Genomic DNA, 72,089 nt, shown 5'->3' with positions numbered 1-72,089 from the left:
TACTTTGCTGCACGTGATGAAGAAATTATAAGTGAGATCAATGTATGCAGCAATTTACAAGGATTTCAAAAAAATCTAAAAACATTGTGTAGGTCCAATACCCAGCTTAACCATACTAACACATAGGTGCACTGGACTGGTTTCCAGCACTGAATTTGTCAGTACTCGGCTGAGGTCTAAAGCACTGGTCTGCCAGCATCACACTTACAATTGAACGTCCAGTTACTGGAATTGTTGTGGCACTAAATAAGTCTATACGCAACGTAGTCTATGCATTTCAAAGTCTGTATTGTCAATTGGAAACCCAAGGATGCACCAAGCAGTTTTCATTTAATCATTATAGAATTGGTGTTCTAATGCTTGTCCCAATATTTCTGAATATAAATATGGAACATACAGAAATACACCACTTCCTCCAATACATGTGACTTCCTATGCCATCCATGTGATGGTCTGTACCCCTGTATTTACCCCTTGCACAGTGCTATGGTAATCTTTATACAAGTATGCCTTGTGAGGTATCATTTGAAAACTCATAATTCACTGGTCAATACTGTTCTGATAAAATATAACTTTATGTACTATGTTGTCACACATGATTCCACTGTATGGTGTTACTAAGACATATTCCAAGTCTGTGGAGCAGCCAAACCAGTTCCTCAGAGACAAAAGACAAGCTGATGCCTCAGCCAGGTGTAAACAGGCCAAATGGTCCATCACCTGCTTAACTGGCTATTCATTAAAATGAAATGGACAGAGGCGAAAAAGCTACATCTTAACAAGAAACAGCTTGGGGTTCCCATCCACACAGACTTTTTGTATCCTGGACTTCAGCTGGCAGTGCATCTCAAAGAAGGGAAAGAACAATAAGAAAGTAAGGCAGATGCAAATCATTCCTCCTTTTCTCTCTGGCTACGGCATAAACAACACCTGAAGAACAAAGGAAGCAGCATTAGACTGGGAGAGGAATCCTGACTGAAAGAAGTTGAACTAATAAAGCTGCTGAAACATGTGGTGAGAAAGCCCTTGCTTTGAATTCACTCTAGTTTGTTAAGTTAAACATTAGTTGTTTTACTTTTATTTTTCTTGTAACCAGTTCTGACTTTTATGCCTTGTATTCACTTCAAATCTCTCTATTTATAGTTAATAAACTTATTTTATTGTTTTATCTCCACCAGTGTGTTTAAATTGAAATATCTGGGAAACTTCACTTGGGATAACAGGATTTGTGCATATTATTTTCTATTAATCAAATAATGTATTTATATGAGCTTGTCTTATCCAGGAGACCACTGGGCAGTACAAGCTGTATATTTCTGGGGAAGATTTGGGACTGGGAGTTTAGCGTTGCTCCATAGTGTAATTCAGGAATGGCTGGCTGCAGCACTCATACACTATACATTGGAGTAACTTACATGCTGGAGGCTGTGTGAGAGAAGACCAAAAGTAGTAGTTCTCACAGTGAAGCAGTATAAAAATGTACCCCAGGTTAGAAAGCTGAGGCGACACAGCTGATCATCAATCTAGATTATGCCCTTGGTATGTCACAATCTGTTTTTTACATTTCCTTGCAGCATGGTACCATTGATATAGTAATTTAAAATAATTCTCCCCTATTGCCTTAAATATTAAAAAAAATAGATGGACACATAGTTCAAATGACATATTCCGCTTGAGTAAAATAAAAGTCTTAAAATCAGGGGTTTAGTACAATTATTCATGATTCACAAAGCTGAAAACAGTTATGAGACAAATTGGTTAGGGGAAAGAAATTTAAACAGAAACATTTAAATGGTAATTGGTAGTTGTTTAATAATAATTTACTGGATGCCCTAAAAGCCACAATCTGAAAATTGAGACAGAGGGCGACATTGGTTTAAAAAAACAAACAAACAAAAAACAAAAACAAACTGGCTTAGATAGGAAGCAAAGGCAGGTATTTAAAATCAAAACCAATATACAACAAATAGGAAGAAGGGAAATTTGATAATAATGGATATAAATCAGAAGCTAGGAATTGTTGAAAATTTATAAGGGAAGTAAAAGGACATAAAGGAGACATCTATATCCAGCAGTTAACAAGAATAAGGAGGAGATTTTTAAGTATATTAGGAGCTAAAAGAATCCTAACAATGTTATTGGTCCATTACTAGATGGATATGGCAGAAATTTCAGCAACAATGCAGAATAGGCAGAAGTCCATTCATATTTCTGTTCTGTATCTGGGGGCAAAAAGGTGACATAGTAATATCATATCATGATAATGCTCTTTTCATTCTACTAGTACCTCAGGAAGATGTTAAAGAATAGACACTAAAGTTAGATATTTTTAAATCAGCAGTTCTGGATAATGTGTCTACAAGAGTTTTAAAAGAGATGGCTGAGGAGCTTGCTGGACTGTTTATATTGATTTTCAATAATTCTTGTAACACAGAGGAAGTTACAGAAGGCTGGAAGAAACCCTTTTAAAATATTGGCTAAGTGGGACAACCCAGAATATTATAGGCCTATCAGCCTGGCATTGATCCCAGGAAAAATAATGAAATGACTGCTACATGACTCAATTAGTAAATAATTCAAGGAGGCTTGTATGCTTAATGCCAGTAAATATGAACTTATGGAAAATATATCCTACCAAACTAACTTGATTTTTTTAAAAATGAGATTACAAGTTTTGTTGATAAAAGTAACAATGCTGATTTAATATACTTAGTCTTCTGAAAGGCATTTGACTTCATACAACACAAAATTTTGAAAAAACAATACAATATTAACATGGCATACATTAGATGGATTAAAAACTGGCTAACTGACAGGTCTGAAAAAGTAATTGCAAACTGGAAATCATCACTGAGTGGATGTCTTTCTACTGAGGTCCCACAGGAATTGGGTTTTAGCCCTATTCTATTCAACATTTTTATCAATGACCTGGAATAAAATATTGATAAAGTTTGCAGATTTCACAAATATTTGGGGAGTGGCAAATAATGAAGAGGACAAGTCGCTGATACAGAGCAGACTGGCTCACTTAATAAGGTTGGCACAAGCAAACAATATGTGTTTTTATATGGCTAAATGTAAATGTATACATCTGGGAACAAAGGATGTAGGCCATACTTACAGAATGGGGGACTCTATCCTGAGAAGAAGATACTTTGAAAAAGGTTTCATGGTCATGGTGTATAATCAGCTGAACATGAACTCTCAGTGTAATGCTGTGGCCAAAAGCAATAATGTGGATTCACAATTGGGGGAATCTTGAGTAGGAGTAAAGAGGTTATTTTACCCCTGTATTTGGTATTGGTGTACCAAGTCACTGTTGGAATACTGTGTCTATTCTTGTCCATAATTCAAGAAGACAGTTAAATTCAAGAGGGTTCAGAGAAGAAACTCAACAATGATTAAAGGATTAGAAATGTTATTTTATAATGATAGATTCAAGGATCTCAGTCTAGTACCTACCAGGGGAATAAAAATGTGACCAATTGGATCTTCAATCTAGTAGACAAAACTAGATTCCAATGGCTGTGATTTTAAAGCTAGATAAATTCAGACTAGAAATAAGATTCAAATCTTGAGCAGAGAGGGTAATTAATTATTGGAACAAATAACCAACCATTGTAGTGGATTCTCCATCAAGTTGAATTTTAAATCAAATTGGATGTATTTCTAGAAGTTACACTCTAGTTCAAATAGGAATTAATTCAGGGAAGTCCTACAGCTTGTGTTATGCAGGAGGTCAGACTAAATGTTCACAGTGGTCTTTGAAATATACATTACAAATTCAAAATGTAGACCCTGATCTTGCAAGAAAATCTGTCTGGGAGCTTCATTAACATCAGGGGGATGCATTTACAGAGAGGTTTGCAGGTCTGAGGCCTTACTTTTAATGAATCTTTATGCAATATTTGCTTTAAATTACAGCTGTCAAGCAATTAACAATTAATCATGCTTAATTGCACTGTTAAACAATAATCAAATACCATTTTTTGAAATATTTTTGGATGTTTTCCACATTTTCAAATATATTGATTTCAATTATAACACAGAATACAAAGTGTAAAATGCTCACTTTATATTTATTTTTGATTACAAATATTTGCACTGGAAAAAGCAAAGAAATAGTATTTTTCAGTTTACGTAATACAAGTATTGTAGAGCAATCTCTTTATCCTGAAAGTTGAATTTACAAATTTAGAATTATGTACAAAAAATAACTGCACTCAAAAATAAAACAAATGTAAAGCTTTGGAGCCTACAAGTCTACTGAGTCCTACTTCTTGTTCAGCCAATCACTCAGACAAGCAAGTTTGTTTACATTTACGGGAGATAATGTTGCTCACTTCTTATTTACAAAGTCACCTGAAAGTGAGAACAGACAGTTGCATGGCACTGTTGTTGCTGGCATCGCAAGATATTTACGTGACAGATGAACTAAAGATTTATATGTTCTTTCATTCTTCAACCACCATTCTTCAGCATGTGTCCATGCTGATGATGGGTTCTGCTTGATAATGATCCAAAGCAATGGGGACTGTTCATTTTCATCATCTGAGTCAGATGCCACCAGCAGAAGGTTGATTTTTCTTTTTTGGTAGTTCAGGTGCTGTAGCTACCTTTAGAACTCTCACTTTGTTACCTTCTCTGCATTTTGTTAAATCTGCCGTGAAAGTGTTCTTAAAACAAACATGTGTTGGGTCATCATCCGAGACGGCTATAACATGAAATACATGGCAGAATGCAAGTAAAACACAGAGCAGGAGACATACAATTCTCCCCCAAGTAGTTCAGTCACAAATTTAATTAACACATTTTTTTTAAATGACTGTCATAAGCATGGAAGCACGTCCTCTGGAACAGTGGCTGAAACATGAAGGGCCATACGAATGTTTAGCATATCTGGCACGTAAATACCTTGCAATGCTGGCTACAAAAGTGCCTTGCGAACGCCTGTTCTCACTTTCAGGTCAGGTGACCTTGTAAATAAGAAGCAGGCAGCATTATCTCCCATAAATGTAAACAAACTTGTTTGTCGTAGCAGTTGGCTGAACAAGAAGTAGGCCTGAGTGGACTTGTAAGCTCTAAATTTTACATTGTTTAGTTTTTGAGTGCAGTTATGTTGCAAAATAAATAAATAAATAAAATCTACATTTGTAAGTTGCACTTTCACAATAAAGAGATTTCCCTACAATATTTGAATGAGGTGAATTAAAAAATACTATTTCTTTTGTTTATCATCATTTTTTACTGTACAAATATTTGTAATAAAAATAATATAAAATGAGTACTGTACACTTTGTATTCTATGTTGTAATTGAGATCAATATATTTGAAAATGAAGAAAAAACATATCCAAACAAATTTAATCAATTTCAATTGGCATTCTGTTATTTAACAGTGCAATTAAACTCTGATTAATCACGATTATTTTTTAAATTGCGATTAACTGTGATTAATTGACAGCCCTACTTAAAATTCGTGATTTCAGTGTATTTTCTGACTGTAAGCCCATTTGCTAAAATATTCATGGCAAGTCAGCACAAAAAGGCTATAAATGCAGTCAAAGAAAATTTGTTTGAAAATGTAGAGCATGTTCACACATATTTCTTGTAGCATTCACCCAGGTCTATATGCCAGGGAACAGAGACCACTTAACAAAGTATATTTACCCACAGAAATCATTAAGAGCCAATTAGCTTTCAAAGTTGATAGACAAGATAAAATACCCAAGGATGAATTTTCCTATAATGGATGTTTTCATTTAGAGATTTAGCTGAACACAGTTTCTTACTGGATTTGTTTACTTAGTAAGTTAAAAATGGATTGGAGAGGGAATATTACAGAGGGCACAGGTAGTAAACCTAGAAAGAGTTCTCGAAAAGCCTGAGGATATTTCGATGTCTCAATTCCACTTTACTTTCCCAAAAGAGGGAGAGAGAGAGGGGAGGGGAAGGGCAAAGACCCTTACAGGACTGCACTACTGCCAAACTGCACTTCACCCAACATGTTGTGTTTTATAGCTACCAATCCAGTTTGTGGTTTCAAACACAGCAATGCAGCTAAAATGAATGACACAAACCCCTTAGTCTTCACATGAATGGATTGTCTGTAGGAAGGAAGTCTATTGATTTCCCTGAAAAGGTGAAGTTACACGAGCAAGAACTGCTTGAGGGTAAATGCTTGTGCCATGACCCTAATTTTAAAATCGGAAAGGCATTTCCTATAGTGCTGAACCACCCCAAACTTCCACAGTCAAACCACAGGGTTCTTTATTCAGCTTTCTCAATAACTCTTTCATCTGCATCAGCGTGGAGAACTGACAACATTCAATAGTCAGTTAGGTTAGTCATAGCTAGGGTGTTGGATCTAGTATTAGTGTTTGTTTTCCACACATCTAAAAAGGTCTCAGGGAGCTACTGATGTGGCCAGAATTATGCAAGATCTGGTGATCTCAAGATGTCTCAGTATTTGAATGGTGGTTATACTGGGAGAAAAACAGATCTCATTTTATTTGTGCCCAACAGATAGATGCTACAGGCAAAATAAAGCACATTAAAACCTTGAAAAATACCAAGATATCCAGATTTTCCTAAATATCTAGATATTCACGTTTCCACAGACTAAAGTGCACTTTCACAGTGATATATGTATATCTCTAGGGATATAGGCATGAAACATACCTGGGAAAACATTCATTGAGCATACTGTACATCTGAAATGAGTCAACTTCGAAAGGTTCTGTGGTTCTGTTCAGATCAACTCCTAAAAGAGCTTGAGCTAAGGGACAGGTAACAGAAGGATATAGAAGCAGGTTGAGTAGTTTTTCAGATAAGCCAATAATATAGTAGGGTTTTGATTATTTGGCACAATGGACATTACAGTGTGTCTAATAACTTGCATTATTGGGAGTTTCACAGTGCATTGATTGCAGAGTGTGGGGCTGATAGAACAAACATTTACCTGGGTTCTGTTTGCATATTGTGAACTTCTGTGTGGAGGAGAAAGAGGGAGGGCTACTGCAATACTCTAGTCTGAGTGGTTAGAGTTCTGTTAAGTGACAGTACTCCTACAGGTAATTCCCTCATCCTTTTGAAGCAGGTTAAAGGGTTCCCTCCACCTGCCCCCATAACGTGGAAGCTATTAAAAGCATTGTATGTGTGTATGTACTGCAGGGGTCAGCAACCTTTGGTATGCAGCTCACCAGAGTAAGCACCCTGGCAGGCCGGACCGGTTTGTTTACCTGCCGCGTCTGCAGGTTCTGCCGATTGTGGCTCCCGCTGGCCGCGGTTCGCAGTTCCAGGCCAATGGGGGCAGCGGGAAGGGAAGCCAGCACATCCCTCGGCCCGCACCACTTCCTGCAGCCCCCATTGGCCTGTGAGGGCGAACCACAGCCAGTGTGAGCCACCATTGGCTGAACCTGCGGATGCAGCAGGTAAACAACCCGGTCCGGTCCACCAGGGTGCTTATCCTGGAGAGCCGCGTGCCAAAGGTTGCCGACCCCTGATGTACTGTATTCATGGGAAATACATTTTTTGAGCTGAAAAGAGAAGATATGAATGAAGGGAACTTACTTGAAACTTTTAGCCCAGGAAGGATTTGACAGCTAATGAACTATTCAAGAATTATGTGAGTGCAATGTGAGAAGTGATCCTAGACCTCATGCAAATGACTCAAGAATCTTATGGATTTGGGGCTAAAGTCCTGTGGGGCGGCTGAAGGAGACCTCCATTTTAACAGACATCTTTTTGTAGAATGTAGATGAATGAGAGGCAAAATGTTTTTAGACATTGGGTAACATTTTTAAAGCACCTAAATCTCATTGACTCAATGGGACTTAAGTGCTATTGAAGATTTTACTCTAGGTATATAGGAACATGGTAGAAAAGACCCATCTTTGGACAGGCTGTCTTGAACTTCCTGTTGAGGAAGAGAGTGTTGTGATGAAATAAAACTCAGGAGGAATGAATGACAGTAGATGCTGTCTATTCCCAAGCTTGGAGGTAAAATACTTACTTATCTGAGCCATCAGTTTCCTGCACAGCTTGTGTGTGTAACACAAATCTAATTCTAAAGCTTTTTTCATCACTATAGTCTATAAGCAGGCCCACTTTTTCTGCCAGAAAGTATTTCTATACTGCAGTTAAAAAACAGTGGCTGGGTCATGCCAGCTGACGTGGGCTCATGTGGCTTGGACTTGAGGGTTGTTTAATTACGATGTAGACATTCAGGCTTGGGCCAGAGCCCAGTCTCTAGGAATCTGTGAGGTGGGAGGGTCCCAGAGCTCAGGCTGCAGCCCACGATTGTCTACATAGCTCCTTAGCCCAAGCCCTGCAAATCTGAGTCAGCTGGCACAGGCCAGCCAAGGGTATCTAGTTGCAGTGTAGACATACAGTCTGAGAGAGAAAGTGGACCTGCTTATAGGCTATAGTGATAAAAAAATCCTTAGAACTAGATTTGTGTAACACAGACAGACTATACAGGAACTTGATGGCTCAGATAATAAAGACTTTTATCTTAGGTCAACTGTTAAAATCAGGTTCATGTATGATGGAAGGGCACATATGATGCCTGTTCTCCAGAGATAAAAGGCTCACTATTTTATTTCTTGTTACCAGAATTATCCAGTTCCATCCAGCTGCACAGAACTGAGGGTGCAAATGAGGACAGTGTCAATAAAAAGACAAATGTAAGAAATGAATAAAGTACTATTTGTAGTTCTGTAACTGAGGGCTTCTAACTTTTGGAAGATGGATTCCTTCTAAGGAAAATTATCCTTTCTATTATGTTTTGTCTTACTCCTTTCCAATACTAGCTTCATTGCCTGGAAGATGTGAGCAGCTAAGTCTGAGGACCTGTCTACTACTCCCTATTAACTCTATCTACATATCTATATGTTTCTACTTTATATAAAATGTAAATGCAGTAAAACAAACAGTAATGAGCCAGGTTAATAGGTAGTGTACATGAAACAACAGATAAGGTGAAGCAAATTATATAAAGTAGGTAAATAGATACATTGTTCTTATCTTCATGCAAGATATTTTCCAGGAAAAAAATCCCTAGTGACTGTATTTCCTGTGGTTACCTATTTTGAACAATTTGTGAAGAAAATACTCAAAGTGTGTTTCTGTGTATAAAAGTGAGTTCTGAACCATCCCTGCAGGATTATTTGATAATTTGCACGGTCTACTTCCTTAAGAATTTTAATTATAAAAAAATCATAACAGTCTAATATAAAATGTGCCAAGAAGGTTTTAAGCCCAATTAGAATTGAATGACCTAACACATGCAGGGAACACTGGTATCACATAATATTTTTGTGGATTCATGAGAAAATGAAATACATTTTTTCCTTTGAATTAATTAAAAAAGACATTTATTTTAGGCAAAAAATGCCATTTTGCTATGATAGCTTAGAATTCATTTTCACTGATGAAAATGACTAAATTTTCCCACAGATCAAAAAGCTGTCAATATATTGGTTTATTTTTTTTTTAAAGGAAAAAAACCCCTCACTCTTCACATGGTAATAACTGTGAAGGGAAATGAGATAAATTTAGTATTTTGGGTCCTGATTTAGCAAGATACTTAAGCATATATACATTTTAAACAAATGAGATGTCCCATTGACTACTATGGGACTAATCATGTGCTTCAAGTTAGGCATGTGCTTATATCAGGGGTCGGCAACCTTTGGCACGCGGCTCGCCAGGGTAAGCACCCTGGCGGGCCGGGGCGGTTTGTTTACCTGCTGCGTCCGCAGGTTCGGCCAATCGCGGCTCCCACTGGCCGGGAAGCAGTGCGGGCCGAGGGATGTGCTGGCCACTGCTTCCCACCGCACCCATTGGCCTGGAGTGGCGAACCGCGGCCAGTGGGAGCCGCAATCAGCCGAACCTGCAGACCTGGCAGGTAAACAAACTGGCCCGGCCCGCCAGGGTGCTTACCCTGGCGAGCCGCATGCCAAAGGTTGCCAACCCCTGGCTTACATCTTGCTGAATCAGGGACTTAGAATCTGACTCCTTTCTCATTTTTTAAATGAATTGGCTATCGATACAGAAGTCAAGTTCCTCATAGAAAAGCTGTCTTCCCCTGTTTAAGTGTGCAGCTTAGAATGGAGGTGTGTCCATCTTCACAAGATACCCACATTCTCTCATGCTCTAATTATTTTGAATTGTTTCATTATGACTGGGACTTGGGATTTTTGTTTTTCATTTTCACCAGTTTTACCTTTCGATACTAGTTGTGAAACATGCTACGTCCATTAAAATACTTGATACACTTGGTAGGTATCTTATTTTTATACTCCTCCTGTATTATTTGTTAGCTCAGAGAAAGCACTCCTCCAAAGTGTAATTTGCAATATTACTACTAACAAAACAGAGCTAAAACAAAGTTAACACCTGAACTAACAAAAGACACCAATGAATTACTGAAGACAATGAAGCTATTAAGTAATAAGTGGGAAACATCTGCTTTGTACTACCCACCCCTCAAAGTATCAAATCATTAGAATTTTGAAATGGAATTCAAATTATACTAACTCCTTGTCACTAGAAACTTTTAATGGTTCCATTCCTGCCAGTACATTTACTGAGAAGAAACAAAAAAACTCAAAATAATAGAAGATTTAATCCCAGGCTACTATTATGAATACAACAAAAATCAGCATGCACAGGGGGCGGGGAGGAGACAGAAGGTTATTGTAAACAGACAGTTATGATTACACATATGGTAGACACAAACTGGCAATTTTGTGGACGGGAGAAGGAAAGGGTCTTTCAATAAAACCAAGATTAAAAATTTTACATATTGTACTTAAAAATATATATCTTGTACTAAGAAAGACTAGAAGTGTTATAGAAATCAGCATCAACTAAAAACTGGCGTGTTCCCCTTTTTGGTTGGTCTCAGATTATGGTGCTTGCATAGATTTCAACATGACAGTCAGATTGGGACCAGTATTTTAGCTACAATAAAAGACTGATCATGAAAACTCTTCTGTACATGCATAGTTTTAGTCTATGAGTAGTCGAATTAAAATTGGTGGGATTACTCATGTATATAATGTTATACATGTGTTTAAGTAGTTGCAGGATTGGTACTTTAGGGTATAATCCTTCTTTTGTTGAAGTCAATGGCAAAATTTCCAACTTTGTCAGCTGGGCCCTCTTTAAACAGGATTATTGGTAGGGATTTGAAGATTCCATGTACTGTTTAATGTGTTAAAAACAACAAGGAGTACTTGTGGTACTTTATAGATTAACAAATGTATTTGGGCATAAGCTTTCGTGGGCGAAAACCCACTTCATCAGATGTGTATAACTCTTCTCCACATAGCCAGAGCAGAGCTATGTATTCAGTACAAATGTCACCATACAACTCGGAATATTCCAGTGGGAGAGGAGCGAGTATATTGACAGGATTAATGTAACTATCTAAATGTTTATATGCCCCTATTACCATACTATCTGAATGCCTTACAATCTTTAATGTCCCTGCACCCATCTCTGGTAGGGTAGTACTATTATCCCATTTTATAGATGGGAGCTGAGGCAGAGGGACACGGTGATTTGTCCAGGGTCACACAGGAAGTCTGTTGCAGAGCAGAGGCTTAAACACAAGTCTCTAAAGTCCCAGCCAGCATCCTAACCACTGACCATCCTTCCTAGAAGTATGTGCATTTCCAAAGCCTGTGCTGCGTTCATGCTAAACAGGTGGGTGCCTAGCCATGAAGCTGTTGAGTGTGGGCCAAAATGGAACCTAGGCTTGTCTCCTATCACTATCCTAAGAGAGCCTGTTGCTTTTGGGGGAGGAGCCCCTTTATGTTAACCTCTCTTCTCTCTTTCCTTGTGTACTGCAGTAGGTAGTTCTGTGCTTTAACATAGCAGGTATATTTATAGATGCCCGATGCACAACAAATAGAACATCCCACCACATTTTTAAATGTTTCTTATAAATTAAAAAATCTCTCCCCCCCGGCATTAAGGTCATCCCTGGACTCCAAAATGAGTTTGTCCTAGGTCACTTAAAACTATTTCTTGATTTTCCACAGTGATTCTTATTACTGTGAGTTATTTAACTGAAAAAATCCTGTAGTGCTGGAATTATTTTAACAGATTCACATTGTCTGAAAAGGGTCATGGATAAAGGTTTCATTTTTTGAAGCGTAGGTATTTACCACCTTGATTATAGAGGGCAAAGAACACAATCTCCATGAACTGTAGCATTCTTGTTCAACTAAATGTGCTTTTATTTTTTCTTTCTCCCTCATCCTTCTATATTTAAATCTTTTTATTACTCAATTACTCTTGAATTGTAAACTACTTCCACTCAACTTCATTATATACTGTACAGTAATAATTTATGAATATATTATTTGCCACTGACAGTTCTCATATCACAGCATTGGTATTTTCTGTGAAAGTGCAACAATTGTCTGGCTATTTTTGGAGGATCGTGCTGTACTTTTTGTTTTGGTTTGAAATTAATTTTCTTTATCATTTTTCCCATATTTGTTTCCATTAGACTTACTTGAAGAGTGGCTTTAAATGTTTCGGATGTTACTTTAAAATCTCTAACACAAGCACCTGTTTGTCTCTCCACTGCCCCTTTTTTCTTATTCATAGAACCATGGAAATGAAGGGCTGGAAGGGCCCTTAAGAAGTCACCAAATCCAGCTCACTGTGATAAGGCAGGAACAAGGACAAGTAAACCATCCCTGACAGGTATTTGTTTAACCTGGTCTGAAAAAAATTCCAGTGATGGGGTTTTCATATCCTCCCTTGAAAGCTTATTCCAGATCTTAATGACCCGTATAGTTGCAAAGTTTTTCCTAATATCTAATCTAAATCTCTCTTGCTGCAGATTGAATGCATGGCTTCTTGTCCTACCTTCAGTGGACATGGGGAACAACTGAGTACCTCAAACAATTCAAAGTATCTCATGTATTTATAACAAACTCACAAGTGCTCAACCACATCCAGTTTGGTCCATCAATCCTCCTCCACATACCCTTCCTTAACAAATGAATTGGTGAAAATAAACTCCTGGGGACAGCACCTAGCACTGCCAGGTCATCTACATAATATTAATTAAAACAAAGTTTTAAGAAAGTCTCCCCCCCGCCATTGAGTCAACACTTCAGAATAAATAAATAAAAATAATACCTCCAGAAATGCAAATCATTTCCCCCCCTGAGATTTTTAAAAATATTTACCTACCTTTCCCCGGTTTTATCTACTTTTGCAATAATGGCTTCTGACAAGGACTAGGACATAAAGTGCTGAAATACAAGCTTTTCCACTACTATTCTAAGATTTGCAGCCCAATCTTTCAGTACCAAGGGGCTCCAACAATTTAGATAAGCAAATATATTTTTGTATGCTTCTTCAAACTGAAACCTAACTCCAAATCTTTTTGAGGCTTGCACTTCAAGCAGATGAAAGCTGGTCAAATGCACTGCATCATACAGTAAAATTAACAGACTCAGGTTGGTTACCGGCATACATATTGTTAATTCTATTTTTATTTTTATTTAATTTATGTATTTATGGTCAGGGAACTTGTTTGGGAGGACTGAGCTTGTGTATTTATTTTTATTTTGCACACCTCAGCACAGCATTGTACAACTCTAGGACCAAATTCTGATCTCAGATGCACAAACTTGGCTTTCATTGAACTTCCTTGGAGTGTTCCCTGAAGTCAAAATTTGGCCCATAGTTCTTAAAGTACTTGCATGACAATGAGCTCAGCCTTCATACATATTACATACAAGCAACTACATTAAAAGAACATTAAGTTTGCAAGGTTCAGCACTCAAAAGTTAAATTGTCATACAATCTTTAATTAGTTAATCACATCCCAATTTTTCCACAAGACCCTTACCTCATTCCATGCATACAATGGACAGTGCTCACTTAATGAGCAGCTCTTCAACATTTCATTTTAGACTTATCATTCAATTCATGGTCCATGTTTTATTTATTCTTCACCACTCAAGTCTTGCCCTGAATACAGAATTATTAATTTGTTCATGGGCTTTTCTATAGCACTCATCACTGTAATAGCTCAATGCTTCACAAATATTAATGAATTTATGGTCCCAACACTTCTGTAAGATAGTATTATTATTTCCATTTTACAGATAGGAAAATGAGGAACAGAGATATTAATGTTGAAGTGCCCACTAGTTTTGGGGACCCAATTTGAGATCTCAATGTCCTTTTATTTTATTTTTTAGGGAATGTATCATTTTATAGAACTTTATTTGTTCAGAGCATAGCCACCACTAACCTCAGTTTCTGTTATGATTGTTCAGCACTTCTACAAATCAGAAACCAAGGTATCAAGTCAGGTACCCAGAAAATAAGGCACCACCTTTGAAATATTTGATTTAAGTGACTTTCCCAGAATCATACAGAATCTCTGCTGCAAAGTCAGGGATAGAATTCAGTACTCGAGTGACATTCAACTACTTTAAACATGCGACCATCCTTTCTCTTCAAGCAGTTCCCTGACTCATTCACTACACACCTTCCAGCTTCTCCAATACATGAAGCAGGGAACAGACACATTAACTACACAGCTTTGAGCACCAGCCATCCTGTGGGGATAGTGAATGAAGCTAGGCTCCCGTGGAAAAAATAGTTTGTGAACATATAATTAATGTATAATAATATGTCTGCATAGTTGGGCTGAATTCAGGGTGCATATGCAACCTAAATTCTAACACGTCCTAGCTTTTGAGTGCTCACCTTTGTAACCTTAATATTCGATTAATGTAGTTTTGTATCTGTAATTTCCTAGGCTTCTAAAAAAGCAAACTGGGAAAAAAACCCAGAAATTCCATCACGTGGATTATATCGACTTCCACATGGTTCATTAGTAGTTTTGGAACTTTCAAATCCACAGCACAGACCTATGCCACTGAACTAACAGAGTAACTCGCAGCAGTAATAGAGTTGTTATTCTAGTAATTCTCTAGTTGGATCAACCAATAGAGGCACATAAGGCACACATTTTGCCTGTGGATTTCACACTATTTGCTGATAGTAGAGGGATGTTGAGACTCAGGCATTTTGGGTTCTATTCCAGGTTCTGAGGGGAGGGTGCTTTAGTAGTTACAGACCCTTCTGCCCATATCCTCTTGTCCCACTAGGCCTTCCAGGTGGTCCTTATTCCAGTCCCATCAGCTTTTACTACTCCCTTGACTTGTACCAATCCCAGTCCCTCCCACCCCAACTTTCACCCCTCCCCATTCCTTGTCCCCATCTTCCCTTTTATTCCCCCATCTCCTCAGCCTTGTGTCCCATTCTTCCCCTCACTAGCTCTCCAAAACTTGCTCCTCGCTCATCTGAATTACAGCAAGGCTGTTTTCTCCTTCTTGCTGCTTGACCCCAAAAGGGAAGCACTGAAAACAAAATTGAGACAGTCTCCCTGCTCTCAGTTCCTCTGCCCTACGTGACAACTGCCCATGGCTGCTGGGAGGAGCAACTGTAAGGAAATTCCCTCTCATCCTCTGCAGCCCTGGGATAGAGCATCCACAGTGCCGATGAAATCTTCAGAGAATTTAGCTGCCAAACGCAAATAAGTCTGTACTGAGCATGTGCAAAAGGAAATTTCTGGATGCTCATAACCTGGCCAAAATGTAGGAGGATATTCAGGGGAACAATAAAAGGTCCATCCCTAACATCACAGTGACCTGACTGCCAAATTTCAAGTTTCTGGTTCAAAGCCTGAGGAAGCTAGAGATCCTCAATTAAAAAGTTGTAAGATTCCTTTTTCTTTTGTAACATGAGCAATGCAACATATTTTTCCCTAGCATTGTTCTGAACCATTTTTGCTGAAATTTTCCAAAACACTTCTGCCTGAACTGTTTGGCAAAAGTTATAAGCTACTGAAAACAGGGGTTTAAAATGGAAAATGTTGGGCAACCTTAACTTTAGCCATTGCTACCATCACCATAATACAAGTGTGAAATCTCTTGGTGTTTGGGTCAGAATAGCACTTAAGCACATGCTTGAGTCCACGTAAACAGAATTTAGGCAATTTATTTGGGAAGATTAAAGTTAAATATGAGCTTCTATGATTTGCTGAATCAAGGCCTAAGTAAAGACTACTTCAGGGGTCAGCAACCTTTCAGCAGTGGTCTGCCTATTCTTCATTTATACTCTCTAATTTAAGACTTCATGTGCCGGTAATACATTTTAACGTTTTTTAGAAGGTCTCTCTATAAGTCTATAATATATAACCAAACTACTGTTATATGTAAAGTAAACAAGGTTTTCAAAATGTTTCAGAACCTTTATTTAAAATCAAATTAAAATGCAGATCTTATCTGTTTAGTGTGATCCTTGCCCTTGCTTTTCCTTGCTGAGTTTTCCAATGTCTGGCAGATATTTGGATACTTTAAGCTGCACAGAGGCTTCTGAGTGATCAGTTGTTAACCAGCTGGAACCCCAGATCGGCAGCTGGCGTGAATGGAGCTGGCGGCTGGTAGGGCTGAGCAGGGCCGGAGGCCTGGAGCTTGTCTGGCAGGAGGCCTGCGCTGGAACTCCAACCGGAAGCAAGGTGAGTGGGGCTGCGGCTGGGGAGGACCCCGGCTGGCAAGGGGCCAGCAGCCGGAACCCCAGAACAGCGACTGAGCGGCTCAGTCCGCTGCCCATCTGGGGTTTTGGCCACTGGCTCCTGCCAGCCAGGGTCTCAGCCCGCTGCCAGCCAGAGGTTTCTTCACCCAGGCCAGCAGCAGGTGCTCAGTGGGGTTGCAGTGGGGGGACCCCAGCTGGCAAGGGGCCAGCAGCGGGAACCCCAGAGCAGCGGCGGGCTGAGCGGCTCAGCCCGCTGCCGCTCTGGGGTTTCCACCGCTGGATCCTGCCAGCTGGGGTCTCAGCCCACTGCCAGCCTGGCGTCCCTTCACCCAGGCCAGCAGCAGGGGGAACCCCAGCTGGCAAGGGGCCAGCAGTGGGAACCCCAGAGCGGCGGTGGGCTGAGCGGCTCAGGCTGCCTCGCGTGCCATCAAAAATCGGCTCACGTGCCAACTTTGGCACGCGTGACGTAGGTTGCCGACCCTTGGACTACTTGTTAGCACCATGGTCTAAGCATTACACTTAAAATAGTTCAGCATAGGCTTTTGGGGGGATACCTTCAAATGCACAAAAGACAACTAGGTGCCATACTTATAACTAAAAGTCAGTGGGAGTTGGGCATCTAACTACACTTTGTGCCTTTGAAAATCTTACCACAAAGTCTTAACCTTCTGACTTCAAGGAGGGGCAGAACTACAAGGGGGGAAACTAGTTTATTTCTGGAAATTGAGAAATATTCCTCTCAAGTTAATTGAGTGCCATTCTACTAATGATCATCCACATCAACAGTGGTGATGGCCCTGACAAAATCAGAGTTGCATACCTGTATTGTCTGATGTTTTCTTCTGTGTGATAAATAATAAGGTGGATTCATTTTTTCTCCTGATTCAGTTGGTTTAGCCTTATCAGTTTGCTCTAGTGTACTACGAGAAAGAGCTGGATAGTCTGCTATGCCCGGAAGATCAGATACAGAGTCACCATAGCTCATTGAAGAACTGATCCAGCAATACAACTGCAAAACGTACACTGCTAACCAAAATCACAGGCCAAGTTTGCGTAAAGGGGTTGAAAATCATCTTTTTTTTTTTCCATACAAAATCCAGAAACTGGAACTCAAACAAAACTCACTGGGTACTGAACTGTACAAAAAGTTTAGCACCAAGCTCTAAGCAGAAACTGCTGGGTTCCACACAGTTCTAACCAGTTATAGGAAATCTTTTAAAAAATAAAATAAAAATAAAAGGCATACAACCCTGGCTATCTCACTGGAATCATCAATGATCACTGCTTTTTAGAAATAGCTTAAGGCCTGGGTTACAAAGTCCAGATACATATGTAAACTTCAGGGCTGTTTGCATTCGGGGTTTGGGTTTGGGTTCATGGACGGACAGATGATTTGGGTTAGGAGGTTTGCCACTCACTTCAATGGGAACAGAATTTCACCCTTGATCATTAGTCACTGGTACCTCTTTTCCTTCCATTTCCAGCCACTTTTACTTGGTATGAGTCTGATCCTGTGTTCCTGGATTACTAGAATTATTCCAGTAAATGTAGAACTTGAGGGAAATGCTATAGCTATACCTGATCCTGTGGTTTTGGGGTATTACCAGTGACTTTATGCGTCTTTCCTTCTGCTGCCTCTTGAGCTCACTAGTGTATGTGAAAGGGGAAAAAAATAAAACTTTTAATTTGGGGGTGGATTGCTGTTAGTTTTCCCACTTCCACAAATTTCTTTTTAACTGAATGTATCCATAGAACTAGTCTCCTTCACCGCTCTTCATTTCAGAAGACTAGGTCTCAAGCAATTGTAAAAAGATGGATTCAGATCAGCAGTAGGTAAATTAGTTTGGAAAAAATAAGCATACACAAGTAGGACTGTTATATTTCACTTGTGTTCCTGCATTTCTCATTCTGTTTGGAGTTAGAAGTACTTAATACCAAGACAGCATATTCTTCAGCTATCTCTGGACTAACCAGAAACAAAAACTATCAAAACTGTTTCAGGAAGATTTTTTTTAAGAGGCTTTATAAGGATCTGTTCTTAAGGATCTGAACTTTTGCCCAATTATCTGACTTCATCCACCACTAATTTAGATGAAAAATCATCAAGTCACTCTATACCACTACCACCTTTCTTTCCTAACAAAGGCGAACTTTCTAAAGAAAGCACAACACCAAAGTATTCAAGAATGTAATATCAGGAGAGAGTCTTCTGGGGAAGGAGGATAGATATGATACTTCTGATCCAAAGATTCTCCTAAAAATATCTTTGCTTCCATTTGTGGGGGAGGGGGAAGGGAGTGGAGGGCTTTAGTCCTGGGGATAAAAAGGGGTTTTGGGATATATAGAAAAGTTTAAAGGGGTTTGGGCACTTCTACTTTCCTGGGCTCAGAAATTTTTGAATAGCAGCGCAAAAAGAAATCCCTTGTTTTCAAAGTTGTTCTACTGTGATTTAGCAACCTTTTGACCCAAATGTATAAGACTGAGCTCAGGACAATGGGTTATAGCAAGTGTAATTTACCCATTGACCATTCTTCCCATTCATCCTTCACTGTGAACTGCTGATTGAGTTTAATTTGTGCCAAATGAAAGGATTTTGTGTACTGGAATCTTCCTTACTTCTAGCAGAGCCCTGAAAATAAACCAGCAAAGAGTGGATGTTTTTAATGTACGTGGTGGAAAGCCAGAATTTAATGGTTTCCATAGTAACATTTTGGGATGGGAAGCCAAGCGGGAAGGTCTGTTCACCTACCTAAACTTTTCACACAATTCTACCTTCCACTTCACTGACACAGAATATATATAAAAATCAACTTACAGGGTGAGTACAATAGACAAAAAAGGAACAAATGCAGAATACCTTAGCAAAGCTCTAGGCAGATGACTACTATCCCATTAAAGCAAACAATCTCAAGTGAAGGGAATTAAATTTCTGCTTTAAAGATACTCACTGACATTAAATAATTAAACTAATGACATTATTTTTTTCCCTCTTTCTGTCTTTAATATGGATGACATATACTCTAATTAGATATCTTACTTTGACAAAGAGATAGAGGGGAAAAATGATCTCAGATATTGATTCTCATCTGCATCAAGCTACTTTATATTGCTAAGACTATTTTATACATGCTTCTATTCTCTCAGAGAAGAGTGAGAGAACTATATTATATCTTAAGCTTTGCAAAGGAGAGGCAGTTGTCATTGGATATTTATAAACACACATTGAAAGCAGCATTCATAGAATATGGAATTTTCATAGATACTTTTATTCTAGATTGAACATCATAATAATACAAAGGCTATTATGCTTATTGGATTGAAAATGATGAATTTGAGGGCATTGCTTTTTACATGTACTGTGTTAATGCAACAATAGTTGTGACCCTGAGCATGCAAATGTCTTATTTGTTCTGTAATACAAGAGCACAATGAAGCTACACACAACAGTACACTACCTATGTATGTCAAGTATCAGAGGGATAGCCGTGTTAATCTGGATCTGTAAAAAGCAACAGAGAGTCCTGTGGCACCTTTAAGGTGTATGGTTGAATTAGTTTAACCTCCATCTTTAGACCTGTTTGTTTTAATTCCTATTTTAATAATAAATTACACATTTACTGTTGCCTTTAGTGACTGGCTCTAATTCTCTCCTATAAAGGTAATACTAAGTTAAGGCAATATGGACAACATACAAAAGGAAAGCAAGAAGGAAACACCCCCACTCTCCCAAACTGACCTGGGAAAACATATTTTTTGTGAGGCACTTATAGGCCTTAAACTGTAACGTAGAGGAAAGTATCAGAAATTAATAGCAATAACAGGGCATTTATATCCTTTGAAAAGTACACAGTACATAATGTGGTCTTTTCTTTTAATTGTGTTCTAAAGTACTTATGCTCTATCTTATAGCACTGGAAAGGAGATTCAATATGGGTGTGTATAATGTTAGTAAGGAAGAAATCTGAACAGTCTAGTAGCAAGTATACATTTCTTATCCTAAAGGTGCATTTTCCTCATTTTAATTCACAACCATACATGCTATGTATCTGAGATCAGGACCTAGCCTTCAACTGTTTAAAGCCTATATCACTAACATTAATATGACATTTCCACCCCCCTTCTAATCAATCTATTGATATCCATTGCTAGTCTGGATTTCTCTTCAAATTCTCACTATAAAGACCAAGAGAGAAATGATGACATTTACTCACTTTTTTCTTTCTATTTGTACAGAAGAATGTCAGGGAATATGTGAATGTGACAGAATAATCTATTTGTCAAATTGCCATTATAGTTTCACAAACACACACACACAATTTGCATAGGGAGTGCTGATTCAAGGAACGTATTTTAAAGCAACTGCACTTTGTCTTAAAATCTATCTTGACATAACCACTACAGAACATGAAGAGTGCTTGAAAAACTTCTATAAATTCATCCTACAGGGTTTCATGCTCACTGCAGTCCGAACAGTTTTATGTGCATTTTTCTAAATATAGAGTCATTCAGATTAACAAAATCAAGAGCAGTGTGGCTGAGAATCATTTTTCTCTCTCTCTCTGAAGTGATTCTGCTCATCAAGAAAGAAAGAATTAATACAAGAAAGACCTCTCTTGTTCTAGAGTAGATTCCTAAACAATTTCAAGCATGTTAATTTCTTCTGTTTCTTATAGTCAAACCTGAATGCTGCTGCTCGATGATTTCCAAGGATTTTGGGGAAATTTCCAGCAATCCTGTGTGATTGGACAATGATAGCTCAGATTACCTGCCTCTTTCAATTTTCACATCCAGCACTAGAACTATGTATTGAGTTAGAGGACTAGCTTTTTCCTATTTGAAAATGTCTGTTTTAGAAAGTAAACTCTATGAGATGGGCAGGGCTGGATTTCTAATTTGGCACAGTAGGCATGTGCCTAGGGGTGCTGGCATTCTAGGAGCACCTAAAAGTTAAATGTTAATATAGTTGAACCTCAGAGTTATGGACACCTCAGGAATAGAGATTGTCCATAACTCTGAAATGTTCCGTAACTCTGAAGAGGTTATGGACTTCAGCCACATGGGGGGTTGGAGCTGCAGGAGGGGATGGGGGGGTCACAACTTTGGGTGGGGAACAGGAAGTCGGGGCTTCTGACTCTCAGGGTGCTAAGGCTCCAGGCAGGAGGCTCAGGGCTTCTGCACCATGGGAGTACTGGGGCACAGCACTTTAGACCTGGGGGGAGTGCTGCGATTGGGGCATCCGCTCCAGGGGACGCCAGGGCTCAGTGCTTCAGCCCCACAGCTCCACTCCTGGCTTCAGCCCCATGGGGGTAACTGGGACTCGGGGCTCCCCACAGGCTCTGCGCCCTACTTCAGTGGGGGAGGGGTTGCACCAGGGCTCAGGGGTTTAGCTACAGGGGGAGCACTGGAGCTGAAACCGGCACCCCGCTCATAGCTAAAGCCCCAAGCCCAGAGCCCCCTGAGGGGCTGAAGGCGGGAACAGAGTCACAGGGCTGAAGCTCCCCTGCACATCTGAAGCCCTGAGTCCCGGTGTTCTTGAGGGTCAGAAAACTGGAGCCCTGACCTCCCCCCATCGCTGCGGCTGCAGCCCCAACCCACCATGGCTAAAGCTCTGAGGCAGTATAGTATTTCCCTTTTTTTTTTGTCTGCACTGTTGCCTAATTGAAGATTTCCAGTTCCACAGGGTGTCTAGTTGACTGGTAAGTCCGCAACTCTGGTGTTCATATATTTGAGGTTCTACTGTATTTAAATTATCATTTATATTTCATTTTTTTTACAGAAAACATGAAGGTCAGCTGGGGGGGGCGCGGGGGAAGGCTGAAGATGCTGTGCCTAGGGGCATGTAAGGTGTAAATCTGGCTCTGGGGATGGGAGACTCTCTCTTTCTCTATTTTATACAGGTCTATGCACATTGACAGAACTCAATAAATAAGGATAATGACATTATGAGGATAATGACTAAAGCTGGTTTAATATTATTTGATGACTATGTAATTCAGCTATTTTCCTCATTAATCAAATAATTCATTCAATATTTGTTTTGATTGTTTGACTGGCTCTAATGATGATAATGGCGTGGAGTCAAATTTTCATTGGATTTGTGGAAATGGCTCTGATGGTCTTATTTTAATGCTCCATCTCAAAAGCACATCTCAAAATAACCAAACAGGTTAACATTACTCATCCTTTCTGATCCAGAAAGGGCCAAGCCCAGAACAGCAGAAGACTAGAAGGTAAGGATTGAAGTATACTGGCAGAACATTAAAGAAGTCTGCACAGTATCTGCCCACAATATTCCTGTTTTAAATAAATTATATTACTAATTTTCATAAGCACAGAAGAGCAGGGTTATTATACCAATTGGAAAAGGGATGGAATAGATGGGCCAAATTTTTTCTTTAAACTTTCGTGTGTCTACAAAGCATTATTTTCTAAAAGTCTTTGTTTAGAACAGGGGAATTACAATGATGTCAACAAGAACATTTAAAGCACCCATCTCAAAACATGTCCTGAGAGCTGAGTGAAGCAATTTCTACCTAGATATAGCTCTACTGCACTTGATCCTATGCCTCTGAAAACGCCACTGGTAGTTTTTGCCATTGACTTGAATGGGTGTAGACTCAGGTCCTAAAACTGAAAGGCTGCGAAAGTAATTCAGCAAGGTAATTAAAGCACATGCTTAAATTTAACCTTGGATGTCATCAGCATTGACTCTGATTTTCACATGCTTAAGTACCATTGTCAAGGCTGAATCCCAACTCCAAGTGCAGAAGTGGGGCCCGCAAGGATTTAAAAATTAATACTTGCCACTCCAGTCTTGTATTAAATTCCCAAGGTTACAACTTTTCTCTGACCTTGACTTGGTAAACGCTGCCACCACCCAAATGCAAACCCCCCTCCCAAAACAAACAAAAAAAACCAACAACCCTTTGAGCCCAGGAAGAAGCACTTGGGAATTCCTCCCTGTGGAATACCTTCAAGCCCTTTCACCCCCCTCCGGGGAAGAGCTGAGACAGAAAACAAAGGAAATTAGCTATGGCTACCAGCTCACCAAACGACATGCACAAACCTCTTAGGACAGTGTTTCCCAAACTTGGGACGCCGCTTGCGTAGGGAAAGCCCCTTGCGGGCCGGGCCAGTTTGTTTACCTACCGCGTCTGCAGGTCCAGCCGATCGCGGCACCCACCAAGGGATGTGCTGGCCGCGGCTTCCCACAGCCCCCATTGGCCTGGAGCAGCGAACCTCAGCCAGTGGGAGCCATGATTGGCTGGACCTGCAGACGCGGCAGGTAAACAAACAGGCCCAGCCCACTAAGGGCTTTCCCTACACAAGCAGCGTCCCAAGTTTGGGAAACACTGTGTTAGGACACCAAAAATCCAATCCTATTCTTAAAAAAGGGTAAAATTTATTAAAAACCAAAAGAAAGAAAATATATCCAGAACTTAGGCTTTTGTTCGATTTTAAAAGAGCAATTCCAAAAATCAAGCACCCAAAATAGCTTTCTTGGGGGTTCAGCTTAAAGGTTACAAGCAAACAAAAGCATCTGGGGATAGCACAGAGGAGTCCACAAGCAAATAAGAAATAAAAGAAAAAACCCTAATCACTAAACATTCTGATCTACTTACACATTTGGAACTCGGATAAGTAGTTCTAGGCATGATCTGATAAATTATGATCATACCTGGCTTAAGCTGCTTATATCATGGCTGCTCTGTCCCTCCAGCCCAGAGAACAACAGACAAAGGGAAAGTTTCTTTCCCAATTTTAAAAAGTTCTATCTTCCCATTGGCTCTTTTGGTCAGGTGACCACTTTTTTTTTTCTTTACCTGGGGGACTTTTTAACCCATTACAGCTGGGATCGGCAACCTTTGGCATGTGGCCAATGAGGGCGGTGGGAAGTGACGCGGGCTGAGGGATTTGTTGGCTGCCGCTTCCCCCTGCCCCTATTGGCCTAGAGCGGCGAACCGTGGCCAGTGGGAGCTGTGATTGGCTGAACCCGCAGACACGGCAGGTAAACAAACTGGCCCGGCCCACCAGGGTACTTATCCTGGCAGGCTGTGTGCCAAAGGTTGCCGATCCCTGCTTTACAGGTAAAGCAAGTAAAGAACATCTACCAAGGGGGATTTTACAGGTAACTGGCTGGCTGGGTGTCCATCAAAGGGAGCTATCCCCCCGTTTATTTATCACAACAATGCTGAATCTGGACCTAAGCTAACAGGGTTTCATCCAAAGCCCAGTGAAGTCAGTGAAACTCTTCCCATTTACTTCAATGGGACTTACATCAGGCCCGTAACTAGGGAGCTTTTCATGAACTAAGAGGAACTCTATGGCTGTTTGTAACTGCCCAGAAAAAAAAAAAAAAAAAAAAAAGGACATCACTAAACTGAAACCATCAGTAAAGACTCTAACACCCTTTTATTAAACTTGAGAGCTGACACCAAGGAGGGTACTTGGGAGGAGGAGGAGTGATGAAGAGATGACTTCTCTTCTAAGGGAGAAGTGAGGTCAGAACTTGAAATGTGGCCAAACTGTGACCTCAGCCACACCAGGGTAAATCCAGGATAATTCCAGTCAGGGCCGGCTCCAGGCACCAACTGAGCAAGCAGGTGCTTGGGGCGGCCAAGGGGAAGGGGCGGCATGTCGGGCTCTTCGGCGGCAATTCGGCGGAGGGTCCCTGTCCCTCTCAGAGGGAAGGACCTACCTCAAAATTGCCACCAAAGAAGGTGGTGGAGCTGCCGCCGATCGTGATCACGGCTTTTTTTTTTTTCTTTTTCCGCCGCTTATGGCGGCAAAAACCGTGGAGCCGGCCCTGATTCCAGTGAGTGAGAGTAGAATTTAGCTTACTGTATTAATTTAATTGCTCATTATTTTTTTATATTTTTTTTCCTTTGGTATTTTATTTCTCTCTCTTAAATCTGTCTGTTTGTTTCGTATTATCCCATGCTGATTGTGTTTTAACTGTAGTAAATTGTCTGAATAAATTAATAAAGGTTTACTTTAATTAAATTGTAAACAAACTACATACATTTCTGACACCCTTTCATTAGCAAATGAACTGAGGACTTAATTAACACCAACACAAGCTGTTTTCAGGGTAAAGTAAAAACCACTATGAACCAAACATTTCAGTTAAAATGCAGGTTATTGCAATGGCAGGGTTTTAAATATATCACATTTTGATTTCCAGAGGCTAACTGGGGATTACAGTGTATCAAAGAAAACTCCATACAAGTTTCATGGAGTTCAATGTATCCTCTTGTGTTCAATAACTCCTTTTATCTGTGTCTTAACCATAATAATCAGAGAAGTGACCATGTAAAAATGGCACTTTCTAAGTCAACAGATCTACTGCTTGGATTTTATCTGCTCACTTCAATGTAAAATAGATTTCTACTGCTTTTACTTCTTTTAGCACTGCAGAGCTAAAAGACCAAAGGGAGTGTTAGCTTGTTCTATTCCGTTTTGTGTATCATCAGAATTGCTACTTGAATTTCAGTTACAGAATATGCATTACTGGCTATAATGCCTAAACCACTAAGAAAGAAAAATAATAATTCCTTAAAAACATTAGATGAAAATATTTTGCTCAACTCTAAACAAATTAGTGAAATCCAAACTTAATAAATGCTCTACAGATTGTAGTCAACACAAAACATCTCCAGGTTCTCCCATTCCTAGACTGCAGGATGTCAGAGGACCACCTTTCATGATATTGCATTATATAAGAATACAATTTGGAATCTTTCACATCTTCAGGATGAGGACAGATGAGAAATTCTCTGTTTCAAACAAAATTGTGGGCCCACCCATAACTTTTTTTTTTTAAAGAAAAAAAGTAAGCTTTTCAGAAAACTCTTCACATATTAGAAAAACAATACATGAACTTTAAAGAGGGTTCTCCACCAGGGAAATAAATTCACATTTGTAAAATAAGGCAACTCTGCAATAGTGCACAATATTTTAAGACAGGAATTGCATAATAAGCAATAATAATATCCAATAGATTCTGTAGGAAGGATTTTATATAGTTAGAAAATAATGAACCAAGATAGCGGACCTACCAAAGCCAAGAATCCTACTCATGCAAAAAGTATTATAATGGTCAGTGAACCAGTTAATCTGTCTTGTGCTGCATTCCAAAGGCAAATCCAGTAACATGTTACTCTTATCTATTTACGTTTTGTTCTGGCAGGAGTCACCAGATGGTGTAAGCATACACAATGTCTTACAAGCAGGACCGGCTCTGGCTTTTTTGCTGCCCAAGGCTTTTTTGCTGCCCAAGGCAAAAAAGCCTCCCGCCGCGCCCCGCCCCCAGCGCGGCAGGGGAGGGCGCTGAGCCCGGCCGCGGGCTGCTCTCCCCGACCAGCCGGAGCGCTGGGGGGAGGGCGGCGAGCCCACTGCGGCTCCGCTCTCCCCGGCGGCCGGAGCCGGAGCACCACACCGCCCCACTCCAGGTGCCGCCCCAAGCACAAGCTTGGTGGGCTGGTGCCTGGAGCCGGCCCTGCTTACAAGTTATTTTTCTTAGCATGTGAGCAGTGAACAGTTTTTAAAGAAGACCAATACTGCTGCTAGTTTTGAAATGTAGAAATCTCTTTGGGGGAGATGTTACAAGCAGCAGGACATTTTGCTCTCTTCATTAACCTTTCTTTTTTAGAATCAATTCTTGAGTCAGAGTTGCTCCTTGTGATGCAAGTAGTGGTATTTTGGTTGAGATCCCTAAAAGTGGGGTTGTTTGTGTATTGTTTGTGACCATTTGGGTTCAAGGACAGGTAAAAGTTACACTATGAAAATTCCCAACTTCATATCACTGAATTCTCCTCCAATGGGGAACCAACCTGAAAGGCCCCCTCTTCATACAGTGAATAATAAGTACCTGTGGGGAGAGGAGCTCTTTGTTTTGAAGGATGTAGCACTGGAAAAAGCAGACACTTATCATAGAGAAGGCTTTTGAAATGAGAATGATTTTACCTTGCTTCTTGAATGTAGCCTTGACCTCAGGATCGGAGGAAACAAATGCTACTAGCAAAACCATTCCTGCAGATCCTAGGTGTTGACCAGTGCAGCTTATCCTGCGCTGCCTGGTTCAGTTAACCTTAGCTTGTGAGATCTGACAGAATCACAGCATTGGGTGACAAGACTGCAAACTACACTTCTCCCCTCCTCCTCCCCGTTGATGCATATCTAAGTATCTAGAGTCTTTTTGATTTCACACTTTAATGATAAGGGCCAAATTTATCCCCCAGTGTAATCATATTGAAGATCTATGTTTTTCAGTCAGGATCTCAGATCACTAAATGCTAATCACAAAATAAGTAGTTCTTACCCCAGGGCTCACTGATTTTTCTTTTTCTTTGTGCACTTGTTTATGAGACGATTCAATAAACATTCAAGTTTAAAAGCTCAGTTATTTGCAGTACTTGTTGAAGGCTTTTATTTGTTACACATTTACTTTGCCATATATCACTTACCATACACATGATTAAAGATTAACATTCTATTTTTGCAGGATGCCAGCGTTTTAATATAGAGGAAAAGACAAACACAATAGGCCAGGTACTCGGCTGGTGTCAATGGGTGAAATTCCAGCAAAGTCACCCAGGTTCTTGGTTAAAAATCTACTTTCTTAAAAGAAGAAAGATTTATTTTGGAAACCTTGTTTTTGTTCATGTTAATTAAATATATCAAGATGTATCAGGCAGTTCTGCATTTGTCATTTGTAATGATCAGCACCATAAACTTTTAAATAAATGTTAAGGTCAAACACCAAATGGTTATAAAATGAAAAGTCTTGGGTGTTGTGTGATGAGCGGGACTAAAGAAAGAGGATAATATTTTAGGAAGAATCAATATTGGTGAGGAACCACAGGATAGCAGATGTAAAACTGGGGCTGGCTGCAAACAGACATGTAACACTGATCTTTCAGCATATTCAATCATGTTCTCTCTTTCTTACATTTTTTCCTGATTCCTGCATCACTTATTCATTAGTCCCAACACCACTTGTTCAGAAATCATGAAACTGGTTTAATAATAATGAGATTAAAAAATATAATAAAAACATTTTATTATTATTAATTTGCTTTTTGTTTGCTGAGTCAGTAGGATGTACTGGGGTCACATTTTAAAGCTTTTCTCTGCAACTGTGAAGGTTAGAAATTTACTTTTTTGCCCCCCTCCACCCCCATTAAAGTTTTGATTTTCATGTAATCACAATGATTTCAGGAGCATGAGCTTGAAGAAAAACTACAAATCTTGAGACTCATGATACAATTATGAGAGTTGGAAACACTGGTTAATGCTAATGAAACATAGTGAATGGTGATTGTACAGCTAGTGTTTCTCACGTTTTATAATGAATAGAAACAGCTGAATCATTTTAAATTATTTTTATGTGTGTATAAACCTAAAATTGATTTTTTTTTAAATAAAGCAAGATAAAGTGCTAATAAAAACAAGAAATATATCAGACAACCTGTCTGCCAAAACCTTTGGGCATTTATATTAAAGCTGACCAGGAAGTTTTTGATTAAACTTTTTTTTTTCTTTGGAAAAAATGTCTGTTTGTCAAAAACTGAAACTACTGATGGGACGGAGACAGTTTTGATGATTTTCCCATGTCAATTAAAAGAAAATTTGAAATTGTCACATTGTGCCATTTTAAAAATAAAAAAAAATTGTTGCGGTCAAAATTACTTTTTGTTCAAAAAATTATGTTAATGTATAGTAGGAAAATAGTAGAAATAAAAATGTTGAAATAAAACATTTTGAAATTATTAAAAACATTTCAATGACCTGACACATTTTTTTTTCTTTTTGGGTTGTCAGTTCAATTCAGTTGAGATTTCAGATTTTCATCTTGAAAATGTTTTGAAATGTTTTCAAAAAAGCTCATAAATTCTCATGGGATAGGAAAACCATTTCTTGCACCGCTCTAATGTATATAGCACTTAACAGTCTTATATCTAAACACAGTAGCCTGAGTCCTGAGTATTCCTGAAAGATGCTGAGTGCCCTGTCAATGGGACTGAGCACTCTTCTCAGGATTGAGCCCGCTGTTTGATTATTCCAACACAAACAGGATCAGTAACAGCTCTGATTGGGTGTAACTATAATTGAACGTATTATCCACTAGGAATAACACACCAGATGGGTTGAAAGTATGGAGAAACTATTCTGTATGCATTTGTTGGTATTGGTAAGCTGAATGATAATGAACCAAAGTGTCAGATGACACAAAATAATGGAGTAAAAGCTATTAGAATCTAAGGGCTTGTCTATACAGAGACACCCAAAAAAGTTAACCCGAAATAACAAAAGATTTGTGTTAGGAGTGATAATGATGACAATGTAGTATTCAGGCCTGTATATTTGCCTGAGATAGAATTTTGGGTCTTGTTTTCCCGATTGACTTTTGATATTTTTAAATGCTTATTAATAAGTGTGAACAAAGACACTGTGTGTTACATTTGCCCACAAGAAGATAGGATGAAAAGACCTAAGAGATAAAGCTAAAATGTTGATGGGTAGAGTAGGAATTTAATATATTAGTGTATACTTGAAGGACAGAAAGTCCTGCCTCAACTCCTCTCCCGAGATAAGGTCAAACAACCAGTCAGGAGGGGTGAGGGGGATGGAGGGGAAGGTATGACAAACACTAAAAACCAAAGAAATGCCTGTCCCTGACCGAAGCACAACCTCACTCCTTACCCCTCCCATGCGATACAAAAGAGGTGGTACTGAAGACCCCAGACCCAAGACCCTCCAAAATGGAACATGACCATAAATTGTAAGGGGTGGGAACAAGGGTATAATTATGCCTTCTAAGGAAGGGGAAAGGGGGACATGGGAAAAAAAGGCTGTACTGGCATTCAGAGCTATGGATATGCTTGCTTGATTAACTCCAATAAACATTGCATTGCCTGCATTTCGGGTCTTCTGCTTTCTGTCTGCATGACAAGAACCGGGGGGGGGGGGGCGAAGGGAAATCCCTTAAGAGTTTGAATTTAAAATGGATTAAACCACACTAAACCTGTGTGTGTGGATACTCTTTTTCAGAACTGGGCTTAATCTGATTTAGTTTAATTCACTTCCAGAGTAAATTAAGCTAAATAGAAGTATAGCTATTTTAATTCTGAATAAGGGTATCTACACAGAGGGTTAATAGAATTTGACTAATCCACTTTAAAAGACAATTCAGATTAATTTTCCTGTGCATGCCTGTGTAGACAAATTTAAAAACCAAGGAACTCTTGACACTTTTAAAAAGTAAAATTTAAAAGATAACTAACTTGCTTTTATTCTCCATGCTCCTTTTCCCTTCAATATAGAGCACATCATATAATCATCAGAGCTTCCAAGGAGAAAGGCAATTCTTGACTTTACTACAACTAGTTAGTTCCTTTTCTTTCCTTGTAAGACTGCGGGTTTGTCTACCCTTAAAACACTACAGTGGCAAGCTGCAGTGCTGCATCTATGCCACCAGAGGGCTTCAGTGTAGACAATACCTGCACCAATGAGAGGAGTCCTCCCATCAGCATAGCTAATCTACCACCCTGAGAATTGATGGAAGAATTATTCTGTCAATCTAGCTCTGTCTACACCTGGAGTTAGATTGGATTTTTCATACCCCAGAGATATAGCTGGGTCGGCCTGACTTTTTATTGTAGACCAGGCCTAATTTTGATGTAGGCAAGTATTAGAGGAAATCCTAAAACTTACTGGATCTTCAAATTAAACTACTCCTTTGAAGATTAGTGCTTTTACTTTTACTTTTTTCCACCTTTTTTCTGATTATATAGATTGTCAGCAGATCAGCTACTAAAAGGATTGGGTTCAAAACCTGCAAACCTTAATTACTGTCTGGGTGGAGGCACACCTATGTAGGAGCTAATATTCAGCAATAGAACTAATAAATACAGAACTTGCAAGTCAGAGACTGGGGATGAGGTGCGGGGGCACACACACAAGCTGTCATCTATATAGAAGCTAACACTGACTACTCTTCCATGTCTGTTCCTAAGCAGCAGGCATCAGAGTGAGTAGGACAGGCTGGTGTGTAGAATGTGGGACAAGCTGGTGTGTGGAATTAGAACCTCTGCATGGCTGTCATTTTTTTTTTCCTTTTGAGCTGAAATCATTTGAACCATAGCTTAAAAAATTCAGGGAGTTTGGTGCATATATAAAGTTCCTTGCTAAAGTTTAGGAGAAGTGGAAGGTGCACTATTATCTCTGATGCATTAAATGAATCTTAAGAAATGAGAACAAAAAATTGTTTTCTTATAGAAAACTATGCACATTTCTAAGACTAATGTATGCATAATTTATACTAAATAAGTAACTTAAAGGTCTTGCCATTTAGCAGAACTTGGTGGATAATTATAAAAAGAATTTGAAAACATCCTACTGAATAAAACCAGTAAGTTCTTCTGGCTATCATTCATTGGATCCTATTTGTTTTTCTGCCGGATTTTTCTGATAGCTGCTTTAAAGTTCATCAGAGGTGGATGTTTTAAAATTTTACTGGGAATAATTCCCCCTAATATTCACCATAGCCATTTAAAAACCTCTCTGTAGGTTAGGAGGCAGAAAGTAGTTTTTTGTGAAGAGGAAGGATGTGAAATAAATACAAATAATTTTAAAATCGATTCAGTTGGCAGATATGTGAAATATGGTAGTTATGGGGTAGGACACTATCACTTCAGTACTTCTCAAAACTACAGGTCAGCGAATTGGCTAAAACTAAGCATGTTTAATACTGTTTGATGTACAAGGTGCTGTGAATGCACCCTTTGCAAATAGAATCACACACAAATTTGAATAATGACTGTAGCAATGGAGTGGTGGTTGAATGACAGCATAATATGAAATGGAAGCCAATGAATTCCAGTCCATGCACTTGGCAGATGGGTTGTTGGAAATTGCATGTAGAAATACACAGATATTTTCTCTGAAATTCTACCAGTGCAGATCTCTAGAACTCAAACAATTAAATGAGCCACACAAAGATCTAGCTTTAACTTTCAGAAATAGAACCTCACATATATATGCTCTCACAATTACTTGATCTCAGAGTTACATGAAAAAAGTGAATGTAAAGTCCGCTCTATAGTCAATTAATCAGCGTGAAATCTCCCCTCCCCTCCCCCCACTTTTCTCAGAAGGAAACCCAGCAACCATTACATTTGAGCTCCACCATGTAGGAAAATATAATGCATTTTCTCATACAAAGGAGAACACTCTATAGCTCTCACTCTATAGCAAGGTCATTCTTCTGAATTTTTCAAAGCCCCAGTGATTTGTTCAAGAACACATCCTACATCTAAAATTTAGGGTACCCAGGTAGAAAACAGAAACTATACCATGTGACGTAAATGGCAAACTACATATTTAATTCTGAACAAGAAACAGACAAAGGAACACCTCTGGGAGCAGTTTGCAATCCTCTGTAGGCTCTATCAATCTTTGTTGAACAATCAGGAACAACCAACAACTTCAGGAAAATGTTACTTGGTTCAATAGTAGGTGTAAAAGGGTCAAATTCAATGGAAAAATGTGTGTTGTGCATAATGTCATGCTCTACTTTAGAGTCTGCAGAATTTACACTAAACTCAAAACACATACACAGAGTTCAACTGCCTTTTGTTACATTCCATATTATGAATACTGTTGTTTTTTCTCTCCTTGGCAGAGTAATGGGAACCTCAGACAATAGTTCAGACTCTCTGCTTGCCCGTCCTCTGTCCCTATGCTAAAGGAAACTCAAAAAACACCCCAACATTCACTCATTCACTCTCTATGTCCTCCTTGAGGACTCGGTATTCAAAAGTTACTCCTTTTAACTTTTTTTAGATCCTCTGTGTAGATTACTGGGAAATATCATCACAACATTTGTTGTGCAAGGACAGCCTTAAGTTCTATGTCCTGTTATTCTAATGGAGTTCTCTATTAAACAAGAAATAAAATCAACAGTAGGAGTGGAAGGTGCTCAGCAGCGCTTGCAGCTGCTCAAATCCTTGTAGGATCAAGCCTAGAATGCCAAGATCTTTCAGCTTAGATAGGGAAGCCCTGAATTTTCTGGCTTCTTAAGCAGGATTTTCCCACTCTGTTTGTACCCAAGCCTCAAGTATCTTGGGGCTTCCAGTTCCAAAAGTAAGGCTCTTTCTTGTGTTGAAGAGCTTCACTGGAGCGGGGTCAGCAGCTACCAAAGTATCCCTTTCTCAGTACTACATGCAGTAGAAGTGGACCATTACTTAACTGCACCTGAGAAACTGTAGAGGTTGAAATATTTAATCTGACAGTGAAAACACATTTTGTATTTCAAGTTCAGCGCTTACCAACAGAAATTAAAACAGCCTTTTTACCAGCTCCTGAAGGATATTTGGCGTACGGATGAATAATCTAGCATTATAGGAGAGGGATACACACTTATAAAGTCTTACTGCAATAGAGTCATGACGACTTTTCTGATATGCCTGAGGAAAAGAGAGAAGGGAAGTACAGAGAGTACGTATTTCCTGCCTCAGAAACACAAATTAGGAGACCCTTATTATAAACAATTTACATTTATAAAAGTGTGTAGTTTACTTTAACATCTTTGTCCAAAAGTGAAGAACAATGCATATGCATGGAGCAATGAAATGGCACATTTTATGCAGGTGGAGAGGCAGGGAATTTTTGCCCTTACAAAAAATGCTATGCTATAGGATCTTTACTGTCCATGAAGAGCAAAAAAAATAAAAAATAAATACAGTTTAAAAATCTCATGCACAATAAGCAACATAGAACAAAGAAGGGCTGAGGCACTCATGACAGAGTCTGAAGACTCCAAAGTTCCAGGAAGTCTAGATATTAGAAGTCTACGTCTTTCTGGTTTCTCTTCAGAATAGTGTGGCATAGTGGACAGAGAACTAAACTAGAACTCAGAAGACATAGCTTCTAGTCCAGGCTCTGTCACTAGCCTACAGATTTACAGGTGTTAATCTGTAAAGTAAAATATGTAAAATAGCCACCCAATCTGTCCAATCTCTACCAAAGGATCCAGTGCTTTAACCATTACTGATGCTTTGTAAGTAATTCCTGTGGCTTGTCCCATTAACTTCTATGTGCTTATTCACAGGAAAGAATAATGTACTATTTAAAGAAAGGGATGAAGAATCCATCCTAAAGTATCTCTACTAAATATAACCCAAGTAGCAGCTCTGTAAAACAAAACAAAAAACAAAAAAAACCCACAACCTTGGAGAGTGTTGTGTATTTCTCTTCTTTTAATGCCAGGTTGTACAGAAAAATATTGTTACCTATCAGCCCACTGGCATTAAGGCCAGCATAATTAAGCATTAAGGAGGAACAGAAAGGAAATGATATAAGTGTTATATGAAGCCTAACCATGAGTTTGTGATTTTGTTTTAGACATATGCAGCAGTTCAAGGTTGGTATTAAAAATGGCTGTAGTGAAAGCAACAGAATGGAAAAGGAGAGAGTTAAGAGATGTCTATTTCTACCACATTTCTTTCCCCTGAGTGGGCCAAGCATGAATGTATGAATCTATCTTAAACATACACAAAGGTACATGTTTGGTAAAGGTTTGTGAGGCATGACAAAGTACTTATTCCTGGAGACTATCTATTTGCTGAAATATAACAGCTCAAATTTTTTGCCAGCTCAGACAATTGAATTATTCAGTGATTTTGTTTTCCTTCAAGTAAAACATTTGGGACATGTTTCTATTTTGCAGGCAGGCAGTGTGTAATGATAATTAAAGAGGAACAAAACTTCTAAAGTTCACTTTGATCCTAGTGGAATGAAATGTAAATCACACAGAAAGAGATATGCAGTTCACTCAAAGGGAAGAGGTATTTGGAAAAGTCTATTTTTTTAAAAAAATAATAATAATATGGACCTGATTCTCCATTGGCTTACCCCAGGACAGTCGTTTACAACCATATAAAGGGAATGCAAAATGCTCAGGGTATGTCAAACTCTGCAGTCATGGGGTGTGACTGCAGCTCGAGTAGACATATCTGAGCTAGCATTAATCCAGCTAGCTCAGGTATCAGAGCACTAAAGGTGTTGTAGTGCATGCTTCAATGCAGGCTGTACAAACCCACCCAGAACCATGGGTAATCACTCAAGGGGCTAGCCCACAGTGAAGTGCACACTGATGCAGCAGCTTCACTACTCCGGGACCCAAGCTGTCTAGATTAATGCTAGCTCAGATATGTCTACGTCAGCTGCAGTTACATCCCATGACTGCTATAAAACCTACACTTAGAATAAGAGCATTTTACATCCACTTTGCACAGATAAATGACTGCAAAGGGTGAAATTTTATTATTTGTTATTCACATTGCAGCCCCAACCTCCATTATGCTAGGCCCTGTGCAGACATATAACAAAAAGATGGTCTGGTCTCTTCCATGAAGAACTTACACTGGGGGAAGAAACAAGAACATTTGGAGACAAGACACAATGTCTGCAGCCTAAAATTAAAAGTTTATATTGCCAGGCTGGTTCAGACTATTCGTCCAAACCAAAAAACTACAAAGGGCCCCCAGTTCCAGGGGAAGCCACTCCGTCAACGACAAGCTGAAATATTAATGTTAGTTTCACTGCCCATGAATCAGTGCTGTGTGGTGTGGGGTAAGCACTGTTCCGTGTTGGTAATAACTGAAAACTCCTTCAGGAACCAATATCTTTTCCTCTTATTCCAAGTCCAGCTTGAACATAGTGTGGGCTCTCTCTTCTTGCTCAAACAAGAAATATCTGTCTACTACTCCCATAACTCCCATTCCCTCTCACATACACACCAGTTCTGAATGCATAGGGTCAGATTCCCTTTTCATTAATTTCTATTTTACACAACTGTATCTCCTCTGAAGTCAGTGAAGTTACAGCTGTAAATCCATTTAAGCAGGAGGAGAATCAGGCTTGTTACCTCTTCTCTGTATAGCCGTGCACCTTACCATGGGTCTGAACACCCCTCACATCCTTCAAAAATTGGCCTAGGAGTTTAGACTCAGTGAAGTGGGGGGGGGGGGAGGAGGGGAGGCGGAGGAGTGTATAGGTTATGTTGTGCCATGGAGGTGTGAAACCCTATCAAATGGCTCTTTGCGGGGCCTCTAGATTTTATATGTTTGATTTCCCTCAGGTGATATAATGCGCGTACTAAGTTGACCTACTGTGACAAAGTCAGAACTGATAGTTCTGAAAGCATGGTTGAAGGGAGGTATATCAGTCTTAAAAGGTTTAAAGCCATTTTTCCTATGAACTGAAAGAGGTTACTGTGACGGGTTTGGTCCAGAGACCCCCTGGGGACTGTCACCTGATGTGCTGAGACTACCTCTGAACCTGTTTTCTCTGCCAGTTAGGGCCCTCAGAACTCTGCCTTGTCAAGCCACATATGCCAGTCTGCTCCAGCACAGACCCAGGGTCTGAACCACACGCCCCAAAGCTGCAGACTTAATTGAAAACAGCTTAAGAAGTCTCTAGCACCCAGATACCCAGTTCCCAATGGGATCCAAACCCCAAATAAATCCATTTTACTCTGTATAAAGCTTATACAGGGTAAACTCATAAATTGCCCGTCCTCTATAACACTGAAAGAGAGATAAGCACAACTGTTTGCTCCCCCAGGAATTAATTACTTACTCTGGGTTAATTTATAAGCAAAAGGTGATTTTATTAAGTATAAAAAGTAGGATTTAAGTGATTCCAAGTAATAACAGGCAGAACAAAGTAAGTTACCAAGCAAAATGAAACAAAACACGCAAGTCTAAGCCTAATACATTAAGAAACTGATTACAGATAAAGTTCATCCTCAGAGATGTTCCAATAAGCTTCTTTCACAGACTAGACTCCTTCTTATTCTGGGCCCAATCCTTTCCCCGGTACAGTCCTTGTTCCAGCTCAGGTGGTAGCTAGGGGATTTCTCATGACTGCAGCCTCCTTTGTTCTGTTCCACCCCCTTATATAGCTTTGGCACAAGGTGGGAATCTTTTGTCTCTCTGGGTCCCTACCCCTCTTTCTAAATTGAAAAGCCCCAGGTTTAAGATGGATTCCAGTACCAGGTGACATGGTCACATGTCCTGTGAGATCACCAAGCCTTCATTCTTCCAAGCCTGACTCACAGGAAGGCTTGCAAGTAAACAGAGCCATCTACAGTCAATTGTCCTGGTTAATGGGAGCCATCAAGATTCCAAACCACCATTAATGGCCCACACTTTGCATAATTACAATAGGACCTCAGAGTTATATTTAATATTTCTAGTTTCAGATACAAGAATGATACATTCATACAAATAGGAGGACCACAGTCAGTAGATTATAAGCTTTGTAATACTTTACAAGAGACCTTTTGTATGAAGCATATTCCAGTTACATTATATTCACACTCATTAGCATATTTTCATAAAATCATATGGAGTTCAACATCACAGTTATCTCAGGTCAATTATGTACACCTGAGTCTAATTAAAGGCAACCTGGGATCTTTAGGGTATGTCTACACTACGAGAGTAGTTCGATTTTACTTAAATCGAATATGTGGAATCGATATTACAAAGCCGAATGTGTGTATCCACACTAAGGACAGTAATTCGACTTTGTGAGTCCACACTAACGGGGAAAGCGTCGACATTGGAAGCAGTGCACTGTGTGCAGCTATCCCACAGTTCCCGCAGTCCCTGCTGCCCATTGGAATTCTGGGTCGAGCCCCCAATGCCTGCTGGGGAAAAAATGTGTTGAGGGTGGTTTTGGGTAACTGTCGTCATCCAACCGTCACTCCCGCCCTCCCTCCCTGAAAGCGCCAGCGGGCAATCAGTTTGCGCACTTTTCTGGTGAGTGACAGCGCGGACGCCACAGCACTGCAAGCATGGAGCCCGCTGCGACCATCGCTGCAGTTATGGCCGTTGTCAACACCTTACACCTTATCATCCACCTTTTCCAGAGGCAGATGCTGAGAAATCGGGCGAGGAGGCTACGGCAGCACGGTGAGGAGATGAAGTCTGAGAGTGGCACAGACCTGTCACAAAGCATGGGACCCCACGCCGTGAACATCATGGTGGCAATGGGTCATGTTGATGCTGTGGAACGGCAATTATGGGCACGGGAAACAAGCACAGACTGGTGGGACCACATAGTGCTGCAGGTCTGGGATGAATCACAGTGGCTGCGAAACTTTCGCATGCGGAAGGGAACTTTCCTTGAACTTTGTGAGTTGCTGTCCCCTGCCCTGAAGCGCAAGGACACCCGGATGCGAGCAGCCCTGACTGTCCAGAAGTGAGTGGCCATAGCCCTCTGGAAGCTTGCAATGACAGACAGCTACCGGTCAGTCGCGAACCACTTTGGCGTGGGCAAATCTACCATGGGGGTTGTTGTGATGCAAGTAGCCAACGCAATCGTTGAGGTACTGCTGTCAAAGGTAGTGACCCTGGGAAACGTGGAGGTCATCATAGATGGCTTCGCTGCGATGGGATTCCCAAACTGCAGTGGGGCTATAGATGGAACTCACATCCCTATCCTGGGACCGTACCACCAGGCCAGCCAGTACATTAACCGAAAGGGCTACTTTTCAATGGTGCTGCAAGCACTGGTGGACCATAAGGGACGTTTTACAAACATCAATGTCGGATGGCCGAGCAAGGTTCATGACACTCGTGTTTTCAGGAACTCTGGTCTGTTTAGACGGCTGCAGGCAGGTATTTACTTCCTGGACCACAAAATAACTGTTGGGGATGTGGAGATGCCTATAGTGATCTTCGGGGACCCAGCCTACGTGCTAATGCCCTGGCTCATGAAGCCCTATACAGGCGCCCTGGACAGTGAAAAAGAACTCTTCAACTACCGTCTGAGCAAGTGTAGAATAGTGGTGGAGTGTGCTTTTGGACGTCTCAAGGGGAGATGGAGAAGCTTACTGACTCGCTCTGATCTCAGCGAAACCAATATCCCCATTGTTATTGCAGCTTGCTGTGTGCTCCACAATCTCTGTGTGAGCAAGGGGGAGACCTTTATGGTGGGGTGGGAGATTGAGGCGAATAGCCTGGCTGCTGATTACGCCCAGCCAGACAGCCGTGCAATTAGAAGAGCCCAGCGGGACGCGCTGTGCATCCGGGAGGCTTTGAAAGCTAGGTTCCTGAGTGAGCAGGGTAAACTGTGACTATTACGTTTGTTTGAGAAGCTGAACCTGCCCCCGTTTTTTTACCCAGTGAATGTTCACTATCCTCTCCAGTTTCATACCCCGTTCACCCCCTTCCCCCCCCATCCACCACACGTTTAAAAATAAAATCACTGGAACTTTGTTAATGAACACCATTTTCTTTATTACTGTTTTCGCGGTAAAGTGTTGAAACTGGGACACAGACTGTGGTGAGGAGCGGGTGTAGTGTAGTGATGCAAAGGATGCTTCTAAACTCGAGGAATGACATGCTCCTGCTTCTAGAGTGGTCCGCATTGGTGGACTGGTTGTTTCAACGGAGCCTGCCACCCCTCCTGTTTGGGACTCTGTGTGTGGGGGCTATGTGACTTTCTGGCAGGGGGAGGACGGTTACAGATCCCCTGCTGCGTTGCTCTGTGATCCAGGATAAGGACCACTGCATAAGATCTCTAACCGCCCTCCCCCGCCACAAAGTCACATAGCCCGCCCCCACAGAAAATGAAAACCACCTCCCAGACTGACCATGGTGCCTAGTGACTGCAATGTGTGTGTGACCTGCTGCTGAACCCGCCCCTGTGTCTGTACCCTAGTAAAGGTGACTGTCCTGTCCAGTTACCAACTCCCTTCCCCCCCTTCAAACAGACTGTCCTCTAAAAAAACTTGATGGAAACAGTACTTAACAGAAACAAATTTTTTATTAGCAACTACACAGTTAGAGGATGAAACTGGGATGGGGGCTTGGGTGAGGCGGGAAGGAAAGGACTTATCAAATTTTGGGGAATGACAGCCTTCTGGTACTTGAGCAGTCTGCAGGGGTGGAGTGACAGTTTTCACGGACTCTGCCGCCCCTCCTTCTGGGGACTTTGGGTGAGGTGGGTATGGGACTTTGTGGTGGGCAAGGGTGGTTACAGATAGACTGCAGCGGGGCTCTGTCCTCCTGCCTCCAGTCCTGCAGAACATCCACAAGGCGCCAGATCATGTCCGTTTGCTCCCTCATTAGTTCAAGCAGTGTTTGAGTCGCCTGCTGGTCTTCCTGCCGCCACCTCTCCTCCCGTTCGCTGTGTGCTCGCTGGTATTAGACTCATAGACTTTAAGGTCCGAAGGGACCATTATGATCATCTAGTCTGACCTCCCACATGATGCAGGCCACAAAGCCGTCCCAACCCCTTTCCCTTGACTCTGCTGTTGAAGTCCCCAAATCCTGTGGTTTAGAGACTTCAAGTAGCAGAGAATCCTCCAGCTAGTGACCCCTGCCCCATGCTGCGGAGGAAGGCGAAAAACCTCCAGGGCCTCTGCCAATCTACCCTGGAGGAAAATTCCTTCCCGACCCCAAATATGGTGATCAGTAGAACCCCGAGCATGTAGGCAAGATTCTCCAGCAAGACCCTCATTGGCCATTAATACTATTTACCAGCGATGGCATGCTGTTCATTTGACTAAAATCATGTTATCCCATTAAACCATTCCCTCCATAAACTTATCTAGCTTAATCTTAAAACCAGACAGGTCCTTCGCCCCCACCGTTTCCCTCGGAAGGCTGTTCCAATATTTCACCCCTCTGACGGTCAGAAACCTTCGTCTAATTTCAAGCCTAAACTTCCCCACGGCCAGTTTATATCCATTCGTTCTCGTGTCCACATTAGTACTGAGCTGAAATAATTCCTCTCCCTCCCTGGTATTTATTCCTCTAATATATTTAAAGAGAGCAATCATATCCCCCCTCAGCCTTCATTTGGTTAGGCTAAACAACCCTAGCTCCTTGAATCTCCTTTCATACGACAGGTTTTCCATTCCTCTGATAATCCTAGTGGCCGTTCCAGTTTGAGTTCATCTTTTTTAAACATGGGAGACCAGAACTGCACACAGTACTCCAAATGAGGTCTCACCAGTGCCTTGTACAACCGAAGCAGCACCTCCTTATCCCTACTAGATATACCTCGCCTAATGCATCCCAAGACTGCATTGGCTTTTTTCACCGCCACGTCACATTGTCGACTCATAGTCATCCTGCGGTCTACCAGGACTCTGAGGTCTTTCTCCTCCTCCATTACTTCTAACTGATGCGTCCCCAGCTTGTAACTAAAATTGTTGTTAGTCATCCCTAAACACCTTACACCTTACACTTTTCACTATTAAATTTCATCCTATTTCTGTTACTACAATTTACAAGGTGATTCAAGTCTCCTTGCAGAATATCCCGATCCTCCTCCAAATTGGCAACACCTCCCAACTTTGTGTCATCCGCAAACTTTATCAGCCCACTCCTACAATTGGTTCCGAGGTCAGTAATAAATAGATTAAATAAAATCCGTCCCAAAACCGAACCTTGAGGAACTCCACTGGTGACCTCCCTCCAACCTGACAGTTCACCTTTCAAAATGACCCGCTGCAGTCTCCCCATTAACCAGTTCCTTATCCACCTCTGGATTTTCATATTGATCCCCATCTTTTCCAATTTAACCAATAATTGCTCGTGCGGTACAGTATCAAACGCTTTACTGAAATCGAGGTATATTAGGTCCACCGCATTTCCCTTATCTAATAAGTCTGTTACTTTCTCAAAGAAGGAGATCAGATTGGTTTGGCATGATCTGCCTTTGGTAAAACCATGTTGTAATTTGTCGCAATTGCCCTTGACCTCAAAGTCCTTAACTACTTTCTCCTTCAGAATTTTCTCCAGGACCTTGCACAGTACAGATGTTAAACTGACAGGCCTGTAGTTACCCGGGTCACTTTTTTTCCCTTTCTTGAAAATTGCGACATGTTCTCCCTCCACTGGGTCTGCTGGGTTGCCTCAGCTCGGGAGCAGTCCATAAGTTCTGAGAACATGTCGTCCCGTGTCCTTTTCTTTCTATGCCTAACCTGAGCCAGCCTCTGGGAGTGTGATGCCAGGGTAGGTCGGGAGACAGTCACAGCTGTGGGATAGGAAAAAGGGAGTGAATTCCTCAGAAAGATAAATTTTTTGGTGAACTAAGAACATAGCCACCACATGGCTGTAAACCGCCGGTTACAGTTCTGTAAAGGAACGGGAAAGCAGTCCCAATACTAATATTCCCCTAATTCAAAGCAGGTCACCATGACCGACATCACTCTGATGCGGATTTCAGATAGCGACAGAGAACGCATGCTTCGTGAAAGCCTGTAAAGACCAGGGCCATATGCCGCCATGCTCTGCAAGGCAATGATCCCAGTGTACTTGCTGCTAGCCTGGCGCGGGAACGTTTCCTACTATGGAGGACACAACAAGGCTGCTCTCCCAAGGAACCTCATGCAAAGGCTTTCCAATTACCTCCAGGAGAGCTTCATGGAGATGTCCCATGAGGATTTCAGCTCTATCCCCGGACATATAGACCGAATTTTACTGTAGCTGCACTGGCAAGTACTAAACAGTAGAGCGCCTAGGAAAAACCAATCATGATAAACTGGACATTGTTAGATTTTTTGGCAGTAGTTGCACTACCAAAGACTAAAACTTTAAGCGCCTAAGGCAAAGTAATCATGAAAAACCCACTGTTAATATTAATGTTCTGTTCAAAATAAATCTTTACATGTTTATAACACTTACCGACTGATTCTTCCCCTGATTCTGGGTCCGGGTTAACGCCTGGGGGCGGTTGGTAGGGGATCTCGGTGAGGGTGATGAAGAGATCCTGGCTGTCTGGGAAATCAGCATTGTAAGCACTGTCAACTGCCTCGTTCTCCTCATCTCCTTCCTCATCTTCCCTGTCCGCTAACATCTCCGAGGAAGCGGGCATCTACAATATCCCATCCTCAGAGTCCATGGTCAGTGGTGGGGTAGTGGTGGCGGCCGCACCTAGGATGGAATGCAGTGCCTCATAGAAACGGCATGTCTGGGGCTGGGATCCGGACTGTGCATTTGCCTCTTTGGTCTTCTGGTACCCTTGTCTCAGCTCCTTGATTTTCACGCGGCACTGCGTTGCATCCCGGCTGTATCCTCTCTCTGACATGGCTTTTGAGATCTTCTTATAGATCTTTGCATTCCGTCTTTTCAATCGCAGCTCCGAAAGCACGGACTCATCACCCCACACAGTGATCAGATCCAAGACTTCCCGATCAGTCCATGCTGGGGCCCTCTTTCTATTCTGAGATTGCATGGCCATCTCTGCTGGCGAGCTCTGCATCGTTGCCAGTGCTGCTGAGCTCGCCATGATGTCCAAACAGGAAATGAGATTCAAACTGGCCAGACAGGAAAAGGAATTAAAATTTTCCTGGGGCTTTTCCTGTGTGGCTGGTCAGAGCATCCGAGCTCGGACTGCTGTCTAGAGCGTCAACAGAGTGGTGCACTGTGGGATAGCTCCCGGAGCTATTAGCATTGATTTCCATCCACACCTACCCAAATTCAACATGGCCACGTCGAATTTAGCGCTACTCCCCTCATTGGGGAGGAGTATAGAAGTCGAATTTAAGAGACCTCTATGTCGAACTAAATAGCTTTGTTGTGTGGACGGGTGCAGAGTTAATTCAATTTAATGCTGCTAAATTTGACATAACCTCCTAGTGTAGACCAGGCCTTAGAAACCTATTGCAGTGAGAAGGAGAAAAGAGGAGAGGCAAGCTGCAGCAGCATTGTATGCAGTGAGGGGAAAAGGCTTCTCCTAGGTGAAGAGCTGTTTTTCCCTATAGGGAGGGGATTTTGTTTTTATTTCTGTTTGGGAAGGGGGCTTGGTTCCCAGTGGAACCAGGCCCAAAGTTGGTTATAGTGGGTGGCTGGTGATTGGTAGCTGGCATAAGAAACAGTACTCAGCTAAAGACTATTCTCAGAACTCAGTGGGAGTTCAAAAATTACATTTACTTTCTTGTTGTTGTTTAAAGAAGCCCTCGGGCCCATCCTAAGGCCTACCCTGTAAAATATTGCAAATGAACCAACTTAAAGTATTAAACCTCTGTACTGGAACTAATTTACCCCAGGCTCCCTCCATGCCGGAGGGAGAAAAGCTGAGCTTTGACATGATGAAAGAGGTGCATTGTCACACATGGTGTCGAGAGTGCAATCTTGGCACAGCAGACTATCCTGGGGTGAGGGAATGATTCTAGAGAATAGATAAAGCGGCGAGGGCACTGGTGAAGGCCACTGCAACACAACAGCAGGCTACCAGGGTCCAGATGGCTGCGCAGCAAGCATGTGTATGAATATAGCAGAAGATGAACCAACTGCTGATAAACCAGGCAGCACAGGATTGAGACTATCAAAAGCCCTGACTACTGTGGGAGGTGGCCATGGTGGAACTCAATTCCTCAAGGCTAACAGTTATCTAAAAAGATGACACAGGATGGCATTGACACATATCTCCTCAAGTTTGAAATAACAGCCCTATGTGTGGCCTGACATCAAGATCAGTGGGCCAGTATTCTCACCCCCTTCCTATGTGGGGAGATCCCAAAGGCATATTATGATCAGGGCTAGCTCTAGGCACCAGCTTGGCAAGCAGGTGCTTGGGATGGCCGCTCCGGAGAGGGGCGGCAGGTCCAGCTATTTGGCGGCAATTCGGTGGACGGTCCCTCACTCCCGCTTGGAGCGAAGGACCTCCCGCCGAATTGCCGCCACAGATCGTGATCGCGGCTTTTTTTTTTTTTTGGCTGCTTGGGGCGGCCAAAACCCTGGAGCCGGCCCTGATTATGATATGGTAGTGGAAACAGCTAAAGACTATTCTCAGTTAAAAACTGTGATACTGGCAAGATCCAGAATTATTACATCCATAACAGCCCAGAGATTCCACGAGTGGAGGAACTGGGTGAACAAAGCACCAAGATCACAACTAATCTTACTGATCCATCTAACACTGGACTGGCTGTTAGAATTGGCAGAATGGAAAAGATTGTAGAACTCTTGAATTTGGACAGATTCATGAGAAGTCTACCACCAGGCCTATGAGAGTGGGTTTGCTAAAATAACCCTACCTCTTACAATGACTTAGTTGCCCTCATTGAGAGGCAGTTAATGGTCAGAGAGCTTTCTTGGACAACCAGAGAAGAAATGTGCTGGACCAAGAGGCCAGTCCCAATCCCAAAAGCCCAGATCTCTGAAAGTTTGGGTAGGATTATGTTGTGGAGGAGGGATGTTGAAGTGTGACTTGGGGCCAAGAACTGACTTGAGGAACAGAGGAGAGAGGGCCAAAGACATATCCAGTGCTTTGTATAGATGTTATGCTTCTGGGGAACTAGGGCATATAGTAGCTCAGTGTCCTAACATTGAGGAGCCCATGCACTATAATCTGGGTAATAGTGAGAGTCTATGTGGCTTAACCAACCTTGTAGTAGTAGCAGCGATGATCCAACATAAGTATACACAGTTGCTTAGAATGCATCATATAGAGCTTTAGTAGACTCAGAAAGTGTGGTCACACTGGTCTCTGTGAAACTGGTGGGATGAAACCAACTATCTCAAGCCAAATGCATGGAACAATTGATTAGTACCCATATATTTCCATATAGATAGAGGTCTAGGGAAGCAAAACTTTTGTACTGTGCTCATAGGTTGAGACTTTCCAGAGACTGGGAAACTACTCCCAGTAGAAGGACAGGGGCAAAGCAGTAACCCCAAGGTCAGCATTGTGGCTCCAGCCAATAGCCCCTCTCTCATTTTCTTGGAATTAGGTCTGGACTTGTTTTCAACAACTAGTAAATACTTGGAGACTAAATGAGAAAGGAAGGCAGACAAAAGATTGTGGACCAAAATATAGGTCCAGAATCAAAAGGCAGTGCTCGTGGGTAAGCAATCTAATCCAGCAGGCTCAGAGGCAACTCAGATAGTTGCCAAGCCTGTGGCTGGGCCAAGTTTCACAGACACCAGTCGTAGGTGTGAAATTGAAATATCTCACCAGAAGTGTGGGCATGTCAGATTCTCATATAAGAATTTTCGGCAAGACCAGACCAATAATCCTCTATACCAACATATGAGAAAAATAGTCATCAAGATAAATAAGGTCCCAGGAGAGAGGAATCCCAAAGGTCCAGGCCCTTACTTTGTTATACAAATGTAACAATTATACAGAATAATCTGACTACAGCAGCAGCAAACTGGAGCAACAGAAAGACAGTATTAGATTTGGCCCACAGTCATTTGTTTGAAGGACATTTAGGGGTGGATAAGATTATAGATAGCATCCTACAAAGGTTCTTTTGGCTGGGAATATACATGGAGGTTTGGTGCTATTACGCCTCATGCCCTGAATGCCAATTGCCCGGCCCAGGGCCTTCTTTAATACCTCTACCAATTATTGAGGTCCTGTTTGAGAGGATAGCAATGAACTTGATAGACCTGCTGGAGAAGTTGGCCTGAGGTCATCAGAGTGTGGTGTCCAGAACCACAAAACACTAGAGTGCAAAACACTACATCCAAGATAATAATGAAGCAAGTACTCCAGATTTTCTCTCAAGTAGGAATACCCAAGGAGACTCTTAACAGATCACTGGACTCTCTTCATGTAAAAATTGATGAAGGACTTGTGTGCGATGCTTTAAATTCAGGCCCTACACACCTCGGTTTACCATCGGCAGACTGATAGCCTGGTCGAACACTTCAACGGACCACTGAAGAGCATGTTACAGAAAGTAGTGAGTCAAGATGGGAAAAATTGGGAAACCTTGCTACCCTACCTGATGTTTGCTATAAGAGAAGTACTCCACGCTTCAAGGGGGTTTTCCCTGTTTGAGTTGTTATATAGTCACCACACCTTGTCTTACTGGACATTGCAGAGGAGGAATGAGAGGAACAACCTAAGCAAGGAATATGTCATGTAGATGAGGGACAGACTATCTCAAGTCACCCCAATAGTGCAGGAACACATGGAAAAAGCACAGAAGGCCCAACGAGCCTATTATAATTGACAAGCCAGGATACAGAAAATACAGGATGGGGATCAGGTAATGATATTTGTGCCCATGGTGGAAAGCAAGCTCATGGCCAGATGTGACATGTCTAAGGGCACGGGGAATTTCCTCACTGATGCAAATTACTGTTTTCCCAGCCTGAAATTCATCAAGAGATGGAGAATTTAGATAAGGCTCTCAGAGCCAGGTAAGCCCCACAGTGTAGTGAGGTGGAGAAAGTAGGCCTCCATACACCCTGCATTCCATGGAGTAAGTCTTCACAAAACAAACAAAACAACAGCAAACAGCAGAGATTATGATCTGGAGGACCAAGGGAAGAGCCAATTGCACCTATACATAGAACAAGTTGCTGGGAGTGTTTGCATAATGGTGATGAGACACAATAGCAATCATTCAAGCCTGTATGTTGGAGTAACTATCACAGAGGGAAAGCATGGACTGTATATGCATAGAGAGGATGGGGAATAATTACAACTACCCAGCCACAGCACAAACCCAATTACTTGAGCTTTGTCCTGGGGAAGGGAATGAATTTAACCTTCAGAAAGTAAAAGTTGTTTAAACTAATTTCATATCCAACTTACATGCATTCACATTATCTAGACTATTAACCAACTGCATTACATTGCGCTAATAATTTTAAAGGTCTTAGTTACAGTTACATATACTTTTTATGTCAATATATTAGAATAACCTTAAAACAAGAAATTCATTGAAAAACTCTAATTCATAAAGTCCACTACCTTAAACTTATTTTTCAGTCAGTGAAAGTTTTCCTCTTGTCACGGATGGCTTAATATTAACCAAATTATCTTCATTCATTCATTCTGTAGCATACACAGTTATATTTAAGAACTATGTTTCTGCCAGAGTTTCCAAAATACTAAGAAATATATCTACTTTAATCCTAAAGTTGTCCTGATTGAATTGTGATCAGGTCAGTAGTGTATGGAATAGGATATTAGCACTAAAGTTCTCCAAAATGCCAGACCACAGACAGATGAGGCAAACAGCACCCAACAGCTTGTAAAATGTTTATGCAAAACACACAGACTGTTATATTTTTCAGGTGATATGTTCAATGCAGATGAAGAATATGTCTACAACAGTGAAGGCTAAGTTAGGGGACCAGTCACTTCATGGAACTTTGTACAGTAAGGTTATGTACTGTATTCTAGGGAACAAAGTCACAGAGAATATTGGGAAGATATGGCTGTGCATATGAAACAAAGACACTTGATAATAAAAGAGGCAGTCTGATAAACCAAAACATTACATAAAATAATAGCTTTTGTGCACATTCTTTCCATGTATCATTTTAGAATGTTCCATAAAGAATTATAAAAATAAACCAACCATTTTTTTAAATTTGTGTGCAACAGTACAATTTGTCACTGCATTTTTAATAGAATGCTCCATATTGAAAGTGTCTAACAGCTCAGCAGAGGAAAGGGCTTTAAATTTATTAGCTGGGGAAAGAAAAAGAATTGACATAGACCAAAGAACTAATGAAATTAGACCCATAAATCATAACTAAGAACCACAACCAGTCCAAATAGAATGAATTAGACAACACTCAGAAAACACTGCAACAACCATTTCAAGCAGAGTTAGAGATTTGGCAAAGGAGAAAAATTTAAAATAATTGGATCTTCCTGGCTTCTCTAAGAATAGAGTGATTTTGCAGATATATAATAGTACATGACATTTCTGATGTAACTGGTTCAGTAGAACTTCAGAGTTATGAACATCAGAATTATGAAATGACCAGTCAACCACACCACCTCATTTGGAACTGGAAGTAAGCAATTAGATAGCAGCAGAGACAAAAGAAACAAAAACAAACAAACAAATATAGCACAGTACTGTGTTAAATGACTCAAAAAATAAAGGGAAACTTTAAAAAAAGATTTGAAAAGGTAAGAAAACGGTTTCTGTGCTTGTTTTGTTTAAATTAAGATGGTTAGAAGCAGCATTTTTCTTCTGCATAATAAAGTTTCAAAGCTAATGCTCAGTAAACTTTTGAAAGAACAACCACATTTTGTTCAGAGTTAAACATTTCAGAGTTATGAACAATCTCTATTCCCTAGGTGTTCTTAACTGTGAGGTCCTACTGTATTACAATTAACAAAAAAGTATGTTTACACCTACAGTAACAACAAAGCAAATTAGGAAAGGAACTGGGAGCTGTGGGAGGCTGAGACTTATTAGACATTATGGCAGAAAATGTCTGCGTACCACACAATTTCACATTTGGGCTTTTGGATAGTAAGAAAGAGAACAAGTTCACTTCAGTTTGTTTCCATGCATTTCTTTTCACCAGAACAGTTTGGGAACTTACCTATACTGTTTAATGTTTTCTACAGTCAGAGTTTTTCCATTGACTTTAAAGGGGCCAAGGTGTTACCTCTGGTGTATGCAGTGTTTCCATCTCTCACAATTTTATTGTGAGTTTATTACCATTATTTGGTGTTTTATCCTGAAAGCCACAGGTACTAAGATCAGGAAATTACATGATAATCTAAGCTTCCATTTAAAAAAAAAATGTATATGTTTTTTTCTCTCATGTTTGCAGAGAGAAACTTGAAAATATGAACCAGTTGTATTCTAAAAGCTCAAACTAGAAAGCAAATAACTTTAAAAAAAAACAAACTAATTTTTAAGACAATCATATAATTTTCTGACTCGTGATTTTTTAACATTTTCATTTGGAAATACTGTGCGTAGAGTAGCTGTAGTTGTTATGAAAGGACATGGAGTATGTCTTCAGAGACCAATGTTCTCTGTTTTGGAAAGTGGTGTTCTGGAACTGGGGACAGAAAAGACTAGCTGGCTTCAGCTTACAGCAGGCTGTCATTGCTGTGCTACAAAATCTGTACTTAAAATTAATTAAGTTATTAAATATAGGCTCTGAGTCTTAATAAGAACAACACAGCTAGGACATAGTCATGCCCAATAGAACAAAAAGTATTCATGATCAACTTATCTAGTAATATCTGCATAAGCTGTGCTCAAATTGGTCTGTGTCCAGGAAGTTCCAGGAGTCCAGAAGAACATACAGTGACCACAGAAGGGCAAAGGGCTGTTGACCCAAGTGCAGAGTATTGAAATATACAGCTCATGGCAGTCACCACAGTGGATAACAAGAGTGCCTTTTGTTTACCCAGCCACTGATTGAAAGGGACAGCAGAGCAGAGGTCATAGATACATGCAGTAGAGAGTGGAGTCGGGGTTTGGGTGTCAGGAAAATATGAGAAAATGAATAGAGATGAGACCCTGACATTATAGCCCTCATCCAGCAACACCTTAATAGCTAATGTTCATATGTATAGTGCCCACAGTGTGCTTGGCAACTGAGATGCTCTACAAAATATCAAACCATTGTCAGGCCTCACACACCAGCACACATGTTGCTTTACCCAGTCAAATGGACAGTACAATCAGCCAGCTTGTTGTTATGTTATAGAGCCATCTAGCTAGTTTCCAAGGTAACTCATGTCTGCATATTCTTCCCTTTAAGAAACATTCTCTTCTCTAACAAACAAACAAAAAACCGGAGAATTCTGCAATAACGCTGATAAAATGTTCACATAAGATTAGGTACTGCACAAACTAACTAAAATAATAGTTTATAATATCAAAGCACACTAAAGAAAAGGTCAAAAATATAGCACACAATAAAGCTACAAGATGATTCATTATGAATGTGTTGTTAATTAAGGCTAAATTTAGATTTTCACAGGTTCCACTGATACATGAATAAATTAATTCTCCACAATTTCTGTTCAGAGGACAATTGAATTTTCTGTGGCATCATTTGGATAAGTCAGTTACTAACTTTTCAACAGAAAGCCGCTACAAATGAGTCACTTTTGAAATTTGACCTTAAACACTCACCTTTTTGAGGGGGGTAGGGGGCTTTTTGTAGACATCCTACCATTGTGGATGATTGCAGGTTGGAAGTGAAAGTGAGTTAGATGGGGAACTAAAGAGTTTGTGTGTTTGGTCAGTGAGGTGTCTGGATGTAAATGCTACTTTAATTGATGGCTGCCTCAACAGAAAATGCACTTGAGTTTCAATAACTATAATGTTACCAATTTTGTTTGGAAGAGGGGGAACTGCTTGCTGCCTCACACTGAATACTCTCTGATCTATGCAGGTGCTCTTGAAGGTCTAATGCTGTGGCAACCTGACACAGCTTCCTTTCTGTCGGGAACAGCTGTAGGCAGTAAACAAATAAACAGTATGGTCCTTTCCATTAAGAGAGTCAGGAGCATATATCTTGGTGCTCAGATGTAAGGTATATTAGCAGTCTCTGCAATTAGTTCTGTCATAGCATGATTTGAAATCAGGAGTATCTGGATTTCATTAGAATTTCTCTCCCTCCTCTTATTATTAGCAGAATTCAACCTTGGTAACATTAAATAATCTGACACCTAGTTTAAGATCAAGCCTTTTGTTCCAACTGTGAATCTTCTTGGAAATGTTGAATAATTAGATTCTGCCCTCATTTGCCCCTATACAACTTTACTAATGTTGATGGTGTTATATGGCTTTGTCTGAAGGCAGAATTTGGCCCTGTATTATTTAAAGACACCAGATGTTTTCTGGGCTATCTTCCAAATACCCCTCCTCTAATTAGCCTTTTCAAAAGAAGTCATGTACTGTGCTTCCATCCTTTCAGCCACACTGAAAAAGGATAAAGCCCGTATGCCTTTCTCTCTCGCTGCTCTCATACATCACAAGCGTTTATAGCCTTTTTACAGTTCCTTTTACACCCTGAACAGCCATTTCACTGCTGTAAAAGCTTGTGGTGTATGAAATGGCAGGATAAACAGAGATATGATATAGATTATGTATTATACAAAAGGATGGAAGAAACAGACAATTACTATACAAAGGGAAGGAGATCACAGCAGGGGTACTCTTAGGCGGGCAGGAGAAGGGATTAGATATAGTTAAGTAATCCATCTTCTAAATGTTAAGAGTGAAATTCACAAGTGGCCAGTGTCTTCCACACTACTTATGCCCTGTCTGATGAAGCACAAAGAGGAAGGATGGTTCAATGGGTATTAACCTGTAACTGGGAGAGCCAAATTTATTTTCGTTCTCTACCTCAGACTTCCTGTGTTACCTCAGACCAGGGATTGGCAACGTTTGGCACGCGGCTCACCAGGGTAAGCCCCCTGGCAGGCCGGGCCGGTTTGTTTACTTGCCACGTCCGCAGGTTCAGCCGATCGCGGCTCCCACTGGCTGTGGTTCATCACTCCGGGCCAATGAGGGTTGCGGAAGAGGCGGCCAACACATCCCTCAGACCGCACCGCTTCCCGCAGCCCCCATTGGCCTGGAGCGGCGAACCGCGGCCAGTGAGAGCCGCGATCAGCCGAACATGTGGACGCGGCAGGTAAACAAACCTGCCCGGACGGCCAGGGGGCTTACGCTGGTGAGCCGCATGCCAAACGTTGCCGATCCCTGCCTTAGACAAATCACTTAGTCGCTCTGTGTCCCAATTTCCCAACTGTAAAACGGGGATAATAGCACTACTCTTAACTCACAGGGATGTTGTAAGGAAAAATACATAAAATATTGTAGATGCCAATGGATGGGGACCATGGGGAATGATCTGGCTGTAGAGGGAGGTCTCCACTGTCCCTGTGTCTCACTGAAGGGGACTCCATACTGACATCAAGGGATATTTGAGGGCAGTTGGAGGCTAGCCAAGAGAGAGACCAGGGCATCTGTGATCACTACATGTGAGCCTAATGCCCTGCATGAGTGATGCAGAATTGTAGCAGTCAGTAGTTACTGCAGAGGGGCTGCACTGCAGCCCCATAATCTGCTCACAAGTTGAGAGAGGGGAAGTTAATTCTAACTCCTTCTCAGTGCCCTGAACAAAGGCCAATTACTTGGAATTTGTGAAGATGGATAAATTTCACTTTAATATTGTTTTTTCTCTCCTAAATTTATGGGCTCAATTGTTCCATGATGACAGAGCCCTTGAGTTAGGGGCTGTCCAAAAATCACATCTTCCCTGGAAGAGCTCAGAAAGTGAGCCACTTAGGCCATGTCTACATTGAAAAATTATGTTGACCTATGTTATATCAGCATACAGCTGCTGCAGTTATTACATCGCTTGTGTGTGTGTATGCTATGCTCCTTGTATCAGCAGTGGGCGTTTTCACCAGGAACACTTCTATCTATGTAGACATCAGTGTGGGGCATTGTGGGACAGCACTCAGAATCCAGTAAGAGTCGACATAAGTAACACACTGTCTGCCCTGAGATTGCATTGATATAACTACATCAACCGTGACTCTACACTGCTCAAGGGACGTGGTGTTATTAAGTCAGCATAGTAGAGCAGTTACATTGATGGGAGAAAAATTTAAGTGTAGACACACACAACTAGGTTGATATAAGCTGCCTTGCATCAATTGTATAGTGTAGACCAGACCTTAGTGTGTAAAAAGAGCATGCTTGCTGCAGCACCCTTAGGATGCCTGTTGCATGTTCACCCTTCCCATGCTTGGCCACCTCGACTGGGCTGGGGATTAAGTGAGGGAAAAGCCATAGCTCAGTCTGCTCTAAGCTGTGTTACTTTGTTGGTGGCATTCAGAGGGACCAGCCTCCTTGCTTCTTTGATCATAGGCAGTGTTACCTTTTATTATTAGTATTGTGGACCAAGGTCCTATTGTCCTAGGTTCTGTACAAACACTGAAAAGACGATCCTTGCTCCAAGGAGCTTACAATCTACAAAATTTCCTGGTACTTGTATGAAAGAGGGGAAGAAACTCCTGGCTATTTTCAGCCAGTTGTAAAGTTGACAAGAATGATCAATTCTGGACAAAACTTGACATGGCTATTTCGAAGTTGCTATAACCGAATACATTCTATTTATTTATTTATTTATTTATTTAGGCAATTGACAGAGATACTTGTTCAAAATGACATATCGAGCACACTGCCCAGAGTTATGTGATCAAATTGGAGCCACCCCAGAAGTCACTGACCACATTTCAATGGGACTACTTATGTGAGTCATGTGAACAGGATTTGACCCATGTTGGAAGACCCTACTAAAATGCACATGCATAAGGGCGTACATTTAAAGTTGCAGCAGAAATAATCTGAATTCTTTGATTTGTGTGGATTTGCTATGTCAAACTTAATACAGCTGTGACATTTGTTTGCTCTTCATGGATATACATTTTTGGCTTAATTTTATCATTGCAGTGCCCTAAAGATCTGCCAATTCATGGATCAAACCCTGGCTACATTAAAAATCACATATCAGTCTATGAGCTACCAAGATGACAGCAGGAGACAAAACATTTTTAGAAGGGGGTTCTGGCTATGGAATGTACTTAGAGGTTGTTAGAAAAATCTAGTCTGACCACCTTTAGAAAAATCTTTAAAACTATCCTCTTTCAGCAACATTGCTTAACATTGCTTTAACAAGAATGATATTCACTACACCGATAGCCCTCTCTACGTGACTGTCCCCTTTTATATATATATAAAGACACAAATGACAAAAAATAAAGAAAAAAGACCCACAACCAATAAATCATAATCAAATCAATCAAATAACCCAACCTCAGGTAGAGTTGCTATACCCCACATGTGGAGAAAAGCCAGAGATTCTATTAAATTCACTAGAGACATAAAATGATAGATTATAAAGCCAGAAGGGACTAGTTTGATCATCTAGTCTCTCTTCCTGCATAGCACAGGAGTGTTATGACTAGTGCCCAATCTATTTTACATGGAAAGCACTGTGATACTGTAGGGCATAGATATAGCAATGTTAAGGTACAGTTTTTGGCTTTATTACATACATTTAAATTATTCTTTTATTTTTAAATGTCTTGTATTAACAACCTGGCTATAGTTTTGTTTTTCCTCTTCTTTGAGTGAAATGGTTTAACATTTTTTATGCTTAAAGTGTCTTTGGTGATTTCAGTATGTTTAGCACTTGTTTTAAAAACAACCACAACATTCTAAAAACTGAACATTTGCATGGTTGTTTCTCCCACCCCTTTCAATGCCAAAAACACCCACCTGTGTAACCACAGTGATTTTTTTTGGAAAATAAAGGACCTAGAATTAGGTAGATGGAGTAATTGAATATATGGTTTTCAAAGGTGTTACAATAGCAAAGCAACAGACACCAGCGATTTGGTAAACTTAATGTACCCTCTCAACACACATGCACATAAACCTTCAAATGATGTATTATTATGCCTACTTTAACATGAGGTATGAGGGGTGCTGTCATATGGCATCATTACCATAGAAGCAAGGATAAACAATGATACCATCAACACATTAAAACGACCACTTTGAAAGATTAGTTGCTGTTAGTTTAATGACACTCTATTATTTCAAGACATAAAATTGGATTTTTTTTGTAACTTCAAAGCATTACAAAAACGATCTAAAGGGTAAAACAAAATCTAATAATTCACTTGTACTGGTATCATTGATGACATTTCTAGTCAAAATCACAACCACCAATTTGTTCAACATTATCATCTCTGTTTAGAGTGCCTGGGTTACCAGTCTTCATTGCATTGCCACATACACAGTTCTGAGCAGGGAAGATACTTCTGACTACAGATGTGGCATAAGAGATTTTGATTACCTGGGGAGAATGAATGACTTTTCTTTCCTGTGCTTCAGTGATATTTCTTGTGATGCTGGACTATCTGCAGACTGTTCTTGAAATACCCCTCAGCCTTTGAATGGAAAGTATTCTTTCCATCAATGGTCTCTAAATTGATGTTGTTACACTCTGTACATCAAAGAAGAACACTGGAACACCCATATTCACCACTGTCATATAATTATATGTTTTGTACAAAGTATGCCTTGTGAGGTATCATTTTAAAAGTCTTGATCTGTTCAACATTAATATCCTGGTGGATTGTGTGTGCTATCATTGTTTGTGAAGTTATGAAGTTTTGCTATGACTGTGTGTGTTACTGAAATATGTTGTGAGGTTGGGAACTCACACAACCAGCCTTTCAGGTACAACAATGGAGTAGCCAGACAGCTGTTAATGGCTCATCAACACCCATCAAGGAAAGAATCCACTAGCCCAGAAAATGTATACAATGGAGACTTTTCAGAGAGAACTTGTAGACAATGGAGACTGCTTGACCAGTTGGGACTGCCTGATCCCCATATCACAGCAAAAGATTTCTCCAGCAAGCTGGAAGAAACTATAAAAGAGAGGAAAGTGACATCATCACATGGCTTCTCTCCTTCCATCCCCCCAAATCATCACCTGGAGGAACGTCAGGAGGACAAAGACTTTGAACTGGAGAAGAGTGGTTTCAGGATGGGAAAGAGTCCCAGCCTGTGTATTGAGGAGCTGTGACCTGTTTGTACCACCTGCTTGATTCAAATCCTGTTTAGCTTGTAGAAGTCAGACCGCAAATTTATTTTTATTTCTTAGGTAACCAACTTTGATCTCTATGCTTGTTACTTATAATCACTTAAAATCTATCTTTCTGTAATTAATAAATCTGTTTATATTTTACCTAAACAGTGTGTTTTGGTTGGCATGCTTGGGAAACCCCAGCTCTGTTTACAAAGGCTAGTGTGTGTCCTCTCTGCATCGAGGCAGTGGTGGACTGGGTAATGAACTTACGCTGACCAGGCTTCTGACCAGTGCAAGATGGTACAATTCTGGTGCAAGTCTGGGCAGCTGGGGGAAATTGGCTGGAGCCTCCCTATTGATGGTTCGTGAGAGATCATTCTTGCAACTCAGTTGGGTGTGTCCCTGCCTGTGGATGCCTGTATAAGTGCAGTAACTGCCAGAGGTTTGTGGCTTGGCACAGCATCACAGTGTGAGAGGGATACCCCAGGTTGGTCAGACAGAGGACTCAGTGGTCTCACAGTCCAGGTTGCACTCCGGAGACCCCATCATAGATGTCTATACCATCATCTTCACAGATGAGATTTCCACCAGCATGAAGTAGTATAGTTCCATTTGGAATCAGCACACCTCCCTGGAGTCTTTCTACTTCTGTTTTTTAAGCACTAGTGATGAACAGCCTCAGATCATCATAATGGATACAAAATCCATGCATGTCAATTAAATTGCAAGACCCAAATTCATGATATAGCTGTACAACAAGGCTTATGTGCAGTGATGACACAATTTTGGAACTCATAAATACTATGCATTTCACAATTCAGAGGGACCTCCTTTGAAAGTCTTCTGAAGGATGACAATCATTGCTGCCTGAATTATATGCCTCTTAATCTATCAACTACAGGACAAATTCCTGCACCAATTGGGGCACAAAAGTAGCTGACCTCTGTAAACTACTGTCACTTGGTTTTGGATAATATCCTGCAGCTTTCATTTGGGCTATTTCAGACCAAAGGATTGAAGCCATATTACACAAAACCACTTGTTCATTTGAAAGCTGTTTGTCAGTCTCACTGGACAGAAGAACATCCACAAAAAATTTGGATGATTTAAGTTCCTTCTGAAAATTACTATCAGCTTGAACATCATCAGCTAATGCTATTGTGCTTCATAGAACAATGGTCCACTAACCTTGTCCATTCTGTGCATGGAATGAATTTGCAGAACCACAGTGTTTTACTAATCTTGTCTGTAATTTGTTACTGGAATAGCTTGCAGCTTATACATCTGCAGGAAGTAGGGCTTTATAGCTTTGTAGCAGCTTGGCCAGGAGAAGAGTCTTCATGCTGTACATAAGATAACTGTCTAAGTCTTCAGTCAGCTGATAAAATGCAAAATGTTAGGGTGACTGTATTGTTGCAGTGTAACTGGATGGTTTTGTTTTAAGGTTGTTTTACTCCACTAGGAAAAAAGGCATGTTGAGTGATTGACTGCATCCATAGCAATCCACACATATCCTGAATAATGTCATCTCCTCTTTGATGTACTGCCTCCCTTGGACAGGTTGAGCTCTCAAATATTTCTCTTTTGTTTCGTGTCTTGTGTGTTTTCCTTAAGAAAACCTGCAACCAGCCCAGTCACTGGAAGACATGCTTGCTCTGGTGTCCATAGAAGCAGGTGAACATGATGCTTTCTAATAAGCTTCAGAGTCTGTTTTATTTCTTGGCTTCAATGCAACTCTGACATGTGCCAAATTGAGACTTGCTTATGTATTTCTGAAACCAATCCCTGTGACAGAGTATTGGGTGGCAAATCACCTACACCAGAAAACTCATCCAGTAGGTGCCAATACAATTCATCTCTCCTGGCTTCTGCTGCTAGCATCAGAGAATTCTGTCCAGCACATAGCTTTTGGCAGTTCTTCATTTTTCTGATTTTCTTAAACATCTTTTTTTCAAAGTTTGTGGAGAGTCTTTTTCTCTTTGATGTAAGCTCTAAGGGGTTTGTATTCTCCATATACTGTAACTTCCCTGTAGAGATAACATTTCAAGAGTATTGTGTTAGCATTACCACCACCGCTTTTCATTTTGTTCAATAAGACACACTTCTTCTAATGTAGATATAACTTAGATCTATATGTTATCAAAATTGCCATTTTTGTTTAATGGGCACTTTGACCGGAGCCCAATATGAAGCTGTGCATTGTCTTTGTTTACACCAGTACTGACCTGTACGTAAGTGTCAATGAATTAAAAAGCTAATTTCTAGAATATTTCAAAAGGCTGGTACCGCATGCATAGTCAGTTACAAATTAAAACCATCTACCAAGCAGACTAGATGCTACATCATATGCACAAAAGCTTACAAATGGAGAAGCATTAGATTGGGAATTCACATACATTTATATCTACCCACTGTCCAGATCAAACTATGGGCATACAACCTACTGCTACTGGTGCACAACCTTCTGTGAGAGGCTGATCTAGTTAGCACATTTCAAATGAAAATATAGAAATTTATAGTCATCACTATGAGATACTTTGACAATTAAGAATATGCAATGTGGAATCATTTCATGTTAGTATGTTGCAAAATGTTGAGATTTGCCATTTTTTGCCAACACTAAGCAGCTCAATAATCTCTCAAAAAAAAACCTTGCCCACACAAAATCAATACAAATCTGTTAATACATTGTTGTTTAGAAGCATTGACCAATAAACATTGCATTAAGGTGTTGGAATTAATGTAAACAATAAAAACTGTAGTCATAGTCATGTTGGAGTGTTTTTGGAACTGCAAAAAAAAAATGACAACTTGTTTTGGATACCATTGTTTCACCTCGCCTACAGGCTTTTGGTACCACTTGACAGCTCCACATCATGCTTCATTTAAATGTACATAAATATATCCTCAAATGATGTATGATGTGGATGTGTAGGGTGACTACATTAAACTCCAAAAATATGGCCTTTTTGTAGATTTGCCGCATGCCTACAGTGTCAATAAAACCACTTAACTGTTTAACTGAAATCACGTTGAATTCAAAATGCTGTGGACCTAATATTGCATCAATGGAAGTGTTTCATATCATGTGAAGTAGGAAACAATAGGTTGCAATGGTAATGCATCTAGTCTGAAGGAGCTGTGGAAGCATTATAAGAGAACAACTGACACTGACAATTGTGTCCCCGGCATTGTAAGAGCTCTTTAGGGTGTCATAACGTTAAATGGAGATTTGTCCTGGAATATTATTCTTATTTTTATTTTTTATGAGACAGTCTTTCATTGTCAAGAAAATGCCATGTTAAAATAATGAGAACATGGTTTTGGGATAAATCTACAAAGGAACAGACTAGCAGATAAAAGATTGAAACAGTCCAAAAGGAAAGACTCCCATTTAATTCAGTCCTTGGAAAGACTCCCATTTAATTCAGCAGACTTTGAATTGGGCCTTTAGCCTATATCAACATTTTATTACTCTGTATCACCCTGGGAGGTAATGTCAGGGAAATGAGGGCAAATTCTAGAGATGTGTTTAAAGAGATTTATATTGATACAAGTCAGCTTTATAATATAACCATTGAAACCTGCTAAGTTTTTGGTAGATTTCATCTGCTGAAGGTAATTTCTTGTTTTTCATTTAGCAGCTTCATATCATAATGGTTTAGTTGTGTTCAGTTAAGCAAGGAAATATACATAACAATGATAGTATCTTCTAGGTAGTGCTGGACGAAAAGTGAAATTTCCATCCCCAGGAAAATTTTGGAATTTCAAAATTTGTTTTCATCCTGAAGTCTGCAGAAGAGAAGAATGGGGGGGGGGGGGGTTTGATAGCTGCTTTCAACTACCTGAAAGGGGGTTCCAAAGAGGATGTATCTAGACTGTTCTCAGTGGTAGCAGATGACATAACAAAGAGTAATGGTCTCAAGTTGCAGTGGGGGAGGTTTAGGTTGGATATTAGGAAAAACTATTTCACTAGAAGGGTGAAGCACTGGAGTGGGTTATCTAGGGAGGTGGTGGAATCTCCTTCCTTGGAGGTTTTTAAAGGTCAGACTTGACAAAGCCCTGGCTGGGATAGTTGGGGATTGGTCCTGCTTTAAGCAGGGGGTTGGACTAGATGACCTCCTGAGGTCCCTTCCAACCCTGATATTCTATGATTCTATGTATTGGAATGCAAATTTGAAATCTCAGAAGTGTACTAAAAATTCACTTGAACCTTATCAACCCATTTTGATAAAGTCAAAATATTTTTTTGATAAGTATGAAATATTTCTTTTTTACTTTATCACGTTGGTTATTCTAATTAATTTTAGATAAACATTTTGATAACTCCCCATTAAAATTTTGACAAAAATCGATATGTTCCCACAAAACTATTTGATTTTGTTTGATGAGCAGTTTCCAATGAAAAACTGTTCCACTGGAAAATTTTCAATTAGTTTTAAATATAAAGAATTAAAAAACAATTTCTGTGGATGACTCTATATACAGGAAGTTGAAATGTACGTTAATCAACATTTTATTATGCACTTATAAAATTTGTGTTTGGTTTTGTTATGTGAAGGGCCAAAATGTCTGCTGGTATAAATTGGCACAAGTCCATTGACTTCAATGAAGCCTCATCGATTTATACCAGCAGACAATTTGATCCAAAATGTTAATGTGAACGTTCACCCAGTCACAATAATCATACTTAACTCACATATCCTTCTAGTTACTCATGTGGTTTGCAGCAGATACACTTTTATTCAATTGAGAAGTGTCAAACATTCAGCATCAGTGTTAGTGTCTGTCTGAATCTGGGACACTTTTGGATCTGTGTATTTAAACCCTGAATAATTCAGCCCTATCATGTCACTCAATTGTTTGCAAGGCAGGAAGATCATAGGCTGTACACTAAGGGCTAGATTCTCAGCAGGTGTAGACAGCAAGCTCTACTGACTAGAAAGTAGCTTTTCCAGTTTACCAGCTCAGAATCCAATCCCGAATCTTCATATGCTCTTTGGCATCTGGCTAATTGTTCTCTATTTTCCCCCAAAATTGTGGTCCAGTAGGATTCCTCTGAACAGTTTATGAAATACAGGCTGCACTATCCTCCATCTTGAAAGCATACACATCTAAATGGATGGTCACTGACTAATCACAATATCTATGCTCCACAGACTAGCAGGCTGTGTCCAGATTGACCTTTAAAGTTGCAAAGCCCCAAGGAATCGTCATAGAGAGGAAGAATTGGTGAGATACCCAGGCCCCTATTTGTCTTCTTCAGGAGACCCACAATACATTTAACATTCCATTTTAGGATTTTGTTCTGCCGTCCAATCTACCCGATAGCAGTTATGGAGAAATGAGGACCCTCGGTGGACTTCATGGAATTTCTGACTTCTCCCTTTCTGACGTATAGAAATTCAGCTTGGGTTAGGAAGATATCTTTGGGGAAAGTCTTTACCACATTCATGTATAACAGCCAGGATGTTGACAGGCTTCCTTTGTTGTCAAGTGGGTTCTCAAGCCAGAGACAAATGCGTTATGTTTACATCTGAATAAATTTCACTTCCTCAAATAAAAACCTGGGACACATCATCAAATTCTGAACTTTACAGCTTTCTGTATAAAGCTGAACCAAACGCCAAGTCCCAATACCTCTGTGAATGTAAGGCTGAGTATGAACTGAACTTTGTAACTCTGGCCTTCCATCATGACAGTATCTTATGCATGTCACCAGCATTTTAGTTTCATTGCCTTCAAATGTGGTGGAAATTTCTCTTATATGATATACAAAATGCCTGTGATGAGCTACATTATACCTCTAAAATCAATATAGAAGGATGCTAGATAGTAAGTGTGGTAGCAAAGAATTCAGGATTGAAGGATTAATCTAAAATATGCTCTTGAGATTTTTATCTTCTTAAACCTTATTGTTATATTAATCTAGCCAGTGAACATCTCTAAAACTGACACGTGATATTCACACTCATACTCAGTTTTCTTTTTTTCTGCTGGTAGTTTTTTCAAAATATTTTTATGCTGCAATAGAACCCAAACAATCAATTTATGAACATTCTTGAGCAGCATAGATGACTTCAGAGTGCTGGGGAATTGAAAGCAATGATTGGCTGAGAGTGCAGACATGATTTATAATAGCTTCTGACTTTTCCTATTTTTACTAATCAGGTGTTACTTAAAATAAATAAAAAAGTACAGACATTTTCAGAATGATAGCTACTTCTGCCTCTATAGTGGAAGTTGGGGACTAAATATGTGCCTGAATCCATATTACTAACCAATTGCTTCATGCAAGAATCAAGAAAATATTAATTTATATTAAGGCATTTTTAAAAATGCTTTATTTATAGTTTAAAGTCACAAATGAATTACTCGAATTAAGCAAAGGGGAACGGAGAGATAAAGTTCACAGGAGCCAGCGGTTGACTTCAGAGAATATGATAAAAACGGATACATCATTTAAGGGCTGTGACAGTTACTTTTTATCCAGTTCCCACATCTATTTAATCACATCCAGTGATTCATCCACACTAGATGGTGACTTATAATGATTTGATGCCATTCCAGGAAGAACCACCTTTGAAAATAGTATTTCCCAGCCTGATTTAGAGTATCCATGAATCTATATCTCCCAGAGATGTATTTTATATACAAAAGAGGCACTGTTTTCTTGAGAGGGAAATTACATGAAGCTACAGATTAAAAAATAATAATAATAATTACTAATCGTATTCTTTCTTATTTTCAGCTAACCAAATCTTTGCTAGAGATTATGGGATCTTCAGTCTGCTACAGTCCTCTCAGATTCTCTTCCTTTACACACTTTGGATCCAATCCTGAGGTAGTGTAAACTGGCAAAGCTCCCTTTTAATTGATTTCATTGCAGCTATGCCAAGTTACCTCAGCTCAGGATCTGGCCTGTTCTGCTCATAACTAAAATGTGGTTCATGAGAAAGCTCTTTGGAGGGCAGCTGTTGGCCAGGCACCCCGCTCTGAAGGAGCACCCCCCCCCCATCAGCAGCAGCACAGAAGTACAGGTGGCAATACCATGCCATGCCACATTCACTTCTGTGCTGCTGCTGGTGGCAGTGCTGCGTTCAGAACTGGACTCCCAGCCAGCAGCCATGAAGCTTCCTGCAGCCAGGGAGGTTCCCAGCGATGGCTTCAGGAGTGGCCCGTGCAAAGGAAGAGGAAGTTCTGTCCCTTCCTAACCCTTCCAGGACTAGCAGCAGGAGCCCAGCAATTGGGAGTTAAAGCAGCCTTGGGCAGGCTGTGTGTGTGAGGGGTGACCAGGGCATCCCCCTGACCACTGGGCCCTGGGTGGTTGCCCACTCACCCACCTGTAAGGCCAGCCCTGTCCCCCTCACCCTCCAAAGTGACAACCTGCTCCCCCATACCATGCCACCTCACTTCTGTGCTGCTGCTGGTGTTGCCACTGACTTCCAGAGCTGGGCTCCCAGCCAGTAGCCGTCGCTTTCCACCCTCCCAACTCTGTGAAATCTGGTTTCCCCTACAATAGCCAGATTTCATGGGGGAGATCAGATTTCACGATCCGAGACTCATTTTTCATGGCTGAGAATTTGGTAGGACCCTAAATATAATTCAGGTCAGAAGTTGACAAAAGCTAGTTACTCTTTGATAGCTGATTGGTGGACTATGTAATATAAATGGATTAGTCTTGTTTGTAGTGCAAGGGTATCCACATCATCAAAACCATCATCCACACTGGTACTAAGTAGTACCCTTGCTGGCAATCTCAGTATAGAGGCTTTTGAATATACAGGGATGGTGACAAAACTACTCTCTTAGATGTGGGCTTCCCAGCCAGAGTTAGGGACAGATTGTTGGGGCATTACGAGGAAGCTTGTGCTGTCATTGTACAAGCTCTCTGCATTAATTAGGAATCAACTTCCATTTCTGTCAATATAGTGCTTATAGAAACAAGGAATATATTTGGAAATTTATAAAACAATGTTTGAGATTTTGGACATCTTGGGTGAAATCCCAGCCTCATCAAAGTCAATGGCAAAACTCCCACTGACTTCATTGGGATCAGGATTTCACCACACATACCTGTTTCTGAACAAGGCTTAGTCAATTCAGACTCCCTTTCTACATCTCTTATTGTGTGCAGGCTCCACTGATGCCATACAGACATTTAATTACCTGACTGCACCAGAAGAGGTAGAAAAACATGTAAATGACATGGAGTTCCTCCTGCACAGAGGTGTAGGTGCAAAAATGTTTCCAAAATTAATTTTGCCTGAGTGCTGCCGTACTTGTTCATTAGTTAATGTGTATGAAGCTCTTTTATGATGAGAATTGCTACAGAGAGTAACTGCTAAGTACTACTATGGCAAGCTGTGCAAAATTACCCATTTTTGCTTCACAAGTATTTACATGTGAAAATGGCAGTTTTCTGCCTAACATGCCTTACTTTCTCACAAAGAGACTTCCAAGCAAAAATAAAAATTATTACTCTTTTGTAAAAATTTAATATATATATTTTTTCAAAGCAGAGAATGTTTTTGCAGAGCTCTAATGCCCCACTTACTACTGTCAGCATTTGATATCTAAATCAGCAATCTTCTCAAAAAGAAAAATGAAACATAAGCCAGCAACCACTCCAATAACAGAATATTTTGTATCAATAGTGGACACAGCATGAAAAAGGTGGCTATCACAGGGCTTTGAATGTACCCTACAAATTTGCCCATTGAGTTCAATTTTCAAAAGAGTGATTTCTTTTCAGGATGAAAGACATTGGTTCATTTAAAACTCTACTCACCCACACATTTGGTGGCTCAATTTGTCATTTAACAGCTGTGACAGATGTGGAGCTGTTCTGTAGTCATTTAGATTACTGTATGTTGACCTGGTTATTGGGATATTTACTATATGAATATATTGGTTTAGTTTCATAGGGGGTCTTTGGGGAAAAATGAGTAGGAAAGGGAAAAAAGTGGCTCTAGAATAAGTTACTTCTCTGCAAAAATATGAGGGCTGTTAAGAGATAGCATCAAGACAGGAAAAGGCTCATGAAACCAAGAGATCAAAAGAACTACAGGACATTTAAAATAGGACTTTTTCTCAAGAGAGGTTGTTCAGAGAATCAGACAAAGACACACACTCCAGGTGGGAGTGTCTTTAGAACCTAGGTCTGCCTAAGTTACCATCAGTGGATAATGAGTCTTTAGGTAAAACACATGATTGTATGCTGTTTACTGTTTCAGAATACTTTTTTTTCTAAATGCTTTGCTCCTTATGTTAAATAAATAAAATTCAGTTGGACCAGCTGGGCAAACATGATTGATACAAAGGATACTGTTAATTCATCAAGTTCTTATTTGGGAAGAAGGTTTGGTTTAAGGATACTCTAGTAGGATAGCAAGGTTCTTGTGGTCAGATGTTGGCTGCGTGTGTGTTCATTTAGTGTGCTGTCCCAGCTGTGCGCAGGTAGCGGAGATAGACCTCAGTTAAACTACAGACTTAGTTTTCAGCAAAGGCACCCGGCCAGGTTTATTATCGACGAAGCACGGTAGTGGCACTTGGCAAACTTTACAAGGATACTAAGACATGTATGCCCATGACAATGCATGCAGCTCAATCAATGGTGGGATTTTCCACTGCTCCCGAGGCTGGCCAACGATACTCCCTCTGAGATACGTCTTTATACTCTGATACAAACAAGTGATTACTGCCTCTTTGACATAGTTAGTTATTGCCACCTGACATCGCTAATTATTACCCATCATCTTGTACATGTTGGTTTGATTAAAACTAGGGCTGTCAAGCGATTAAAAAAATTAATTGTGATTAATTGTGCGGTTAAACAATAATAGAATACCATTTACTTAAATATTTTTGGATGTTTCCTACATTTTCAAATATATTGATTTCAATTACAACACAGAATACAAAATGTACAGTGCTCACTTTATCTTTATTTTTATTACAGATATTTCCACGGTAAAAAAAACAAACAAAAATGGTATTTTTCAATTCCCCCATTACAAGTACTGTAGTGCAATCTCTTTATCATGAAAGTTGAACTTGCAGATGTAGAATTATGTACAAAAAACCTGCATTCAAAAATAAAACAATGTAAAACTTTAGAGCCTACAAGTCCACTCAGTCCTACTTCTTGTTCAGCCAATTGCTCAGACAAACAAGTTTATTTACATTTGCAGGAGATAACACTGCCCACTCCTTGTTTACAATGTCATCTGAAAGTGAGAACAGGCGTTTGCATGGCACTGTCATAGCCGGCATCGCAAGATATTTACGTGCCAGATATGCTAAAGATTCAGATGTCCCTTCATGCTTCAACCACCATTCCAGAGGACATGTGTCCATGTTGATGATGGGTTCTACTTGATAATGATTCAAAGCAGTGCAGACCAATGTATGTTCATTTTCATCATTTGAGTCAGATGCCACCAGCCGAAGGTTGATTTTCTTTTTTGTGGTTCAGGTTCTATAGTTTCCACATCAGAGTGTTGATCTTTTAAAACTTCTGAAAGCATGCTCCACACCCTGTCCCTCTCAGTTATTGGAAGGCATTTCAGATTCTTAAGCCTGGGGTCAAGTGCTGTAGCTCTGTTTAGAAATCTCACATTGGTACCTTCTTTGTGTTTTGTCAAATCTGCAGTGAAAGTTTTCTTAAAATGAACAACATGTGCTGGGTCATCATTTGAGACTGCTATAACATGAAATATATGGCAGCGTATGGGTAAAACACAGAGCAGGAGGCATACAATTCTCCCCCAAGGGGTTTAGTCATGAATTTAATTAACACATTATTGTTTTAATGAACACCATCAGCATGGAAGCATATCTTCTGGAATGGTAGGCAAAGCATGAAGAGGCATACGAATGTTTAGCATATCTGGCACATAAATACCTTGCAGTTCTGGCTACAAAAGTGCTATGAGAATGCCTGTTCTCACTTTCAGGTGACATTGTAAATAAGAAGCAGGCTGCATTATCTCCCATAAATGTAAACAAACTTGTTTGTCTCATAGGCTGGCTGAACAAGAAGTAGGACTGAGTGGACTTGTAGGCTCTAAAGTTTTACACTGTTTTGGAGTGCAGTTATGTAACAAAAATATCTACATTTGTAAGTTGCACTTTCATGATAAAGAGATTGTACTACAGTACTTGAATTAAAAAGTGAGGTGAATTAAAAAATACTATTTAAGAACATAACATAAGAACATAAGAATGGCCATACTGGGTCAGACCAAAGGTCCATCCAGCCCAGTATCCTGTCTACCGACAGTGGCCAGTGCCACGTGCCCCAGAGGTAGTGAACATAACAGGTAATGAGCAAGTGATCTCTCACCTGCCATCCATCTCCACCCTCTGACAAACAGAGGCTATGGACACCATTCCTTACCCATCCTGGTTAATAGCCTTTTATGGACTTAACCTCCATTAATTTATCTAATTCTCTTTTAAACCCTGTTGTAGTCCTAGCCTTCACAGCCTTCTCAGGCAAGGAATTCCACAAGTTGACTGTGTGCTGTGTGAAGAAGAACATCCTTTTATTTGTTTTAAACGTGCTGCCCATTAATTTCATTTGTTGGCCTCTAGTTCTTATATTATGGGAACAAGTAAATAACTTTTCCTTATTCACTTTCTACACACCACTCATGATTTTATATTCCTCTATCATATCCCCCCTTAGTCTCTTCTTTTCCAAGCTGAAAAGTCCTAGCCTCTTTAATCTCTCCTCATATGGGACCCGTTCCAAACCCCTAATCATTTTCGTTGCCCTTCTCTGAACCTTTTCTAATGCCAGTATATCTTTTTTGAGATGAGAAGACCACATCTGTATGCAGTATTCAAGATGTGGGTGTACCATGGATTTATATAGGGGCAATAAGATATTCTCCATCCCTTTTTTTAATGATTCCTAACATCCTGTTTGCTTTTTTGACTGCCGCTGCACACTGTGTGGACGTCTTCAGAGAACTATGAACTCCAAGATTTCTTTCCTGATTAGTTGTAGCTAAATTAGCCCCCATCATATTGTATGTATAGTTGGGGTTATTTTTTCCAATGTGCATTACTTTACATTTCTCCACATTAAATTTCATTTGCCATTTGGTTGCCCAATCAAATAGTTTTATGAGATCTTTTTGAAGTTCTTCACAGTCTGCTTTGGTCATAACTATCTTGAGCAGTTTAGTATCATCTGCAAACTTTGGCACCTCACTGTTTACCCCTTTCTCCAGATCATTTATGAATAAGTTGAATAGGATTAGTCCTAAGACTGACCCTTGGGGACCACCACTAGTTAATCCTCGCCATTCTGAAAATTTACCATTTATTCATACCCTTTGTTCCCTGTCTTTTAACCAGTTCTCAATCCATGAAATGATCTTCCCTTTTATCCCATGACAACTTAATTTATGTAAGAGCCTTTGGTGAGGGACCTTGTCAAAGGCTTTCTGGAAATCTAAGTACACTATGTCCACTGGTTCCCCCTTGTTCACATGTTTGTTGACCCCTTCAAAGAACTCTAATAGATTAGTAAGACACAATTTCCCTTTACAGAAACCATGTTGACTTTTGCCCAACAATTTATGTTCTTCTATGTGTCTGACAATTTTATTCTTTACTATTGTTTCAACTAATTTGCCCTGTACTGACGTTAGACTTACCAGTCTGTAATTGCCAGGATCACCTCTAGAGCCCTTTTTAAATATTGGCGTTACATTAGCTATCTTCCAGTCATTGGGTACAGAAGCTGATTTAAAAACCATAGTTGTTAGTTCCACAATTTCACATTTGAGTTCTTTCAGAACTCTTGGGTGAATGCCATCTGGTCCCGGTGACTTGTTACTGTTAAGTTTATCAATTAATTCCAAAACCTCCTCTAGTGACACTTCAATCTGTGACAATTTCTCATATTTGTCACCTTTCTATTTATCTCACTAGGATTTGACTTCCACTTTTTAAAAGATACTTTTTTTATAGCTCACTGCTTCTTTTACATGGTTGTTAAGCCACGGTGGCTCTTTTGTAGTTTTTTTTACTGTGTTTTTTAATTTGGGGTATACATTTAAGTTGGACCTCTATTAGGGTGTCTTTGAAAATTATCCATGCAGCTGGCAAGGATTTCACTGTAGTCACTGTACCTTTTAATTTCTGTTTAACTAACCTCTTCATTTTTGCATAGTTCCCCTTTCTGAAATTAAATGCCACAGTGTTGGGATGTTGGGGTGTTCTTCCCACCACAGGAATGTTAAATGTTATTATATTATGGTCACTATTTCCAAGCAGTCTTGTTATTATTACCTCTTGGACCAGATCCTGTGCTCCACTCAGGACTAAATCGAGAATTGCCTCTCCCTGGTGGGTTCCTGTACCAGCTGCTCCAAGAAGCAATAATTTAAAGTATCGAGAAATTTTGTCTCTGCATTTCGTCCTGAGGTGACATGTACCCACTTAATATGGGGATAATTGAAATCCCGCACTATTATTGAGTTCTTTATTTTGATAGCCTCTCTAATCTCTCTTAGCATTTCATTGTCACTATCACTGTCTGAGTCAGGTGGTCGATAATAGATCTCTACTGTTATATTCTTATTAGAGCATGAAATTACTATCCATAGAGATTCTATCCAACATGTGGATTCATTTAAGATTTTTACTTCATTTGATTCTACATTTTCTTTCACATATAGTGCCACTCCCCCTGCCCCCCCACATGACCTGTTCTGTCCTTCTTTTATCATTTCTACAATGCAAATATTTGTAATCAAAAATAATAATATAAAATGAGCACTGTACACTTTGTATTCTGTGTTGTTATTGAAGTTAATATATTTGAAAATGTAGAAAAATATCCAAAATATTTAATAATTTTCAATTGGGATTCTATTGTTTAACAAGCAACAGAGGGTCCTGTGGCACCTTTAAGACTAACAGAAGTATTGGGAGCATAAGCTTTCGTGGGTAAGAACCTCACTTCTTCAGATGCAAGTAACGGAAATCTCCAGAGGCAGGTATAAATCAGTATGGAGATAACAAGGTTAGTTCAATCAGGGAGGGTGAGGTGCTCTGCTAGCAGTTGAGGTGTGAACACCAAGGGAGGAGAAACTGCTTCTGTAGTTGGATGTATTGTTTAACAGTGCGATTAAAACGGTGATTATTTTTTTAAGTTAATCGCAGGAGGAACTGTAATTAATCGACAGTCCTAATAAACCATCTCTATTATGTACTGTCATCCTGACCTTATCTTTTAGGAGTGGTCAGTGTGTTCCTGTTATCCTTAGGGAATGTTTTTGTACCATCCTTGATATCGGGATGTTCTGGTACCACTTGATATCGAGATGTGTTTGCATGAGCATTCTGTGACTAGGACTTCTTAGGAATGTGTATTTCTGCAATATAAGCCCTGTTCTTGCCAGTTTCTGTGAGCAGGTCCTCACACCAGGCCTCTGATACAAGGGCATAAAAAACAAAAGTTGTATCCATTCAAAAACTTGCCAACTGCAAATGAAAAGAGCATTCTTGCCCACTGCTACTATCTGGGCATTCAGAATTAGTCAAAGATTCAACAGGAAACCCAAATTACAATTTTACATTATGAAGATATCCAAAATAATGAATAATATTGAGAGGGTAGATCAGGTTCCCTTCTTTCACATAATAAGGGAAAAGGAGATATTCAACAAATTTGAAAGGAAGCAGATTGAAACGTGGGAAAAAATAATTTTTTTCACATGATACACAATTAGCCCATGGAAATCATTGTCACAAGATATCAGTGGTGAAAAGCTTAGCAGAGTGTTTTCTCTTTTTCCCTTTTTTTTTTTAAAGGACAGTCACGTGGAGTTACAAAAGTAAGGATTTAAAATAAACAAAAGAGTTTTGGAAGGGATATAAAACTTAATGCTTCAGAGCAAAAGTCAACTGCTAACAAATAAGGGGTTAAGAAAAGGCTTTACCTATGGGTAGGTGATTCCACAACACCTGCTGCAGGGTTTTGCGTAACTTCCTCTGAAGGAGCTGGGACTCGCCAGTGTTGAGACTGGACATCAAAATAGATGGACCTCTAGTGTTATCCAGTTTTGCGATTCCTTTGCTCTTCTAAGTAAATGACAAT

The sequence above is a fragment of the Trachemys scripta genome, chromosome 2, assembly GCF_013100865.1.
Source record: "Trachemys scripta elegans isolate TJP31775 chromosome 2, CAS_Tse_1.0, whole genome shotgun sequence".
In the NCBI taxonomy this organism is placed as follows: Eukaryota; Metazoa; Chordata; order Testudines; family Emydidae; genus Trachemys; species Trachemys scripta.
Note: the sequence above shows the minus strand (reverse complement) of the source record.